The sequence below is a fragment of the Ranitomeya imitator genome, chromosome 1 (genome assembly GCF_032444005.1).
Source record: "Ranitomeya imitator isolate aRanImi1 chromosome 1, aRanImi1.pri, whole genome shotgun sequence".
In the NCBI taxonomy this organism is placed as follows: domain Eukaryota; kingdom Metazoa; phylum Chordata; class Amphibia; order Anura; family Dendrobatidae; genus Ranitomeya; species Ranitomeya imitator.
Window position 1 is genome coordinate 620,375,616 of NC_091282.1, and position 72,089 is coordinate 620,447,704.

Sequence of the window (72,089 nt, forward strand, 5' to 3'; positions counted from 1 at the left end):
AAGGGACTCTGTCACCCCCTGCAGCCATTATAAACTAAAAGAGCCACCTTGTGCAGAAGTAATGCTGCATTCTAACAAGATGGCTCTTTTAGTTTTTGGTGCAGTTATTGCCAAAATAAAGCGTTTTATAATTTCGCCAAAATACCTTTCTTTAGACAGGGAGGCAGGTCTTAACTCCCGTGCTGAAAAGCCACACTGCCGTCACTCAAATCTTCTGGAGCGCCGGGCGCCGCCCCTACGCGCTGTTTTCCCATGAAATCCGGCGCCTGCACTGTTTAGTACTGGCCGCACAGGCACAGTCTGCAAGACTGCATGTGAGGTCAGACGGCCGGAGCTCACTGCGCCTGCACCAGTCAGTACTAAACAGCGCAGGTGCCGGATTTCATGGGAAAACAGCGCGGAGGGGGCGGCGCCCGGCCCCCAGAAGATTTGAGTGACGGCAGTGTGGCGTTTCCAGCACGGGGGTTAAGACCTGCCTCCCTGTCTAAAGAAAGGTATTTTGGCAAAATTATAAAACGCTTTATTTTGGCAATAACTGCACCAAAAACTAAAAGAGCCACCTTGTTAGAATGCAGCATTACTGCTGCACAAGGTGGCTCTTTTAGTTTATAACGGCTGGAGGGGGTGACAGAGTCCCTTTAAACCTATGGAAAACCAAATCCGCTGTGCTTATGGTGCAGAAAATACCGCTTGGTATTTTCCGCAGCATGACAATTCTTTGTGCAGATGCCGCAGCATTTTACACTTGTTCCTGTGAAATCCACACAAAAAACACTGGAAATCCACGGTAAATCCGCAGGTAAAACACAGTGCATTTTACCTGCGAATTTTTCAAAAATGGTGATGAAAAATCCGCACACAAATCCGCAATGTGGGCACATAGCCTTAGGGTTAGGGTTGGAATTAGGGTTAGGGTTGAAATTAGGGTTAAGATTAGGGTAAGGGGTGTGTTGGGGTTAGGGTTAGGCTTATGGTTAGGGTTATGGTTGGGATTAGGGGTGTGTTGGGGTTGGGATTAGGGTTAGGGGTGTGTTGGGATTAGGTTTAGGGATGTGTTGGGGTTAGGGTTGTGGTTAGGGGTGTGTTGGGGTTAGGGTTGTGATTAGGGTCATGGTTAGTGTTGGGATTAGGGTTAGGGATGTGTTGGGGTTAGTGTTGGAGTTAGAATTGAGGGGTTTCCACTGTTTACGCACATCAGGGGGTCTGCAAACGCGACATTACGCCACTATTGATTCCAGCCAATCTTGAGTTCAAAAAGTCAAATTGTGCTCCCCCCCTTCCAAACCCCGACGTGTGCTAAAACAGTGGTTTACTCCCACATATGGAGTACAAGCATACTCAAGACAAACTGGACAACAACTTTTGGGGTCCAATTTCTCTTGTCATCCTTGTGAAAATAAAAAATTGCGGCTAAAAAATCATTTTTGAGGAAAGAAAAATGATTTTTTTATTTTCATGGCTCTGCGTTATAAACTTCTGTGAAGCACTTGGGGGTTGAAAGTGTTCACCACACATCTAGATAAGTTCCTTGGGGGGTCTAGTTTACAAAATGGGGTCACTTGTGGGAGGTTTCTACTGTTTAGGCACATCAGGGGCTCTGAAAACGCAACGTGACGCCCGCAGATCATTCCATCAAAGTCTGCATTTCGAAATGTCACTACTTCCCTTCCGAGCCCCGACGTGTGCCCAAACAGTGGTTTACCCCCACACATGGGGTATCAGCTTACTCAGGATAAACTGGACAACAACTTTTGGGGTCGAATTTCTCCTGTTACCCTTGTGAAAATAAAAATTTGCGGGCTAAAAAATAATTTTTGAGGAAAGAAAAATGATTTTTTATTTTCATAGTTCTGCATTATAAACTTCTGTGAAATCCTTGAAGGTTCAAAGTGCTCACCACACAGCTACATAAGTTCCTTGGGGGGGTTTAGTTTCCAAAATGGGATAACTTGTGGGGGTGCTCCAATGTTTAGGCACACAGGGGCTCTCCAAACGCGACATGGTGTCCGCTAACAATTGGAGCAAATTTTCCATTCAAAATGTCAAATGGCGCTCCTTCCCTTACGAGCCCTGCCGTGCACCCAAACAGTGGTTTACCCCCACATATGAGGTATAGGTGTACTCAGGAGACATTGCCCAACAAATTTTAGGAACAACTTTATCCTGTTGCCCATGTGAAAATGAAAAAATTAAGGCTAAAAGAACATTTTTGTGAAAAATAAGTACTTTTTCATTTTTACGGATCAATTTGTGAAGCATCTGGGGGTTTAAAATGCTCACTATGCATCTAGATAAGTTCCTTGGTGGGTCTAGTTTCCAAAATGGGGTCACTTGTGGGGGAGCTCCAATTTTTAAACACACAGGGGCTCTCCAAACGCAACATGGTGTCCGTTAAAGATTGGAGCCAACTTTTTATTCAAAAAGTTAAATGGCGCTCCTTCCCTTCCAAGCCCTGTCGTGCACCCAAACAATGGTTCCCCCCACATATGGGGTATCGGCGTACTCAGGACAGATTGGACAACAACTTTCGTGGTCTAGTTTCTCCTTTTATCCTTGGTAAAATAAAAAATTGTTACTAAAATATAATTTTTGTGACTAAAAAGTTAAATGTTCATTTTTTCCTTCCATGTTGCTTCTGCTGCTGTGAAACACCTGAAAGGTTAATAAACTTCTTGAATGTGGCTTTGAGCACCTTGAGGGGTGCAGTTTTTAGAATGGTGTCACTTTTGGGTATTTTCAGCCATATAGACCACTCAAACTGACTTCAAATGTGAGGTGGTCCCTAAAAAAATGGTTTTGTAAATTTTGCTGTAAAAATAAAAAGTCGCTGGTCAAATTTTAACCCTTATAACTTCTTAGCAAAAAAAACTTTTGTTTCCAAAATTGGGCTTATGTAAAGTAGACATGTGGGAAATGTTATTTATTAACAATTTTGTGTCACATAACTCTCTGGTTTAACAAAATAAAAATTTAAAATTTTAAAATTGCAAAATTTACAAAATTTTCACCAAATTTCTTTTTTTTCCACAAATAAATGCAAAAATTATGATGCCCAATATGTCACAAAAACAATCTCAGAATCGCTACGATCCGTTGAAGCGTTCCTGAGTTATTACCTCATAAAGGGACACTGGTCAGAATTGCAAAAAATGGCCTGGACTTTAGGTTAAAAATAGGCTGGGTCATGAAGGGGTTAAATGAGAAAGTGTGTCCAAACTTTTGGTCTGCACTGTATATAGAATATATTGTGACAAAGTAACTGGCAAAGTACTGGATGGGAGTTGGCTTCAGTGAAAACAACTTAGGAATATGCTCCAGCACACTAAGTGCTTAAAAGTGTTAATCGGCCATATTCAGTGCAGGTTGACTGCAGCAGCAACAGTTGGCACAACAGAAGACAAGAAAGCAGCAGCTCTAACCCCAATGTCAGCTAATGATTTCTCTGTCCAGAAGGGAGTGAGGAGGGCCTTGCACAAAGTGACCCAGGGTAACAACATAGAGGCTTTTTAAACTGTTTTTGAAAGAGTTGCCAAAAGGGAGAAACTCCCGGTAGAGAAGTGGGCTGAAATCTTGGAGTCACACTTAACGGGGGACCCACAAAATGCCTTTGATTTGTCCTTACAGGACGCTATAGAATATGTAAAATGGAAAACAAAAATTTTGCTGCACGTGGGGGTGACAATGACTGTAAGGGCGCAAAGGGTCCACCACTGGACATATCACTGTGACATACCCCCTCACTCCAAAATGTTTGATCTGCTGCACCTTGTTCAAAAGTGGTTACAGCCAGAGTCCTCTACCCCAGTGCACATGGTAGAGCAAGTTGTAATGGACTGGTTTGTGCACTCCCCTTCGAGCCCAATGCAGACTTGGGTTGTCCAGGGAAATCCCTGGAATGCCGATAACTTGGTTGGACTGGTTGAAAGGTATCTGGGGGTCGACAGTTACTTGGGAAGGTAAGCCACTTTATAATGGGGTTGGAGGTTGAAAAGGGAGAGGGGAGTCCAAAGTCCAAGGGGGCGGAGGAGGTCATGCCGAGGGCCTCACTGGGATTGTAATTTGCTGGAGATGTCACTGCCCAGGTCATATAGCTGCCCATTTTCCCCTGACCATTGAGCAATTGGCCTGTAGCATAGGACGCCGGTGTTCATACTATGCATATCCAGCCTGCAGTGTGGACTTCTCCCCCTGGAGAGGGACCCCAAGCTAATACTGTAAAAGTGAATAGTCTGCAAATGACTGGATTACTAGACTCAGAAAGTTTGATGTCCCTCGTGAGGGCCAAACTCCCTCTCCAGTTGATCCCTGGGAAGAATATGGGCATCCGCTGCATTCACGGGGATGCTAAAGACTATCCGGTGGCCAGAGTGGTCATTGAGACGACCTGAGGTACTGAGTCCCATGAGGTCAACATGGCCCAGGATTTATTGGAAACAATTATCATAGGCTGGGAATTTGTGTTGTTTTGGGACTAGTGGAGGAGGGGAGCAGACTTCTATACATCCGGTAAGAAACAGGTTGACTCTAAAAAAGTCTCAACAACCCCAGAGTCTAATATTTTGTGTAATGGCAGAATAAGGGAAGGTAGTATCTCCCGAGGCAGACATTCCTATGATAGGGGTCACCAGAGAAAATTTGGGGTTTACCCAACATAGGGACCTAACTCTAAAAGAAGTGTTCAATAAGGTAAGTGTTATAAACAGCATAGCACAAGAGCCGGGGGTTGACATCAGGTTTCCCTATTTCATGTTGACTATGGACTTATTGTACTGGGTTACTAAGGTGAGGGAGGAGATGGTGGAGCAATTGTTGGTCTCTGGTCCCTATAGACAAAGGGTGTTAGACATGGCACATTCACATATCTTGGGTGGCCATCCAGGGGTGGAGCAAACTTAAGAATGAGTCATGTGGAGGTTCTATTAGTCCAGATGTCACCGGGAAATATTGCAAGTCCTATCCAACTTACCAGTTAACCACTACCACCTCCTACTTCCAAAATCCTCTCATGCCGCTACCCATCAAGGCAAGGCAAGAGAGGGCCCCCATTGAAACTTCATGTTAGCTGGACAAGCCAGAAGGGAACACAGAGGATGTAACAGTGGCAGAGACACTTTCACTGGCCCAGAACCAAGATTGGCAAGAACTGCTTCAGCAGAACCCGGACCTATTTTCAGAGTTGCAAGGTTGTTGAACATGAAATATCGATGGAACCACGTGTGCGGATAAACAAAAAAAAGTATAGACTACCCAAAGCTCTCTACGAGGTGATTTTGAAAGACGTGAGGAAAATGGGCGTCATCAAGGAGTCAAAAAGTGGCAGGTCCAGCCCCACTGTCCTTGTGCGGAAGCTTGGTGGAGAGAGGCGTTTCTGCAACAACTACCTTGTCTATGATCTCATAGAGAAGGTAGGTTCAGCCAGATACATCACCACTCGGAACCTAACAAGAGGTTACTGGCACATACTTCTCTCTCAAAGTGCAAAGGAGAAGACGGCCTTTTCTTCACCTGGTACTTGCTTCCAGTATACCAGAATTCCATTTGGGCTGCAAGGAGCCCCAGCTACCTTCCAAGGGCCATGACCCGGATCATACGCCCTCACAAAAAGTACACCGCAGTTTATCTTGATGATATTGTGATATTCATCCAGGATAGGGGAAGTCATCTGCAGTAGGTCCAGATCATGCTAGATGTGCTGAGGAAGGCAGGGTTTGCCATAAACTAAAAGAAGTGTGCCATGGTTAAAAAGAAGGAAAAATATTTGGCATACTTCGTTGGAATAGGCGAAATAAAGCCGCAAGAGAATTAGGGAGAGCCAATCCAAAATTGGCAGCAACCGGTCTTTAAGAAACAGGTCATTTCTAGGCATGGTAGGATACCATTGATGTGTTATCCTGAATTTCACCATGAAAGTCGCACCCCTGATCGACCTTCTTAAAGGCATGAAGACATTGATGGCCAAATGGTCTATTGAAGCACAGGGCTACAGGACTTCAACTTTCACAAGTAACACAGGCCTGGGAGCTGCAAGGTAAAGCAGATGCCTTGTCTAGACTTTCCTGTTTGGTGACTGAAGGTGGCAAAACTCCCAGTTTTGGTCACTGGAGTGGGGATATGTGACAAAGTCACTGGCAAAGTACTGGAGGGAAAGTATGTTTCACTGAGGGTGTTAGCTACTGAGGGTGTTAGCTAACCTCAGAATATGCTCCAGCACACTAAGTGCTAAAAGTGGTTAATCAGCCATGTTTAATGCTAGGTTGATTGAACAGCTGCAGAGTTAGAGGAGTCCAGAGGTGCAAGCTCTGGAGCTGTGTTTTCATGTTAAGGAAAGCTGAACCTTTTGTTGCTTGTTCCTGAAGTGGGAGGAGCAAGGACTGTAGCAACAAGGACTGTGCCATACCTTATATTTTTGTTTTCCTGTTCTGCCAAGTAGACCAGGTCTATTTTTGCTAGCCAAGTAAGCAGATATACCACATTATACAAACACTACTTGGTCAAAAAGAAAAAGAAAATGGAAACATCAGAGTTGCAATTTTTCTGGCAGCCTCATTTCTCACAGAAAATGCAATAAAAAAGATCAAGACATGACATGTACTCCAAAATAGTGTCAATAAAACTGGTAGCTCAGTGCGCAAAAAGCAAGCCCTCATCCAGCTCCATCAATGGAAAAATAAAAAGTTAGGGGGCTTATAAAAAGGGTCAGAAGCCAACATTATTGTTTTACACAGTTCAGAATTTTGTTGACAACTATATAAATACACTGTACAAGTTTGGTAATTATATTTATCTGAAAACTCTTGTTGCCCAATCTTTTGTTCCACACAATGGACGTAGATAAAGCAAACCCCAAGAAAAACAATGGCGGAGTGTATTTTTTTCCACCATTTCACCGTGCTCGAAACTAAAACTCATACCACAAGAAAATGTTACATGTTGATGTACAAAATAAAAAAAAGTTATGGTTCCTGAAACAAGACGAGAAGAAAAAGAATGAAGCTTAAAAATGGGAAATCGCCCAGTAATGAGAGGGTAAAAAAATGAATGTGTCAATAAAATGCCCTACATTTGTGCTAAAGTGGTAAAAAAATATATGTCTGGTGCTGCCTTAATAGTATCAACTAAACCACACAATGAATGTCGCAAAAATAAAAAAATGTAAAAAATTTAAAATAATGGAGTTATTCTTTTTTTCCCTGCTTCTGCAAAAAGAGTTCATGGAAGTGAATCACTACCCCAAAATGGGGCCATTGAAAATGGAAGCCCATCTACAGAGACACAGACGCAGATGCAGAAACCAAAAACTCTATCAGCCCCAAAAGTGTTAAAATGGGGTCCAAATCAAACTCATCAGAGGCGTACATAATCAAGAGTGGGTCCGTGCACCATGGAAAGCATAATATGGCTCATACATAAGCAGAGCGCTTCTTAGATGCACGATATGGCAGGCAGCAGAATGGTGAACACATGCATGTATATAGGAAAAAAAACTGAAAATACCATGAAGAAATAAGATAAAGTATCTCAGACACTCACCTGCTGCTGGGGATTGCAGAAACAGGAGAGGTCTTTTGGGTTCATCCAGCTTATCTTGCAGCATAATAAAGCCCTTTGCATGCTCACAATGACTGACAGGCATGATGATTGTCAGCTGAAGCTTTACAAAGATTAGGATCATGGAAATGTCACTGTCATATCCTCTTTGTGAAGGATTGGAGACAAGCACCTGAGGACTAAAGGTACCTTCACACTGACCAACTTCACAACGATATCGCTAGCGATCCGTGACGTTGCAGCGTCCTGGATAGCGATATCGTTGTGTTTGACACGCAGCAGCGATCTGGATCCTGCTGTGACATTGTTGGTCGGAGCAGAAAGTCCAGAACTTTATTTCGTCGCTGATCTCCCGCAGACATCGCTGAATCGGCGTGTGTGACGCCGATTCAGCGATGTCTTCACTGGTAACCAGGGTAAATATCGGGTTACTAAGCGCAGGGCCGCGCTTAGTAACCCGATGTTTACCCTGGTTACCAGTGTAAATGTAAAAAAAAAAAAAAAAACACTACATACTTACATTCCGGTGTCTGTCACGTCCCTCGGCGTTCTGCTTCCCTGCACTGTCAGCGCCGGCCAGCCGTAAAGCAGATTACAGCGGTGACATCACCGCTGTGCTTTACGGCCAGCCGGCGCTCACAGTCAGTGCAGGAAAGCACAGCGCCAGGGGACAGACACCAGAATGTAAGTATGTAGTGTTTTTTTTTTACATTAGCACTGGTAACCAGGGTAAACATCGGGTTACTAAGCGCGGCCCTGCGCTTAGTAACCCGATGTTTACCCTGGTTTCCAGGGGACTTCGCATAGTTGGTCGCTGGAGAGCTATCTGTGTGACAGCTCTCCAGCGACCACACAGCGACGCTGCAGCGATCGGCATCGTTGTCTAGATCGCTGCAGTGTCGCTAAATGTGACGGTACCTTAAGAGACATGTTTGCTGGTGGCCACATGGGTGTCTATGGTCTAAGTGGCTAAGAGCAGTAAAACGAGAATCCTGCACCAGTCATATACTGTTCAGAATAAACTATTGTATAGTGGGTACGAAAGTATTCATACCCCTTTACATTTTTCACCCTTTGTTTCATTGCAGCCATTTGGTAAATTCAAAAAAGTTTATTTTTTTCTCATTAATGTACACTCTGCACCGCATCTTGACTGAACAAAAACAGAATTGCTGTAATTTCTGCAAATTTAATAAAAAAGTAAAACTGAAATATCACATGTTCATAAGTATTCAGACCCTTTACTCAGTATTGAGTAGAAGCACCTTTTGAGCTAGTACAGCCATGAGTTTTCTTGGGAATGATGCAACAAGTTTTTCACACCTGGATTTGGGGATCCTCTGCCAACCAGGGCGCGTCCGAGGGTGAGTATATCAATATTTTTTATTTTTATTCTTTACTTTACACTTAAATATGAATTCCGATACCGATTCCCGGTATCGCAAACATATCGGAACTCGGTATCGGAATTCCGATACCAGATTAGAAGATCACCGACCTCATGGCCGACCCCACACAGGGGTCGGGTCGGGTTTCATGAAACCCGACTTTGCCAAAAGTCGGCAACTTCTGAATCTGGCCGACCCGTTTCGCTCAACCCTAGTGCAGAGTTAATGTGAAAAAAATGAACTTTTTTGAATTTTCCAAATGGCTGCAATGAAACAGAGTGAAAAATTTAAAGGGGTCTGAATGCTTTCCTTACCCACTGTATGTGTGTAAATGAGAAATTAAATTTATTTCTGCCCATTGTAGAAATTGTATCCTGCATTTTTCCCAGTTTTTTATCTCTAATTTTCAGTTACCTTTGAGTTAGTGGGTAGAGGCTGGTTGCTCTAATGTTTCCCATGTTCTGTCTGTATGTAACACAGCGATGAGGGATTCCTGCTCTCCTGTCTGTATGTAACATACAGACATGAGGGATTCTCGCTCTCCTGTCTCTATGTAACACAGACATGAGGGATTCCTGCTCTCCTATCTCCATGTAACACACAGCCATGATGGATTCCCACTCTCCTGTCTCTATGTAACACACAGACATGAGGGATTCTCGCTCTCCTGACTCTATGTAACACAGACATGAGGGATTCCTGCTCTCCTGTCTGTATATAACACACAGACATGGGGGATTCCTGCTCTCCTATCTCCATGTAACACACAGCCATGATGGATTCCCAGTCTCCTGTTTCTATGTAACACACAGACATGAGGGATTCCTGCTCTCCTGTCTGTATGTAACACACAGACATGAGGGATTCCTGCTCTCCTGTCTGTATGTAACACACAGACATGAGGGATTCCTGCTCTCCTGTCTGTATGTAACACACAGATATGAGGGATTCCTGCTCTCCTGTCTATATGTAACACACAGCCATGAGGGACTACTGTTCTCCTGTCTCCATGTAAAACAGAAACATGAGGGATTCCTGCTCTCCTGTCTGTATGTAGCACACAGACATGAGGGATTCCCTCTCTCCTACCTCCATGTAACAAACAGACATGAAGGATTCCTGCTCTCCTATCTAAATGTAACACACAGACATGACGGATTCCCGCTCTCCTTTTTGTATGTAACACACGTCCATGAGGGATTCCTGCTCTCTTGTCTGTATGTAACACACAGACATGAGGGATTCCTGCTCTCCTGTCTGTATATAACACACATATACATGAGGAATTCCTGCTCTCCTGTCTCTATGTAACACACAGACCTGAGGGATTCCTGCTCTCATGTCTGTATGTAACACACAGACATGAGGGATTTCTGCTCTCCTGTCTCTATGTAACACCCATATACATGAGGAATTCCTGCTCTCCTGTCTGTATGTAACACACAGACATGAGGGATTCCTGCTCTCTTGTCTGTATTGTGAGGCAGTGACCGGTGTCATATGCGAGGGTCGCTATGTATCCCCCAGGATGTGCTTAGAAGCATATTAGATCTGCTGGAGTGCCCTTGGCTCACAGCAGGTTGCCTGTGAAACACAGGGAAGAATAAAAGTGAGTGTGAACTGGGTCAAGTTATTTGACCCAGAAATTATTCAGGAAAACCCGGTATGGGCTTTTATTTTTGAAAAGGACTGCAGGAAGGTAGTGGGGCCGGTCCGTTTCCTCCAGCCCAGATCTTATAGTGGCCCATGGCCATAGAATCTGGAGGAAAGAAAAAAAAAACACTGCAAGAGAGCTTGGGTGTGTCAGTATTGGTCTGGGAGTCAGACGTAGCAGGAGGCTTATGAGGAGCTCTTTCCGTGTGAAGCAACACGAGCCAGGCAGAGCCTAAAAAGCCAGACACCCCAACGTACACGGTGGTGTTTACGTTCACGGCAACGGATTGTGGACTAACTTTATTTTCCCGGCTGCATGCCGAAGGACTTGTTTGCTTATTTTTCCGGTTTGTGAGTATGCGATAAAATAAACAAGACTTTATTTTGAACTTTATATGGGTCACTGCTTTTTCACTGCACGGCAAGGACATCGCTGCATCACATTTGGTGGAGAATGCGGGCAGTGTGAATTAAGGCATACCCCAACACCATTTGCATGTCTATTACTAAGCCTGCTACATTGCAACTCAGGCCTACAGACAAAATGGAGGAGATCCTGAGGCAGCTGGTCATCACACAGCAACAACAGCAACAAACTAATAACCTGTTGCTGCAACAAATTACAGCCCTGCGTGAGGCACCTCCAGCACCGACCCCGGAACGTCGCGATGCCCGAGACAAGGTACGCTCCGCTTTGAGGAAATTCAGTGCGGAAGATGACGTGGAAGCTTTCCTCACCGTCTATGAGCGCACGGCAGAGCGGGAGAATCTGCCAGCAGCACAGTGGGCTGAAGTTGTGGCTCCGTTCCTGAGGGGTGATGCGCTAAAGGCATACCTTGACCTCAGTCGGGAGGATGCCCAGGACTACTCCAAGCTAAAAGGTGAGATCCTTGCCCGACTGGGGGTTAATACTTACGTGAGAGCCCAACGGGTGTTTTCATGGACTTTTGTGGAAACCCAGCCTGCCCGGTCTCAGGTTTTTTACTTACTGCAGCTTGTGAAACAGTGGCTCCAACCTGAGACTTTAACCACAAGTCAGATAGTGGAGAGGGTGGTGGTCGACCGACTGGTGAGGGCTCTGCCAGCAGCCATACAGCGTTGGGTTGGTCAAGGGGACCCGGGTACTCTAGACCAGGTTGTAGGTCTGATAGAGCGATATAAGGCCACCCAGGACTTTATATGGGACACTGCTCCACTTCGGCTGTCACGAAAGGCTCCGCCAGCTCAGGAATCTGAGAAAAGTCCACGGTCCTCCACTGGGACAAAACCAGACCGAGCCCGTGCTGAGGGGATGTCTCGAAAAGAGAGTGACCACAGACCTATGTCCCCTAAACTGGCCCCAAGGTTACCTTGTGCCACAGTCATTACGTGTTGGCGATGCCAAGAACCTGGACATGTGGTTGCTAATTGCCCCCTAACAACAGAACCCATGGACTGCGGGTATACCCGCCGGGTGTCTATGTATGCCCAGCCAGTCTGCATTGCCACTACAGACCCTGCCAGAACCGAACCTCAGCTGTGCAGAGTACTCATTAAGGGGTACCAGACGGATACTCTCTTGGACTCAGGGAGCTTGGTGACCCTGGTGCATGGGTCTCTGGTTGCTGGGGACAGTCCTAATGGATGGAAGGTGGGGGTAGTGTGTATACATGGGGACCTCCGAGAGTACCCGACTGCGGAGGTCACGTTCTCCACCCATATGGAGAGGTAAAACATGTGGTGGGAGTGGTAAAGACTCTTCCGTATGGGACTGTGATGAGTGGAGACTTGCCCCTGTTCTGGTCCCTCTGGGAGAACAGACTTAACCCTCTCAGGGTAAAAAGCATTCCAGGTGCAGAACCTGAAGATCCCGAGTCAGGGATACCTGCCGTAGGGGTCGCCACCATAGGGACAGTGTGTAATCCGGATAGGTTTCTCCTAGAGGTATTGGCAGGAGAAGTGGAGGAGAATCCACAAATTCCCGAGCTGGAGGTGTCACCTGGTAAGTTGAGGACTGCCCAGCTCCAGGATCCCACTCTGACCCGGGCAAGGGAAAGAGTAGTCGAGGTGAATGGGGTGGCACAACAACCTGGTGCAGAAAAGGAGTTTCCCCGGATGATGATCAACCAGTAGTTACTGTACAGGGTTGATAAAATCCGGGATGAGGTGGTGGAACAACTGGTAGTGCCCCAACCCTATCGTCGGGCGGTGATCGACATGGCTCACACTCACATGTTGGGGGGGCACTTGGTGGCCAAAAAGATGCTAGAGCGCATATTTCAGAGGGTTTTTTTGCCTGGTGTCTACGCTGAGGTTAAAAAGTACTGTGACACATGTCCTGAGTGTCAACTAACCTCACCCACCACGAACTACCGGAGTCCATTAGTGCCTCTGCCCATCATAGAAGTACCTTTTGAGTGGATAGCGATGGATCTGGTAGGACCAATAGTAAAATCCGCCAGGGGCCACCAGCACATATTAGTAGTCATAGACTAAGCCACCCAATACCCATAGGCGATACCGCTCCGTCACACTTCGGCTAAACTAATAGCTGGTGAACTATTTGTCATGTTTTGTCGCCTTGGGCTACCCAAGGAGATTCTTACAGATCAGGGAACCCCTTTTATGTCTAAAGTAACTAGGGAGCTATGTAAATTGCTCCAAATTAAACAATTACGTACATCAGTATACCATCCACAAACCGATGGGTTGGTCGAGAGGTTTAATAAGACCCTCAAGGCCATGCTCAAAAAGGTGGTCGCCAAGGATGGGAGGGATTGGGATATGTTATTGCCATATTTAATGTTCGCCATACGCGAGGTACCACAGGTGTCCACGGGATTCTCCCCATTTGAGCTATTGTATGGCAGGCACCCGAGGGGACTGCTGGGTGTAGCCAAAGAGACGTTGGAACAGGAGCCCACTCCACATAAGAGTGTTATCGAGTATGTGGCAAGTATGCAGGATCGGATTGCGGTAGTGCAACCCATAGTAAAGGAGCATCTGTTGGATGCCCAGGCCGCTCAGAGCCATACATATAATAAAAGGGCCACTATCAGGACCGTTAAAGAAGGAGACCGGGTGTTGGTACTAGTACCCAATCCAGAGAGTAAACTCATGGCCAAGTGGCAAGGGCCTTATGAGATACGGGAGAAGGTGGGGGAAGTGAATTACAAAGTGTACCAACCCGGGAAAAGAAAACCTGAGCAGCTGTACCATGTAAACCTGCTAAAGGCCTGGAAGGACCGAGAATGTTTGGTCACAGAAGCACCTACGGTAATACAATTGGAGGTCCTTCTGGCACTTGCCAAGGATACAGCCGGGTGTGAGATAAAAGCCAATGATGCCCTGACAAAATAGCAGCAGCGGGAGGCTCGAGCTTTGGTACAGCAGAATATGGATGTATTTTCAGAGCTGCCGGGGCGAACCTCGGTGATTCAGCATGACATTGTCACTGAGCCCCGAGTAAAGGTGCGGATGAAACCGTACCGAGTGCCAGAAGCCCGAAGGCAAGCCATCGTGGCCAAGGTAAAGCAAATGCTTCAGTTGGGAGTCATTGAGGAGTCCCGAAGTGAGTGGGCTAGCCCCATTGTTCTAATACCAAAACCAGATGGGTCATTACGCTTCTGTAATGACTTTAGGAAGTTAAATGAAGTGTCAAAATTTGATCTCTATCCCATGCCACGGGTGGACGAGCTAATTGAGAGACTGGGGGAGGCCCAGTATTTCACCATGCTGGATCTCACAAAAGGTTACTGGCAGGCTCCCATAACAGAGTCAGCAAAGGAAAAGACTGCTTTTATAACCCCAGAGGGTCTCTATCAATACGTTGTCTTACCTTTTGGCTTAAATGGGGCTCCGGCCACATTCAAGAGGCTGATGGACATTGTGTTAGCGCCACACAGAGATTACGCCTCGGCCTATTTGGATGACATAGTCATCTTTAGTACCGACTGGGATACCCATCTGTCCCAGGTACAAGCAGTGCTGGAGTCTCTTAGAGCTGCAGGGTTAACAGCAAACCCAAAGAAATGCGCGATAGGTCTCACGGAAGCCCGGTACTTAGGATACGTGATCGGCCAGGGGGTTATCAAACCTCAAGTGAACAAAATTGAGGCAATTCAAAACTGGCCTAAGCCCTGAAGGACCAAACAAGTGAGGGCATTCCTTGGCATCATTGGGTATTACTGTCGATTTATACCCAATTTTGCTGGTAAATCAGCTTCCCTAACGGACCTGTTAAAAGGGAAGAAAACGGTGATGGTCAAGTGGAATCCTCAAGCAGAGGAAGCGTTCCAGTCTCTGAACTCGGCGTTGTGTGGACAGCCGGTCCTCATCAGCCCCGACTTCAAGAAAACTTTTATTGTGCAAACCGATGCCTCAGAGGTAGGCTTAGGAGCGGTGCTGTCACAAGAGGTGAATGGGGATGAGCATCCAGTCACCTATTTAAGCAGGAAACTGACCCCGGCAGAGAAAAATTATAGCGTAGTGGAGAAGGAGTGCTTGGCGATTAAATGGGCCTTGGAGTCAGGGCTGCCACTAGGAATTTCAGGGCCCCATACTGGCAAAATTTTCAGGGCCCCTTAAGACTCCGCCCAGGCTCCACCCCAGCCCCGCCTCCACCCCTCGAACTGTCAACAGCCCCACCGCTGTCTCTTGCCAAAACTCCACTTCTCACAAATCACACATTAACAGTTCCCATTACCAGATCAAACACATAGCCAGCAGCTTTTGTTTTGGCCAAAAGGTTTTTTTAAATTTGAGACGACAACAAGGTAGACTCTTTTGGCCGAGCCCTACTCTACTCTAATCTATTAAACATTTGTTAAAATATGCAATACAATTTAGGTGTATTTTTATTTATTTTTCAATTGACCAATAATACCACATACAAGGGACAAATACCACAACACCATGACCAGACACCATATTATCACCACATAGTGACCTATAATACTATCTACAAGGAACAAATACCGCCACACCATGTGCAGACCACATATTACCACCACAGTGACTGAACAATATCACATACAAGGGACAAATACCACCGCAGCATGTCCAGACCACATATTACCATCACATGGTGACCAACTACATACAAGGAACAAATACCAACACAACATGAACAGACCACATATTACCACCACACAGTGACCGAATAATAGCACATACAAGGAACAAATACCGCTACACCATGGCCGGACAACATATTACCACCACATTGTGACTGAATAGTACAATACTGATCATTAATAAAAAAAAAAATACTATCACCATAAGTGCCATTATACACAGGAGATCTGTACTTAGTATGCAGTGTGTGTACAGGTAATACAGTGGTCGCCGATGCCATTATACACAGGAGCTCTTCATATAGTGTCAGTGTACATGTAATACAGCGATCACTAGTGACATTATACACAGGAGCTCTGTATATAGTGTATAGTGTACATGTAATACAGCGATCACTAGTGACATTATACACAGGAGCTCTGTATATAGTGTATAGTGTACAGATAATATAGTGATCACTAGTGACATTATACACAGGAGCTCTGTATATAGGGTACAGTGTACATGTAATACAGCAATCACTAGTGACATTATACAAAGGAGCTCTGTATATAGTGTATAGTGTACAGATAGTATAGTGATCACCAGTGACATTATACACAGGAGCACTGTATACAGTATACAGTGTATGGTGTCAGTGTACAGGTAACATACTCACCAGTGACGTCTCTAGCTAAAGTCCTTCATCTTTGCGTTTCTTTTTAATCCAGCGCAGACCGCTATCACTTCTTTCTGCCAGGACTCGTCTCATCTGCATAAAATAACACAGTTATCTAGAGCACCGCTTCCAGAGCACATTCCCCATTTTTTCCCTTTCTTCTACACTACACATCTGACTACAGACGTTCACCCACCATTAATATATAATTGGTTATTATGCAACCCACCATTCCAAATATAAATTATAATCCGCCACTGTGCCCCCACTATCTGTATATAGCCACTTTCCTCATTTAATATATAAATTAATTAGCACCTGTATTCTTCCAATTTATTACCAGTTACTTTATCCTCAACGAACCCACTATGTACCTCCCGCTCTAACCCTTACCCCAATTCATTATAGTTACATGCCCCTTCTGCCTCAATTCATTGCCACGTCTTCTCTCTCTCCCACCCTCTATTCATTATCAATTGATCTTCCCCACCCTCAAAATTCATTATTTGCTCTCCCCACCTTCAATACATCATTTGCTCTTCCCACCCCCAAGTTCAATTCAATTGCTGTCCACGTCCCTCACACTCACTTCATGTGCAGTCCCCATCACCCCCACTTCATCATTTAGTCCCCTATCATCATTTAGTCCCCTATCCCCCCCGTCACTTCATCTGCAGTCCCCCTTACTTCATCATTTGCAGCCCCCTATCATTTCATCATGTGCAGAACCCCCTCAAACACACTTCATCATCTGCAGTCCCTATCACTCCCACATCATTACCTATCCCCATCCCCCCCACATCATTTGCAATTCCCATCACCCCCACATCATTTGCAGTCCCCATCTCCCACATCATCATTTGCAGTCCCCATCACCCCCACATCATTTGCAGTCCCCATCACCCCCACATCATCATTTGCAGTCCCCCCACATCATTTGCAGTCCCCATCACCCCCCATCATCATCTGCAGTCCCCATCACCCCCACATCGTTTGCAGTCCCTCAACATCATTTGCAGTCCCCATCACCCCCACATCATCATTTGCAGTCTCCATCACCCCCACATCATTTGCAGTTCCCATCACCCCCACATCATTTGCAGTCCCCATCACCCCCACATCATTTGCAGTCCCCATCACCCCCACATCATCATTTGCAGTCCCCCAACATCATTTGCAGTCCCCATCACCCCCACATCATCATTTGCAGTCTCCATCACCCCCACATCATTTGCAGTCTCCATCACCCCCACATCATTTGCAGTTCCCATCACCCCCACATCATTTGCAGTCCCCATCACCCCCACATCATCATTTGCAGTCCCCCCACATCATTTGCAGTTGCCATCACCCCCACATCATCATTTGCAGTCCCCATCACCCCCACATCATCATTTGCAGTCCCCCAACATCATTTGCAGTCCCCATCACCCCCACATCATCATTTGCAGTCTCCATCACCCCCACATCATTTGCAGTCTCCATCACCCCCACATCATTTGCAGTTCCCATCACCCCCACATCATTTGCAGTCCCCATCACCCCCACATCATCATTTGCAGTCCCCCCACATCATTTGCAGTTGCCATCACCCCCACATCATCATTTGCAGTCCCCATCACCCCCACATCATCATTTGCAGTCCCCCAACATCATTTGCAGTCCCCATCACCCCCACATCATCATTTGCAGTCCCCCAACATCATTTGCAGTCCCCATCACCCCCACATCATCATTTGCAGTCTCCATCACCCCCACATCATTTGCAGTCCCCATCACCCCCACATCATTTGCAGTCCCCATCACCCCCACATCATCATTTGCAGTCCCCCAACATCATTTGCAGTCCCCATCACCCCCACATCATCATTTGCAGTCCCCCAACATCATTTGCAGTCCCCATCACCCCCACATCATCATTTGCAGTCTCCATCACCCCACATCATTTGCAGTCTCCATCACCCCCACATCATTTGCAGTTCCCATCACCCCCACATCATTTGCAGTCCCCATCACCCCCACATCATTTGCAGTCCCCCTCACCCCCACATCATCATTTGCAGTCCCCCAACATCATTTGCAGTCCCCATCATCCCCACATCATCATTTGCAGTCTCCATCACCCCCACATCATTTGCAGTCCCCATCACCCCCACATCATTTGCAGTCCCCATCACCCCCACATCATCATTTGCAGTCCCCCAACATCATTTGCAGTCCCCATCACCCCCACATCATCATTTGCAGTCTCCATCACCCCCACATCATTTGCAGTCTCCATCACCCCCACATCATTTGCAGTTCCCATCACCCCCACATCATTTGCAGTTCCCATCACCCCCACATCATTTGCAGTCCCCATCACCCCACATCATCATTTGCAGTCCCCCAACATCATTTGCAGTCCCCATCCCCCCCACATCATCATTTGCAGTCCCCATAACCCACACATCATTTGCAGTCCCCCAACATCATTTGCAGTCCCCATCACCCCCACATCATTTGCAGTCCCCCAACATCATTTGCAGTCCCCATCACCCCCACATCATTTGCAGTCCCCATCACCCCCACATCATCATTTGCAGTCCCCATCACCCCCACATCATCATTTGCAGTCCCCATCATCCCCACATCATTTGCAGTTCCCATCACCCCCACATCATCATTTGCAGTCCCCTATCCCCCCTTCACTTCATCTGCAGTCCCCCTTACTTCATTTGCAGCCCCAATCATTTCATGTGTAGTACCCCCTCAAATACACTTTATCATTTGCAGCCCCCTATTATTTCATCATGTGCAGTACTCCCTAAAACACACCCCATCATCTGCAGTCTCACTCCCCCCCACCTCACCTCACCTATTAAAAAAACAAAAATGTTTTTATACTTACCTCAGTCGTTCCCGGGGCGTCTAGTGTTTCCAGCAGTGAAGCAGCAGCTAGAATGTATGTGCTGCTGAGAGGACCTGACAGGAGCCCCTACATTCTAGCACATTCACTACTGAGACTGCTAGAATGTATGGGCTGTAGTCAGGACCTGCAGGGAGCCAATACATTCTAGCCACAGCCGAGCAGGAGCTGTGCAGCCGACTAGGTGAGACGGCCGTGCACAGCTCCAAGAAGGCTCCCGGGCCCCAGCGCCGCAGTGCACAGTATTTTACTGCATGATGGGGCCCGATCAGTAGAAGCACAACAGTGGGGCCCCGGATCTGCGGGCCCCTCTGTGTACTGCTGCTGACCGGGCCCCATACAGCAGTAATGGCTGTAATGCCCTGATGGCGGCCCTGCTTGGAGTCCCTACGCTACTATTTGCTTGGGCGTCAGTTTCGGTTGGTAACGGACCATTCACCCCCTTGTCTGGATGAGAAATGCAAAAGAGATAAATGCCCGTGTCACCATATAGTTCTTGTCTCTACAAAACTTCAGCTTCTCTGTGGAACATCGGGCTGGGAAATCACAGGCAAATGCCGATGCCCTGTCACGGGCACCATGTATGCTGACAAATGTTCAACCCCACAAGTCAGAACAGAGGGGGAGGGGGAGGTTGTATGTGAGGCAGTGACGGGTGTCATATGCGAGGGTCGCTATGTATCCCCCAGGATGTGCTTAGAAGCATATTAGATCCGCTGGAGTGCCCTGTGCTCACAGCAGGTTGCCTGTGAGACACAGGGAAGAATAAAAGTGAGTGTGAACTGGGTCAAGTTATTTGACCCAGAAATTATTCAGGAAAACCTGGTATGGGCTTTTATTTTTGAATAGGACTGCAGGAAGGTAGTGGGGCCGGCCTGTTTCCTCCAGCCCAGATCTTATATTGGCCCATGGTCATAAAATCTGGAGGAAAGAAAAAAAAAACCCTGCAAGAGAGTTTGGGTGTGTCAGTATTGGTCTGGGAGTCAGACCTAGCAGGAGGCTTATGAGGAGCAGTACGGGCCAGGCAGAGCCTAAAAAGCCAGACACCCCAACGTACACGGTGGTGTTTAAGTTCACGACAATGGATTGTGGACTAACTTTATTTTCCCGGCTGCATGCTGAAGGACTTGTTTGCTTATTTTTCCGGTTTGTGAGTATGCGATAAAATAAACAAGACTTTATTTTCAACTTTATATGGGTCACTGCCTTTTCACTGCACAGCAAGGACATCGCTGCATCACAGTATGTAACACACAGACATGAGGGATTCCTGCTCTCCTGTCTGTATGTAACACAAAGACATGAGGGATTCCTGCTCTCATGTCTGTATGTAACAGGGAACAAGCTAATATAATTATGGGTATATAATATATTACATTCAAGATATATCCACCAGGTCCCCTATTCAATAAAGATCAGTATCATATCCCTGAATATAAGTAAAGGGTGCCGTTTCGCTGCTCGCATCTTCCGGGGGCGCCCCGGAAGAAGCGAGCAGCGAAACGGCGCCCGTCAGTCGGGAGGGAAGGATACAGGACATGGTCTGCGGTAAGCACCTTGGCTATATTGGGCCTTTACTATCAGCACTGGCATCTGCTATATTGCATTGGTTGTACATTGACTTTGATTATATAGGATAATGATGGCCTTCCACTGTTAAATCTTTACTTATATACCGGGATATGATACTGATCTTTATTGAATAGGGGACCTGGTGGATATATCTTGAATGTAATATATTATATACCCATAATTATATGAGCTTGTTCCCTTTATGGGTTATTAACCATTTGTGACATGCCACCCCATGATTTAGACATATAAAGTAGGGGTAATAATCGGCTGCCAGTTTATATATAACCCACAGCTCACCGCATGATTGTGCCTGTATAACTTGGCCCTCCTTATGGAGGTTTTTTTTAGCCCTGTTTATTGTATAGGTTTTAATTTACTGTAATAAAATATTCATTTTTAATTTCCTTGCCTACATCACTTATTATACGCAGGCAATTGTACCAGTATGGATATTGTTGTTTTATGTAAAAGGATATGCTGCATTAGGGCTCATCCCTGTTGACACAGCCGCTGCAACATGTGCATAGTGGAATTCCACCATGTCGAAACTTTGCGAATCAAACGGTTAACCAGTAGGCTGAAAGTTTCAAGTCAATGACCTGCGGGGTGTGATCGTCAGTAGGGGGCACAGAGCAATCGAGCTTTCTGCAACACTACATCCAGACCGGGATAGTAGTGGATAAATTGCTGTACTTACCAGGCTGAGGATGTGAGCCACGCAAGGCACGTGTGTGAGGTTGCCACCACGGCTTTCCCTGGCTGAAGGTTTAGTGAAGTCAGCCGTTGCTCTAAGTCGGCCTGGATAGCTGTCCATAACTCTTGAGCTGTGTGACTGCGATCTCCAAGGCACATTAATTTAAACACTCCCTGATTGCAGTGAGCCATTGCTGAGCAGTAAGGAGGTGGGGGAGTTTGTATCTGCACTGTTAGAACGCGTGTCTGATTAAGGGAGAGGTTGAGGGCACAGATGAAGACCTTAGAGGTGTTGGAGGAGGCAAAAGTAGTGGAGAAACTGTTAGATACAGATCTTTGTCCCATAAGCCTTGGGGATTCCAAGACTAATGGAGCAGTCCCATGACTGCCTGCCCCCATAGTCACCTAGTGCCCAGTCAGCGAGATGTAACGCCCCTGCCCATATTTGCTCATCCAGGTGTCATTGTTGAAATGCACTCTGGCATACATAATTTTTTTCAGGGAATGACAGCGGCATGCTGGTGTAGCGCAGGCACAGCTTTCTTAGAGAAGTAATGGCGATTGGACAACTGGTACCGGGGGACTGTGATGGCCATCATTTTTTTGAAACCATTTGTGTCCACCGGGTGAAAAGACAGCATTTCCATGGCCAACAGATTGGAGATGGTGGAGTTCAAGCTCCTAGCTTTGCCATGTGTAGGTGCAAACATTCTTTTACGTGACCACAACTGTGGGACTGAGGGTTGGCTGCTGTGCTGAGAGAGGACGGAGTATGGAGAACAGGTCAAACTGCTGAGTGAGGTAGAGGCGGAGATCTTATGGTGGATTGAGAAAGATGTGTTGTGCTGCGTGATACAAAAGCAGCAGTCATGTCTACTTCCTAACAGCTGACTGTCTCTCACTCACCCTGACTGTTGTGGGTAAACAACTGTAGTTTCTGTGGCCGGAAACCTGTGTGAGAAGACTTGGAATGGTGATGGAGGAGGAAGAAGCAGCAGATGGGGTTGATGGGATGGCTGGTGGTTGGCGAGGCCCGCTAGTCCACATTTTAGTGCAGTGAGATTCCCACACTAAGGCATGTTGATTGTGCAAGTGCCGGTTCAATCATGTAGTTTGGCAGAATATTGCAATTTTGACTATATTGATGTTTTTCTTGCAAATTTGACACATAACGGGTGTTGCATCATCCTTTACAGTCTCAAAAAACTACCAGGCTAGGCAACCCTTGCCACCCTTGTGAACTGTACACTTGTTACCGATGCTGGTCACAGCCAGAGTTGTGGCTGACGATTCAGTGCTTGTCGTGGTTGCATAACTTTGTGCTTGTGTGGGAAGCTGTAATGTTTTGTTTTCTGTTCCTCCTCCTCGACTTCCTGCGCTGAGCTACTCAGCTGTGTACCTCTGGATTCACACCAAGTCGGATCTACAACCCCATCATCATCATCCTCTCTGTTCTCACACTCCTCACCCTGAGAGTCAGCCTCCTACTCTTCCTGCCCTGACACCACAGTACAGTCCATGTGCACCTCTGGTATCTGAGTCTCATCAGGATCACCTCCATCCTTGGTGGTTAACGTCTGGTGACAAGGCTCTGGATTCTGCTCAGACCCTACTTCGTCCAGCCCCGTATCCAAGATGAAAAAATTTGGGGCATTGGTGCAGATGCTTTCTTCCTCTGGATTCTGTGATTCTTATGCCCATGAAATAAAATGGTGAACAGCACTTCAGAATGGCCCATTTGAGGATCCCCATGGTCAGTTGGGTGTTTGGAAATTTTTCACACGGGGGAATCATGGGTGCCACCTCTGGAGATTGTACTGTGTTTGATGTTAAGGTGGAGGGAGAGGAGAAGAGACCACTTGATGCAACGCTTGCCATTCACTGGAGCACATGCTCTTTCTGAGCCTCATCTACAAGGTGTATCGCTGTGCATCTGCCAAAGAAAGGGAGTTGAGTAGCCTGGCCAGTAGCAGATGTTGTTAGCGGTCCTTGGACAGGACGAGACAGCGTTTGTTCAGTTGAGCTTTCATTCACATTAACACCTAACCCACATACACGTTGAACACCAAGTCCATGTCCCCTTACACCACTCATGTTGTAAGTAGCCTTCCCCTCTTGAACCTGCTTTTTCACAACCTTAGAGCCACAGCTCTGTCACCTGTCACAATCTCTATTTATTTGCTTAGATAGTGTGCCTGAACAACACTGTTATGCCTAACGATGTTTGAGTTGAAATCTGGGTTTCTGATTTGAAACGCAGTTTTAGCACAAATGATTTGGAGTAGCTAATAGGGCCTTATGGCTGCACCAAAATATTAGGAAAAGCGATTTTTAGTTGGAAATCTGGCCTTCTGATTTGTCTCTGAAACACAATTTTAGCACAAATGATTCGTAGTAGATAATTGGGTCTCGTGGCTACACACCACTGAAAAATGAAAACAAAGATTAAACAACATCGACCACAAGACGGATTTCATCACCAGGCATCATTGTAATCAGTATAACGGCGCCGACCTGGCACTGTCTGTAGGTTACTGTGCACAATCCTGCTGACAGGTTCCCTTTAGAGAAGCACTCCTCCCCCTCCCATCCCAGTGTTTATGCTATTAATATATTGCCATCATATTATACTGCACTGTGTACATACAATTGCCCTTTTTGCCTTTCTACGCAGATAATTCGTCTCTTTTCCATCCAGTCTATGACATCATGTGATTAGGAACTGATGAGCTGAATCATTCTAAGTCAGGCCCATATATATTTGTATCTCATGAACTTACAACTCCCAGTATGTCCTTAACAATAGAAAGAAGATGCTGGGAGTTGTTGTTATCAGTCTTTCTGAGACTGCGAACCATACAGGAACTACAGTACTGATGAGATGTAGTCAGTATCAACAGAAAAGGGATCTTATTGGTGAATGGGTCTTTATTTTTTATTTTCTTCTCCATCTTGTCCAGACGACATGACTCCTCAAATCCACAGTTCTTCTTTCCACATTCCCTCTTCTCCAGTCTTCTGCAGCACATCCCGGCATGGTGACCTTTAAAAATAACAGTGTTAGGCCGGGGTCACACTAGACCGTAATACGGACGAGTGCAATGTGATAAAAAATCGCATAGCACTCGTCCCAATGTTAATCTATAGGGCAGCTCCCATCATCCGATATTTTCTCGGCCGTATTCCGGATCCGAGTGAAATCGCAGCATGCTGCGATTGTCAGCGTATCTCGGCCGAGAATCGCCAATGCAAGTCTATGGGTGCGAGAAAAAATCGGATTACATACGGATCATGCGTGTGCATTACGAGAAATACGGAAGACTTCTCCAGGTGACAGGAAATTGAATCATCCATTATCAGGAAGCTTTGGCATGCTAATTTCTGGCCCACGCTGGATTGCAAACCAGGAAGCACGCCTCCACAGAGTGTTCTGTTGTAGCAGCATGGCCAGGCATATTAATGTGGAAATGCTCATTGCTCTGGTCTATGATAGACCCGAATTATGGGACCAACGCGACGCACATTATGCGGACCGTGCACGTAAAGACGCAGCATGGAGGTCAATATGTCGCCACATGTTCCCCGATTTTGATGAGCGACCTCAAGAGGTTCAGCAAGAAATTTGTAAGTACCATCCTTTAACAAAAAATGAGGTTTTATATTGGGTTCATGATAAAAATAAGCATGAACACATCATATGTGGTGTGTTTATGAGTGAAGTAAATGATCCATGCTCTTGGTTGAAGATGCAAAAACATTACCAAGACACACAAATATGGATGAAATGTAGTAGCTAAAGTCCTTTAATACAGGCCCCAAGGAATTTTATGTCCCCCTAGGCTCCTGGGCCCGTGTGTGATTGCAAACCCTGTAACGGTTTGAGTTATGTGCGTGATATTTATATCCCAAATTTTGTATTTTTGCAGTCAATGATGTCACTAGACGCTGGCGGAGTTGCCGGGACCAATACCGGCGTGAACGACAACTTCCTGGGCGGAGTGGTGATGCAGCCACAAAAAAAGGAAATACCTTTATTTTGATCGGCTTAATTTTCTGGCACCGGTGATGGAGCTCTGACCGTAAGTGCATGCATGTCTCAAAAAATGTGACACATCTTATTACGTGAATATGTATGTATTTTTTAATAAAAAAAATCTTTTGTGAAATACAGAACAGAGTCCAATCTGACAGAAAGGGAGACTGCATCTGACTCTGGTGATTGACCCTGTTGGTGAAGAGGCAGAAACGGCGCAGAAGGGTGGCTTCTAACATTGGCACCAGAAGGCAAGTGGATACAGGGGTGTTGGACTATTTGTCCTGAGCTGCCCATGACAATGGGGAGGAAGCGTACTTTCGCAGTCTTGCCCGCTATTTACGGCCCATTCCACGCTCGCTCAGGCTGCGGACCAGAGGTTGTATCCAAATTTTGCTAGATGCGGCCACACCCCCAAACAACCCCACTGATGTTTTTAATTATCTTGAATGGTGGCAAATGTCAGCTACCAACCTTCTGGCGGGGCAAGACCTTCCACAGGACCAATCACAAACTGTATAAACTACTAGATGGTGGCCCGATTCTAACGCATCGGGTATTTTAGAATATGTATGTATGTATGTACTGTATATAGCAGCCACATAGTATATAGCAGAGGCCACATAGTATATAGCAAATACTACGTGGCCTGTGGTATATACTATGTGGCTGCTATATACATACATACATATTGTAGAATACCCGATGCGTTAATACAGGCCACGCAGTATATAACAGTGACCACGCAGTATATAACACAGCCCAAACAGTATATAACACAGGCCACATACTATATAACACAACCCACGCAGTATATAGCAGCCACGCAGTATATAACACAGGCCACGCAGTATATAACACAGGTCACGCAGTATATAACACAGGCCACACAGTATATAACACAGGCCATGCAGTATATAACACAGGCCACGCAGTATATAACACAGGCCACGCAGTATATAACACAGGCCACACAGTATATAACACAGGCCATGCAGTATATAACACAGGCCACGCAGTATATAACACAGGCCACGGAGTATATAACACAGCCCACGTACTATATAACACAGCCCACGCAGTATATAGCAGCCACTCAGTATATAACACAGGCGACGCAGTATATAACACAACCCACATAACATATAACACAGGGCACGTAGTATATAGCACAGCCCATGGAGTATATCACACAGCCCACGGAGTATATAACACTTCCCATGTAGTATATAGCAGCCACGCGGTATCTAACACAGCCCACGCAGTATTTAGCAGTGTGGGCACCATATCCCTGTTAAAAATAAATAAATAAATAAAAAGTAGTTATATACTCCCCCCCTGGGATCCAGCGAAACTCTGGCGATGCGCGCGTGGCTGCTGCCATCTTCCGTTCCCAGGATGCATTGCAAAATTACCCAGATGACTTAGCGGTCTCGCGAGACCGCTAAGTCTTCTGGGTAATTTCGCAATGCATCTCCGGAAACGGAAGATGGCGGCCGGCGTGAGCGTATTGTCAGACGACGGAAGGTGAGAATAGCAGGTTTTTTGTTTTTGTATTATTTTTAACATTACATCTTTTTACTATTGATGCTGCACAGGCAGCATCAATAGTAAAAAAGTTGGGGACACACAGGGTTAATAGCAGCAGCAACGGAGTGCAGTACCCGTGGCCCGTTACATTAACCCTGTGTGAGCAGTGACTGGAAGGGATTACGGAGCGGGCGCCGGGCACTGACTGCAGGGGAGTAGGGGAGGGACTAATCGGACTGTGCCGTCGCTGATTGGTCGCGGCAGCCATGACAGGCAGCTTGCGAGACCAATCAGCGACGCGGGATTTCTGTTGCAGAAGTTGCCGACAGAAAGACGGAAGTACCCCTTAGACAATTATATATAGATATAAAGAGACACATCTGCATGTTTTTCTCAATATGTGACATGAAATCATAATAAACTTTTCTCATCTTAGGTCAATTAGGATTACAATAATTATTAAAATTTGGCAAATGCCAGAATAATGAGAGAGAGAGAGAATGTTTTAAGGCATTTTTATTACTTACTGGCCTCCACATAGTACTCCATACAGTATAATAGCCCCACATAGTGCTCAATACAGTATAATAGCCCCCACACGTGCTCTATACAGTATAATAGCCCCCACATAGTGCTCCATACAGTATAATAGCCCCCACATAGTGCTTCATACAGTATAATAGCCCCCACGTAGTGTTCAATACAGTATAATGGTCTCACATAGTGCTCTATACATTTCAGTAAAGGCTGAAGCAAAATTATAGTGCCATATAGCAGTCAAAGTAGTGCCTACAGTGGCATGGTAAAGATTGTGCACCCCTGGTCAAAATTACTGTTATTGTGAACAGTTAAGCAAATTGAATATGAAATGGTCTTTAACCCCTTAACCCCCGGGTCATTTTACATTTTTGCGCTTTCGTTTTTTGTTTCCCTTCTTCCCAGAGCCATAACTTTTTTATTGTTCAGTCAAAATGGCCATGTGAGATGTTGTTTTTTTCGGGACAAATTGTACTTTTGCACTGCACAATTGGTTTTATCATATCGTGTACTTGAAAATGGGAAAAAAATTCCAAGTGTGGTGAAATTGCAAAAAAAGTGCAATTCCGCAATGTTTTTTTTTACCATGTTCACTAAATGCTAAAACTGACCTACCATTATGATTCTCCAGGTCATTAGAAGTTCATAGACAGCAAACATGCCTAGGTTCTTTTTTATTTAAGTGGTGAAAAAAAAATCCAAACTTCAGTTAAAAATAAAAATGGCATCATTTTCCGAGACCTGTAGCGTCTCTTTTTTTCATGACTTGTGAGGGCTTATTTTTTTGTGTGCCGAGCTGACGTTTTTAATTATTCCATTTTGGTGTAGATACAATCTTTTGCTGTTATTGCATTTTATTGCAATATAGCGGCTACCACAAAAACCTAATTCTGCCATTTTAACTTTTTTCTCGTTATGCGATCAGGTTCATTCTTTTTTTATATTGATTGATCGGGTGATTCTGAACGGGGCGATACCAAATATCTGCATTTTTTATTTCTTTTTTATTGTTTTATTTTGAATGGGGCAAAAGGGGGGGTGATTTGAACTTTTATATTTTTAAAACATTTTTAGCAAATTTAAAGGGAACCTGTCACCCCCCTGGTGATTTTAACTAAAAGAGCCACCTTGTGCAGCCTTGTGCCCCCCGGACAGAATACAAGTATGGCGGGCAAATTAAAAAAACAAATATTGCAGTGTTGGAAGGGACCCCAACTAAAAGAGCCACCTTGACAGAATGCAGCATTAGTGCTGCACAAGGTGGCTCTTTTAGTTAAAAATGACAGGGGGGGGGGGGTGACAGGTTGCCTTTAAAAACATTTTTTCTTTCTTTTTGCATGCTTCAATAGTCTCCTTGGGAGATTAGAAGCTGCAGTTGTCTGATCACCTCTGCTACACACAGTCAATGATCAGATCGCCTGGGTGTATCAGAAATACTCACTTGCTATGAGTGCCGACCACTGGGCAGTGGGCACATCTGTTCTGAGTTTGCGACCTCCTCCCAACATTGCACAGACCACATGCTTACAGCATAACATACCGTAAATACCTGATCAGCCCCCATCGCACAGATTTCTCCAGAATCCGCCTGAAGCAAGAAGGAAGAGGGACCATAAGAAGTAAGAGCCTGGTCCACCGCCTGCAGTAAGTGACTGCCTGCAGACTATATGACAGGACTGGCTAATGCCTAGAATCTCATAGTGATACCCAAACATTGGAGGGCTGTATTTTCTGCTTCCCCTTCTCATTCCAAGAGACACTATTTTTCCTTACCTTGGCCACACGAGTTCTTGCTTTTTTGCAGGCATTTTTTAACAGAATTATTAGCATGGAGCACACAATTCTTTGCATTTTTGCTTTGGAATGTTACAACAACAACCAAATAAAAAAAATCAAAACACTTTTTCTTTTTTAACCCCTTTACCCCCAAGGGTGGTTTGCACGTTAATGACCAGGTCAATTTTTACAATTCTGACCACTGTCCATTTACGAGGTTATAACTCTGGAAAGCTTCAACGGATCCCAGTAATTCTGACATTGTTTTCTCGGGACATATTGTACTTCATGATAGTGGTAAAAATTCTTTGATAGTAAATGTGTTTGTTTGTGAAAAAAACGGAAATTTGGTGAAAATTATGAAAACTTTGCAATTTTCCAACTTTGAATATTTATGCAATTAAATCACAGAGATATGTCACACAAAATACTTAATAAGTAACATTTCCCACATGTTTACTTTACATCAGCACAATTTTGGAACCAAAAAATTTTTTTGTTAGGGAGTTATAAGGGTTAAAAGTTGACCAGCAATTTCTCATTTTTACAACACCATTTTTTTTAGGGACTACATCTCATTTGAAGTCATTTTGAGGGGTCTATATGATAGAAAATACCCAAGTGTGACACTATTCTAAAAACTGCACCCCTCAAGGTGCTCAAAACCATATTCAAGAAGTTTATTAACCCTTCTGGTGCTTCACAGGAATTTTTGGAATGTTTAAATAAAAATTAACATTTAACTTTTTTTCACAAAAAAATTACTTCAGCTCCAATTTGTTTTATTTTACCAAGGGTAACAGGAGAAAATGGACCCCAAAAGTTGTTGTACAATTTGCCCTGAGTACGCTGATACCCCATATGTGGGGGGGAACCACTGTTTGGCCGCATGGGAGGGCTCGGAAGGGAAGGAGCGCCATTTGGAATGCAGACTTAGATGGAATGGTCTGCAGGTGTCACATTGCGTTTGCAGAGCCCCTAATGTACCTAAACAGTAGAATCCCCCCACAAGTGACACCATTTTGGAAAGTAGACCCCCTAAGGAACTTATCTAGATATGTGGTGAGCGCTTTGACCCACCAAGGGCTTCACAGAAGTTTATAATGCAGAGCCGTAAAAATAAAACAAAAATTTTTTCCCACAAAATTATTTTTTAGCCCCCAGTTTTGTGTTTTCCCAAGGGTAACAGGAGAAATTAGACCCCAAAAGTTGTTGTACTATTTGTCTGAGTACGCTGATACCCCATGTGTTGGGGTAAACCCTTGTTTAGGCACACGGGAGAGCTTGGAAGGGAAGGAGCACTGTTTTACTTTTTCAATGCAGAATTGGCTGGAATTGAGGTCGGACGCTGTTATGATCTGGTGGCCAAGGAGCAGCATGAGACGTACTCTGGAGAAGGTGGTACCTGTACTGACCGCAACTAGAAGTAGCCGTGGGGAGTACCTAACACTCCCTAGACCCCTCGACACAGCCTAAGAACTAACTTCCCCTAAAGACAGAAACGGGAAAACTATTTTGCCTCAGAGAAAATCCCCAAAGGATAGACAGCCCCCCACAAATATTGACTGTGAGAGGAGAGGGAAATAACATACGCAGACATGAAATCAGGATTTAGCATAGGAGGCCATTCTAGCTAAAAAGAAAGAATAGGACAGAGTACTATGCCGTCAGTATTAAAACACTAGAAAATATCCACCACAGAAAATACAAATCTCCACATCTGACTAAAGACATGGAGGGTATATCTGCATCTCCAGAGACACAGCTTGGCTGCAAAAAATCCTTCACAGACAAAGCTGGACAAGACAAAACATGAAAATGCACAGAACTATAAGGTCCACAGCAGGTGGACAGCAAAAACAAAGCCAGAACTTATCTTTGTTGAAATGAACTGCAAAACAGGAGAGACCAGGTATGGATGTGAATCCTCCAAAAGCAATGGACAACTGGCACTGACTAAAGGATAAAGCAGGACTAAATAGCCCAGCCCAAATTGCAAAAAGTGGATACACCTGATAAATGCTGCAATCCAAAGACAGCAGCACTACCACTCATAATCACCGGAGGGAGCCCAAGACCAGAATTCACAACAGGACGCCATGTCGCGTTTGGAGAGCCCCTGATGTGCCTAAACAGTGGAAACCCCTCAATTATAACTGAAACCCTAATCCAAACACACCCCTAACCCTAATCCCAACAGTAACCCTAACCACACCTCTAACCCTGACACACCCCTAACCCTAATCCCAACCCTATTCCCAACTGTAAATGTAATCTAAACCCTAACCGTAACTTTAGCCCCAACCCTAACCCTAACTTTAGCCCCAACCCTAACTTTAGCCCCAACCCTAACCCTAGCCCTAACCCTAGCCCTAACCCTAGCCCGAACCCTAGCCCTAAACCTAGCCCTAACCCTAACCCTAGCCCTAACCCTAGCCCTAATGGGAAAATGGAAATAAATACATTTTTTTAATTTTTCCCTAACTAAGGGGGTGATGAAGGGGGGTTTGATTTACTTTTATAGCGGGTTTTTTAGCGGATTTTTATGATTGGCAGCCTTCACACACTGAAAGACGCTTTTTATTGCAAAAAAATATTTTTTGCGTTACCACATTTTGAGAGCTATAATTTTTCCATATTTTGGTCCACAGAGTCATGTGAGGTCTTGTTTTTTTGCGTCACGAGTTGACGTTTTTATTAGTAACATTTTCGGGCACATGACTTTTTTGATCGCTTTTTATTACGATTATTGTGAGGCAGAATGACCAAAAACCAGCTATTTATGAATTTCTTTTGGGGGAGGCGTTTATACCGTTCCGCGTTTGGTAAAATTGATAAAGCAGTTTTATTCTTCGGGTCAGTACGATTACAGCGATACCTCATTTATATCATTTTTTTAATGTTTTGGCGCTTTTATACGATAAAAATTATTTTATAGAAAAAAATAATTATTTTTGCATCGCTTTATTCTCAGGACTATAACTTTTTATTTTTTTGCTGATGATGCTGTATGGCAGCTCATTTTTTGCGGGACAAGATGGCGCTTTCAGCGGTACCATGTTTATTTATATCTGTCTTTTTGATCGCGTGTTATTCCACTTTTTGTTCGGCGGTATGATAATAAAGCGTTGTTTTTTGCCTCTTTTTTTTTTTCTTACGGTGTTCACTGAAGGGGTTAACTAGTGGGCCAGTTTTATAGGTCGGGTCGTTACGGACGTGGCGATACTAAATATGTGTACTTTTATTGTTTTTGTTTTTTTTATTTAGATAAAGAAATGTATTTATGGGAATAATATATATATATTTTTTCATTATTTATGATTTTTTTTTTTTTTTTACACATTTGGAAATTTTTTTTTTTACTTATTTACTTTTTCCCAGGGGGGGACATCACAGATCGGTGATCTGACAGTTTGCACAGCACTCTGTCAGATCACCGATCTGTCTCAGAGCGCTGCAGTGTTACCAAGTGCCTGCTCTGAGCAGGCACTTGGTAAGCCACCTCCCTCCCTGCAGGACCCGGATGCCGCGGCCATTTTGGATCCGGGGCCTGCAGGGAGAGGAAGGTAGGAGACCCTCGCAGCAACGCGATCACATCGCGTTGCTGCAGGGGTCTCAGGGAAGCACGCAGGGAGTGCCGGATGTCAGCTGCGATAAGCAGCTGACACCCGGCCGCGCTCCCCCTGTGAGCGCGGCCGATCGCACTGGACGTACTATTCCGTCCTTGGGAAGTAGGGCCCACCCCACATGGACGGAATAGTACGTCTAATTGCAGAAAGGGGTTAAAAAACTTTTACATAATAATCTTTTTTGTGGGTAAAACTTTTTTTTTTTTTTCATTATTGTTATTTTGCGGGCTTGAATTAGTGATTACTTATTTAAAGGGAATCTGTTAGCAGGTTTTTGCTACCTAATCAGAGAGCAGAATAATGTTGTGGCAGACAGCTTGATTCTAGCTATGTGTCACTTAAAAAAAAAAAAAACACCAAAAACAGGCAAAGATGCTTACCTGTCTAAACAGGCCTCAATACAAATGCACAAGCAGGGTGCAGCGGACCCAAACAAAATAGCAAATGCACAGGTGCGATACCTAATGAAACAGCCAGCCTTTAATAAGGGTTTGGCCGTGTGGTACACCAATGCACTAAGATAAAATACTCTGTATGTGGCGTGTTCACACAAGGAATACAAAGCGTCTGGCTGCAGCCTATTAATGACGCCATATGGCGGGCTGCCCAGTGCTAAAATGCATCCTGTGTGAACAGAGGCCACAGTGTACAGAACAATTCGGGCCGAGCTGCACTTACTGGACTGCTTTTTGTGGTTTTGAAAAAATGAGTGTTTTATCAGGAAGAGATTATCACTAGAGGACTAGTAAGCCTGCTGCCAGGTAGTCCAGCGATATCCCCACCACTTATTGGCAGCTTTCTACCTATGTACAGTGTAAATAGAAAGCTGCCAATCAGTGATGAGGGAGGGGTTATAAAGAGCTCAAAAAACTAGTAGATCTGCAGCAGAGGAAACAGATTTAAATCAACCACGCAGCAAGCAGCCCAGTAAGTGACACATCGCTGGGATCAGGGTCTCTGCCCCCACATCATGCTGCTGTCAGATTTAGTAGAAAAAAAGGTACCAGATTACCTTTAATTGTGACGCATTCTAACACATTTATAGATGCAAAACTTTTATTTATTTGTTTTTTAATATTTTGTGTCCAGCATGAAAATCTATGCCGGACAAAATAATTACAAAAATGAAAGTTTAGTAACCCTTCAACTCTTTGACCAATGATTGAATGAGGTAGAACATAGTTTCCAACATTTAGCGCACCAAAGTTTTAGTTACCCTCTCATGAATACTTGGAAACTCCCAAAAATGGCACTTTTGAGCTTTCTAATTTTGCAGACTCAGATTGTGGGGTAGGCAAACTCATGATGGTTGGTGAACATGAAAGTATAAGGGGTGACAATGGAGTGTGAGAAATGAAACACCACTAGGGATAAAAGCAGTTGGCATGCTGGGAGCTGTAGTGCTGCTATTGTTTTTGTATAGAGAACCTTCTATTTGTCTCTTAGGGACAAGATGATAATACAGGGGATAATGCTGCTGCAGATGATACAGAGCTCAGCTACTACGCAAGATGTGACCTTCTGCAGTGAGTACAGACTATTGCATCCTTATTCAGAAATAATCAGAATGAATGTGTATAATAACTATATATATAATATATAACTTTAGGTACATTAGAGTAAGTGTTTTTATCCATATCTCCAAGGACCCTAGTGGCTACACTTAAAACCAGAGCTGTTTTCAGATCAAAATTGCCAGTTTTTGCTCTTATTTTGCTCCCATTACTCCCTTAATTATTAAATCCATCAAACGGTTCCAGAAAGATGAACCTTTTTATTTTTTGCAAATGTTTAATGCCTTTTTTAAAGTTGAGCGTGGCTTACAGGATCCTCTGGGGCGTGTCTTTAGATGGCTCTGCGATCCACGCCCCCTTGTAAAACGAGATAATAAATCCTATATCTCTAGAACCATACAATGGATTTAAAAAAGGCCAACACCAAATTACTCAGGAATGTAGTGGAAATAACATAGGAACAAAAACTGGACACTTGTGACCTAGTTCCAAGTGCCCCCTACCAGTAAACTATTTGGTATAAGCATCGGTATTCTAAAAAACAGAGTATTATTTCCCCTCCTCGGCTTTCTGCTCTTATCCCGATCTTTAATGTTTGCTTGTAGTGCTAATATGTTGAAAGAGCAGCTGCTAGTCACAAAGCTCAGCAGCTTTACCAACGCAGTCCGCAAGAGCTTACTGATTAGCTGCAGTGCTTCCAATGCTGCTAACAATCAACAGAGACAGAGGTGTTGTGAATTCTGTGGCTGAGTTCACTTCTGTGGTCACAAGTGGTATTGCGGTCTCTGGGCTTCCTCCCTCAGGTGTTTTGGTGAGCTCGTTGGCTGCCTTGCTATTTAGCTCCACCTGAGTCTGTCTTCCTTGCTCCTTGTCAATGTTCCAGTGTTGGATCTGAGCTACTGCATCTTTCCTTGGGCCTGCTGCTCTGCTAGATAAGTGCTTCTAGTTTGTTTTCTGTTTTTTCTGTCCAGCTTGCTATTAACTTTTGCTGGAAGCTCTGAGAAGCAAAGGGGTGCACCGCCGTGCTGTTAGTTCGGCACGGTGGGTCTTTTTGCCCCTTTGCGTGGTTTTCGTTTTAGGGTTTTTTGTAGACTGCATAGTTCTCTTTGCTATCCTCGCTCTGTCTAGAATATCGGGCCTCACTTTGCTGAATCTATTTAATTCCTACGTTTGTCTTTTCATCTTGCTAACAGTCATTATATGTGGGGGGCTGCCTATTCCTTTGGGGTATTTCTCTGAGGTAAGTCAGGCTTGTATTTCTATCTTCAGGCTAGTCAGCTCCTCAGGCAGTGCCGAGTTGCATAGGTAGTGATAGGCGCAATCCACTGCTGCTTATAGTTGTGTGAGGATAGATCAGGTACTGCAGTCTACAGAGATTCCACGTCTCAGAGCTCGTCCTATTGTTTTTGGTTATTGCCAGATCTCTGTATGTGCGCTGATTACTGCACGCTGTGTTGCCTGATTGCCAGCCATAACACAGAGGCGGCGGTGGAGAGCAAGGGCTTGACTTAAGGTACTTTCACACATAACGATTTTGTTAACGATATCGTTGCTTTTTATGACGTAGCAACGATATCGTTAACGAAATCGTTATGCGTGACAGCGACCAACGATCAGGCCCCTGCTGGGAGATCATTGGTCGTGGGGAATGATCAGGACTTTATTTTGGTCGCTGATCTCCCGCTGACATCGCTGAATCGGCGTGTGTGACGCTGATCCAGCGATGTGTTAACTTGTAACCAGGGTAAATATCGGGTTACTAAGTGCAGGGCCGCGCTTAGTAACCCGATATTTACCCTGGTTACCAGTGTAAAAGTTAAAAAAAACAAACAGTACATACTTACATTCTGGTGTCTGTCATGTCCCACGGCGTCAGCTTCCCGCACTGACTGTCAGCGCCGGCCGGCCGTAAAGCAGAGCACAGCGGTGACGTCACCGCTGTGCTCTGCTTTACGGCCGGCCGGCGCTGACACAGTGCAGGGAAGCTGACACCGGGGATGTGACAGACATCGGAATGTAAGTATGTACTGTTTGTTTTTTTAAACTTTTACAATGGTAACCAGGGTAAACATCGGGTTACTAAGCGCAGCCCTGCGCTTAGTAACCCGATGTTTACCCTGGTTACCCAGGGACTTCGGCATCATTGGTCGCTGGAGAGCTGTCTGTGTGACAGCTCTCCAGCGACTAAACAGCGACGCTGCAGCGATCGGCATCGTTGTCTATATTGCTGCAGCGTCGCTTAATGTGACGGTACCTTTAAGAAGGGTAAGTAACAGTATCGTTTTTTTAACAACTACTACTAAAAAGTTTTCTGGAAGGGGACAACCCCTTTAAACATTTAATTTTCATCCGTTGGATCCTAAAGTTCTATATTCTTTCATTACATTTTTACAAGATCTGTATCATAATTTAATTTTCGATCCTTTAGTATTAATTATTTCCCCTATTAACTCAATTTCCATGAAGTCTGCTTGTTACAGTATTAGGGATTACCTGAATTCTTTTCCTTGTATGTTATCTAGAAGACACATCAGTGTCATCAAAGAAAGAGAAGATCCTGAATCTTCTGTCCTGCTGGGAAAATGTTAAAATAAACAAATATAAGACCCATAGTGACAAAGAGAACCGTGAGCATGTGGTCACATACAGGAGCTGTAAGGAAATCATTGATGTCAAAGGTGAAAATTCATATACCGTACAATCCAAAAGCAAAGTCAATAAGTTACAGGATGGTTTGAGCTAAGATGGCAGTCGCCTAAACAGCATACATAGAGAGGTCCTCATGGCAAGGACCAAAATGTGCCGCCTCCCCCCAAAAAAGTAGAGAAAGGCCTCACTCTTGTTTTCCATTCCACCAAAAATTCTATGATCCTTGGGTCAATGTCCACCACGTTCCATTCATACCACTTGGTAGCAATGAAAAGAACGTCAACTCGTGCAGGGTCCCTTCTCTCCAAAAGTCCATGAGCTTCATGGTCTTTCTATGTGTTTTCTGATAATATTTTTATCCCATAGCCAATGGCATTTATTCTTTGACCACAAAAAACGGATTGATCTACCAGACGTTCTGTGATATGACAACTAATGGTGGAGGTTGGACTTTAGTGGCAAGCATTCATGAGAATAATATACATGGCAAATGTACCTCGGGAGATCGTTGGACAAGTCAACAAGGAAATAATGCAAATAATCCAAAGGGTGATGGCAACTGGGATAATTATGCTACATTTGGGACACCGGAACGAGCCACAAGTGATGATTATAAGGTATGATGGCTGAAATATGTTTACAGGAGAAGCTATGATGCTATTATAACAGAACACCATTTACTATTATCCACACGGTCCCCCTTGGAAGCTCAGTACGCGAAACGCGTGTCGGGACTACTTGATGGATGTACCTAGCACTAAACCACACATGGGTAAGCAAAACACACCACGCTTTATATAGTGCAATATGGGTGGGTTGAGATAGGAGCAGTGGCGTAGGAAGGGGGGTGCGGGGGGGGGGGGGGGGGCGGTCCGCCCCGGGCGGCACAATGCGGGGGGCGGCCGGCGCTGCAGGAGAAGAGGAAAAAAAAAAAAAAAAGACGCCCCTTTAAATCTTCGGGCGGCGCCGTCCGCCGCCACGACCAGGGCCAGCTCCCCCCACCCCCGGGCCCCGCCCCCGCCCCCGCCCCCCGCTCTAATACTCACCTCTCCTGGTTCCTGCGGCTTCAGCGTCCTCTGACTCTGCGACGTCTCAGAGCAGTGGGCGCGATGACGTCACTACTGTGCTCGCCGCTCTGCCTCTCTGTCCTGAGCGTCGCAGAGCCGGAGAGACGCTGACTACTGCACCGGACCTGCGCTAGGAACGGGAGAGGTGAGGATTTTACTTTTTTTTTTTTTTTCTTTATGTCTGACTGTCTGGGGGCAATGCTGGACACACTGGGGCAATACTGGAGACCATGGGGCAGATTGCTGGACACACTGGTGCAATACTGGAGACCATGGGGCAGAATGCTGGACACACTGGGGCAATACAGGAGACTATGGGGCAGATTGCTGGACACACTGAATACTGGAGACCATGGGGCAGATTTCAAGACACATTGAGGCAATGCTGGAGACCCTGGGGCAGACTTCTGGACATACTGGGGCAATACTGGAGACAATGGGGCAGATTGCTGGACACACTGGGGCAATACTGGAGACCATGGGGCAGAATGCTGGACACACTGGGGCAATACTGGAGACCATGGGGCAGAATGCTGGACACACTGGGGCAATACAGGAGACTATGGGGCAGATTGCTGGACACACTGAATACTGGAGACCATGGGGCAGATTTCAGGACACATTGAGGCAATGCTGGAGACCCTGGGGCAGACTTCTGGACATACTGGGGCAATACTGGAGACCATGGGGCAGATTGCTGGACACACCTGGGCAATACTGGAGACCATGGGGCAGATTGCTGGACACACCGGGGCAATACTGGAGACCATGGGGCAGAATGCTGGACACACTGGGGCAATACAGGAGACCATGGGGCAGATTGCTGGACACACCGGGGCAATACTGGAGACCATGGGGCAGAATGCTGGACACACTGGGGCAATACAGGAGACCATGGGGCAGATTGCTGGACACACTGGGGCAATACTGGAGACCCTGGGGCAGATTTCTGGACACATTGAGGCAATGCTGGAGACCCTGGGGCAGACTTCTGGACACACTGGGGCAATGCTGGACACTGGGGCAGATTGCTGGACACACTGGGGGTAATATGCTGGACACACTGGGGCAATGCTGGACACTGGGGGTAATATGCTGGACACACTGGGGCAGACTGCTGGACACACTGGGGAAAGGCTGGACACTGGGGCAGATTGCTGGACACACTGGGGGCAGTGCTGGACATACTGGGGCAGATTGCTGGACACACTGGGGGTAATATGCTGGACACACTGGGGCAGATTGCTGAACAACATGGGGGTAATATGCTGGACACACTGGGGGCAGGACTTGAGGCATGGGCAGAATGTAGATACGGGGCATGATTGGAGACACGGGGCAGGATTGGATCATGGGGCAGGACGGATACGATGGAGGCTGGTGGGGCAGGATGGGGAGATCATATGGGGTAGAATGGATACTCATGAGGGCAGGATGCGAGAACATATGGCTGGAGCCAGGAATGAGATAAACGGGGCCAGGGTGGGGAATAGTGTTACTATAGGGGATAATTAAGGGATATTATTACTGCAGTGATGTATTTATTTTATTTTTTGAGTATACTGTTTTAAATGGGGGGGGGGCGGTCCTGTTACTGTGCAGAGTGACACTATATCGCCTTTTTATCTTCATGTGGTGTAATGTAGAAGTTGTGAAAAATTAAGTAATGTGTTCTGCAAGCGGAGCTCGAGATAACTGTTATTTCCTGCAGAAACGAGTCCTGGCTGGAAGGAATGATGGCGGTCTGTGCTGGATGAAAGATGAAGGACTTCACCTAGAGACGTCACTGGTGAGTCAGTGTTACCTATACACTGACACTATACACTGTATACTATATAGAGGTCCTGTGTATAATGTCACCAGTGATCTCTGTATTACCTCTACACAGACACTGCATACTAAGTACAGATCTCCTGTGAATACTGGCACTTATGGTGATAGTATTGTGGTTTTTTTTTTTATTACTGATCAGTATTGTAGTATTCAGTCACTATGTAGTGGTAATATGTGGTCTGGAAATGGTGTTGTGGTATTTGTCCCTTGTATGTAGTATTATTCGGTCACTATGTGGCCTGGTCATGGTGTGGTGGTATTAAGTCACAGGTGTGGCATGTGGGGGTGACACCATTAGGCCCAGTTTAAGTTCTACAAAACAGGAAAACCATTTTTGGTAACCTTTGTGTGTATCGGGGGGGGGGGGGGGCGCCAAACTCGGGAACAGCCCCGGGTGGCAAAAGCTCTAGCTACGCCTCTGGATAGGAGAGATTTACTGGCTCTTACTTTGTGTTGATAACGTGGCATTAGTCCAGGATAGAGTCACCTGCACCTATCCCCATATTCCTGAATTCACCTATGCACCATATAAATTGCGTATTACATTCATGTGCTGTTTTTTGGTTTGCACCTTTACATTCTAATGAGGGTTTGTTTCTGGAGTCATCCATTGTTCATTCACCGATCACCAATATTTACATTGATCACTGATATTTTAAATTGTTGTACTATATTAATAAAGTTTATACTCTTTATAATTGATGACGTTATGTCTATTTATGGGGCAGCATGGTCTTGTTATGTGTATCTAATATATAATTGCCTAGAATACTACTTCCTGCAATTTGTGCCAACTTCCGTGGCTTTGTCCGGAGCTAATGTCCGGAGCTAATGTCCGGAGCTAATGTCCGGAGATTAATTGCCTAGAATACTACTTCCTGCAATTTGTGCCAACTTCCGTGGCTTTGTCCGGAGCTAATGTCCGGAGCTAATGTCCGGAGCTAATGTCCGGAGCTAATGTCCGGAGCTAATGTCCAGAGATAAGTGACGTCAACAGTGTCCAGTGTCTGATTGGTTGCCGCCTGCTGCGAGCGACCAATCAGAAACGTGCCGTACTGTGACACACTCCGCCCGCCATTTTGGTGTGATTTTTGAATTTTTACCTCACAGCAAGTTTCTACTGCATGGAGGCGGGCCCAGTGACGTTGCTCTTCAAGCTCCTGCCGAATTTCGTCAAAACAATGATAATACCATTTACCAAAACTATATACTGTATATTTAGTTGTGAAGTGGTTCAGTGACATTTTCACACCAATTTTGAACTTTTGTTTGGTGTTTTCTCCATATACTGCCTATTATTCACTGACTGTTATACTGAGAGACTGCCGTTTATTAACCTCTTCTTTGCCACATTGGGTATATTGCTCTATTATTTGCCACATAAGGACATAGTCCATTATTGCCCAGCAATTTCTCTGCAATATAAACTGCCTATTTATTAATATCTGCATTCCTGCAAAGAACTATTGCCTATTATTAACTGGCTATTTTCCTACTACCTGACACTGCCTCTTATTAACCTGTTGTTTGCCACCACCACGTTTAAAGCTGTTTAGCTTAGCCAACATGAGCTCTAATAGTAAGGATACTAATGACACAGAGCATAAAGCTGCTGATGGCGCACGTAAGATTAGGTCTGATAGAAAGTATACTAATAATGCAGAGCAAAAAGACGCCGATGCCGCACGTAAGCGCAAACAGCGTGCTAACAAGAGTACAGAGGATAGATGCAAGCGCATGGACACTGTTAAGTATACTAATGACACAGAGTCCAAAGCTTATGATGGCGCACGTAAGATCAGGTCTGATATAAAGTATGGTAATGATGCAGAGGGAAAAGCCGCCGATGCCGGACGTAAGCGCAAACAGCGTGTTAACAAGAGTACAGAGGATAGATGCAAGTGCCTGGATACTGTTAAGTATACTAATGACACAGAGCCCAAAGCTGCTGATGGCGCACGTAACATCAGGTCTGATAATAAGTATACCAATGACGCTGAGCGAAAAGCCGCCGATGCCGCACGTAAGCACAAACAGCGTGCTAACGAGACTACAGAGGACAGACATAAGCGCCTGGACACTGTTAATGCTGCTTGCAATAAACGCATTACTAATGAGTCTTTTGAGGACAAAACTAATCGATTAAGTAATAAAGCTGCTGCTGCACGCTCTCAACGTTGCAAACATAATATTTCCACGTCCTCAGTCATAGATTCTGCCCACAATACAGCTTCTTTGTCTCCATTCATAGAATGTGTGCAGCTTGAAGCTCCTTTAACCGTTGGTAAATCTGCACGTAAGCGCAAACACTGTCCTACTTACACTCCAAATGATAAACGCCGTCGCCTGCACACTGTTAAGTCTGCTTATAAGACATGCTTCACACCTGACTCTTCTAAGGCAACAAACAAACCATTACCAAATGCAGCTGGTGCACGCCGTGAATGGCGCAAAAAAACCGCTTGCACCTCCATATTAATAAACTCTGACCACGATACACCTTCCAACTCCTCAGTGATTGAATCTGTGGACAGTGAAGATCCTCTACCAGGTCCACGCTTTATATATGTTGGCTTACAGAAACATTCCAATGCTCCGTTATCACAACCTGTACCTCAACATCCTACAGGTTTTACTAATGATGACAGTACCATAGTAGAACACTCCTGTGGTCCTATGAACTATTTATGTGAACATTGTCAAGCATTACATTTTAATGCTGAGATACCAGCAGATAAAAATTTTACTCTGTGTTGTCACAAGAGTAAAGTGCATATACCTATACCCCAATATCCCGAGGTCTTTAAACGATTGCTGACAGGGGAGAGTGAGTTCAGTAAGAATCTCATGGAAAATATTCGTAGTATTAACAGCTCATTTGCTTTCGCCTCCATGGGTGCCAATATATCCCCTCCACCTGGACATGGCCCTTACTGTTTCCGTATACATGGACAAATATATCATCGTACTGGAACTCTACATCCCAGTGATGATCAAGTTCCAGCTTATACCCAACTGTATATTTTGGATACCGCTACCGCGAATGAACAACGTTTAAACTGTGAATAAAATCAAAAATGTCATCCCACTTTGATGAGTATAATTGCTCTTCAGTTCGACAATGTGAATCCCTTTGTTGCTGCCTACAAAATGTTACGAGATGTGGAACATGAAGAACATCTTAAAGCTGAAGCTAATGGCACTCTCATGCCAAATATCATCATGGCCCTTAAACAAGATCGGAATCAAGACCCTCGCCGATATAATAATCCAACTGTCAATGAAGTTGCTGTCGTATTTGAAAATGACAATGGAGAGCCACCATTTAATCGTGATATTTTAATACATTTACAACCGGACCCCAAAAATCCTTTGGCGCCAAGAACACAACAGGTCAGCATTCTACACAGTAATTTAGATGCTTTACTCTATCCTTTATTTTTCCCTTACGGAGACCAGGGCTGGCATGATGGCCTCAAGCAACAAGGGCAAAGTCCACGCAGAGTTACACAACTGCAATATTACTGCTATGTGCTGTCTGTCCGTAATCAGTTTAATCCACTCCTGAATGGTGGCAAACTCACTCAGCAGTACTTAGTGGATGCTTATGTGAAAATCGAGGCAAATCGCCTAAATTATATCCGTCAACACCAAAAGGATTTGAAAGTAGAGGATTATTGTGTACTCCAGGAACATCTCCAGAAAAAATCCATTGAGAAGGGCATCCCCATTGGAAAAACGGTCATTTTACCATCTTCGTTTGAAGGCAGTCCCAGGAATATGCAGCAGCGGTACCAGGATGCCATGGCTATTGTGACTAAATATGGTCGTCCTGATCTATTCATCACCATGACCTGTAATCCGAAATGGAATGAGATTACTGAGAATTTGGAACCTTGGCAGCGTGTGGAACATAGACCTGATTTGGTGGCACGTGTTTTCAAAATAAAACTGGAAGCACTCTTAAAAGACATTAACAATGGATTATTTGGGAAAGTTTGTGCTATGGTTCACGTAATTGAATTTCAAAAACGTGGCCTTCCACACGCTCACATTTTGATTATTCTGGACAGCAACTCCAAATTAAGGACTGAGGAGGACATAGACAATACAGTGTGGGCTGAAATTCCCAATCCTACCCACTACCCTCAGCTCCATAAAATTGTTCTCCAACATATGATTCATGGTCCGTGTGGAGAACACAACCCAAATTCTCCCTGTATGGATCTGTGGAAGTGTACAAAAGGTTTCCCTAAAGATTTGCAACCAAGAACCATCATAGCTAAGGACGCCTATCCTACTTACCGCAGACACTTTGGCCCATCTTTTCAACACCATTCTAACATGATTGATAATTCGTGGGTGGTTCCATATAATCCGTTCCTGCTATCAAAATACAAGTGCCATATAAATGTCGAAGTTTGTGGTTCCATTCAGGTTGTGAAATATTTATTTAAATACGTCTACAAAGGACATGATAAAGCCAATCTTGAAATCTGCCAGACTAACATCCAACATGATGAAACACACCAATTCATGGATTCAAGATATGTCAGTGCACCAGAGGCAGCTTGGCGAATATTCTCATATCCAATGCATAAACAATCTCATAGCATCATTCGCCTTGCTGTACATCTACCGCATTCTCAGCCACTCTATTTTCATGAGGATGACTCTATTGGAAACATCAAACAAAAGCTCCATCAAAATTCTACACTTATGGCCTACTTCAAGCTTAATCAGAACGACCATCATGCTCATATTTATTTATACCGTGAAATTCCCGAAAACTATGTTTGGAAAGAAGGTTCTTGGGAAGTTAGAAAGCGAGCAGGTGGTTCTGTGATTGGACGAATGTATACTGTCAGTGTGAAAGACCAAGAACGCTACTATTTAAGATTGTTATTGTTACATGTCAAAGGTGCAACCAGTTTTGACAGCATAAAAACTGTACACGGAGTCACACATGAAACCTTCAAAGATGCGGCATTAGCTCTTGGCTTACTATTTGATGATAGTCTGTGGAGAAATACATTACTTGATGCCAGTATTCTCAACATGCCAGCAGAGCTACGTCACATGTTTGCCTACATTTGTATTTTTGGTCCTCCAGCTAAACCTCGGGACTTATGGGATGAATTTAAGGAACACTTTGTAGAAGACTACTGCCATGCATACCACTCCGACACTCTGGAGTGTGTCAATTGTGAAGGCTATGCTATGACAGATGTCCAACATGTTCTTAAAGCTCATGGCAAAACTTATATTGATTTTAATTTGCCACGTCCAGTCAAGAAACAACACCTCCTCCCACAGTATGATAAAGATTATGAGTTATCAGCAGCTGCTGAAATGAAAGCTACTCTAAATGAGGACCAACTTTTTGCTTTTGATGCTATCACTCAAGCTTTAGAAGACACTAATTCTACAGCAAAGTGTTTTTTCCTTGATGGTCCTGGTGGCAGCGGAAAAACGTACCTATATCATCTACTCCTACATCAGCTAAGAGGACAAGGAGACATTGTGTCACCTGCTGCCACTACTGGAATTGCCGCCAACTTGCTACAAGGTGGACGAACCATTCATTCTCTTTATGGGATTCCAATTCCTGTGAATGAAACATCTGTTTCCAGGATTAAGAATGATACCGATGCAGCAAAAGATTTGCACAGCACTAAACTTTTTATTATTGACTAGATGGCAGCCCGATTCTAAAGAATCGGGAGTCTAGAATCCATATATACTTTATTTATTCAAATGTAAGAATAATACAATTAATAAATAATAGTAAGAAAGAACAAAAAATGGCTGCACTCACCAGCTCTTGACAATTCTTGTTATTTAAGGTACAGTTACACAGGATCCATGAACATGCTTATGAGGGGAGGGATGAAAGACATCAGACGACAACTTTGCGTGTTGAACCACTTCACAACTAAATATATATAGTTTTGGTAAATGGTATTATCATTTTTTTGACGAAATTCGGCAGGAGCTTGAAGAGCAACGTCACTGGGCCCGCCTCCACGCAGTAGAAACTTGCTGTGAGGTAAAAATTCAAAAATCACACCAAAATGGCAGGCGGAGTGTGTCACAGTACGGCACGTTTCTGATTGGTCGCTCGCAGCAGGCAGCAACCAATCAGACACTGGACACTGTTGACGTCACTTATCTCCGGACATTAGCTCCGGACATTAGCTCCGGACATTAGCTCCGGACATTATCTCCGCACATTAGCTCCGGACATTAGCTCCGGACATTAGCTCCGGACAAAGCCACGGAAGTTGGCACAAATTGCAGGAAGTAGTATTCTAGGCAATTAATCTCCGGACATTAGCTCCGGACATTAGCTCCGGACATTAGCTCCGGACATTAGCTCCTGACATTAGCTCCGGACATTATCTCCGCACATTAGCTCCGGACATTAGCTCCGGACATTAGCTCCGGACAAAGCCACGGAAGTTGGCACAAATTGCAGGAAGTAGTATTCTAGGCAATTATATATTAGATGAGTGGACAATGCTATCCAAATATGCATTGCATGTCATTGATAGAGTTTTACGTGATGTCATGACAACAAATGTAGCTCACAAAGAAAAAACACCGTTTGGAGGTAAAGTGATTGTTTTTGGAGGCGACTTTAGACAATGTCTTCCTGTCATCCCTCATGTGACAAGAACTGATGTTGTAGAGAGCTGTATAAAATATTCACAACACTGGCAACATTTTACTCGCCTGCCACTTATTAACAACATGCGCTCCATTGATCCTCACTACAGCAGTTGGTTGCTTCAACTGGGAAATGGTGAACTATCTAATGAACATAACCTTGGAGATGATGTAATTGAAATTCCTCCAGACATGGTATGTACTGGCTCTTTAATAATTGAAATTTTTGGAGATAATCTTTGTATTGATGTGAATGACACCGAAAGTATAAATACAGCTGCATCTCATGCAATTTTATGTCCAAAAAATGAGGACGTTGAGAAAGTCAATTCCCAAGTCATGGATTTATTGATAGGTGACTATACTGAATATATCAGTGATGATTCCATCGATCCTGATGAAGCTGATGACCTCGATCAATACCCACTTGAGTTTTTGAATTCACTAACACCAACTGGCTCATTGTCACTGCCTTACATGCCAATATCATACTGGCTAAAGTAATTAGTGGGTCAGCAGCAGGAAATGTGGTATTCATTCCACGAATTGATTTGTGTCCATCAGAGACTGGATTACCTTTTAAATTAAGACGGAGACAATTTCCCATCAAGCCCGCATTTGCAATGACCATAAATAAATCTCAAGGCCAGACCCTCCATCGAGTTGGCATTTATCTACCAGAACCTGCTTTTGCCCATGGTCAATTGTATGTTGCTTTTTCCAGGGTGAAGCAATGTTGCAATGTGAGGGTTAAAGTGGTTAATACACCACTTCAAGGACAATTATTGGCTGATAGTACTAAAGTCTTCACACGTAATATTGTGTACAAAAATATTTTAGTTTAAACTTACTTTTCTTTTTTTTCATTATTCAGTTTTTCTAATAACATAGACAGCAATAGGCAAATTCTATGTGTAGAGATAAGGAAAAATAAATAAATAAATAAAAATGAGTGTAGCCATAGACATATAGATTTTAAGTACTTATGTAGGAAATACGTATATAACATACGTACTCATTAGCATATAGGGTTAATAACTCTATATCATATCTACATAAATTTAGAAATATGATATATCAATACATATTTTTATAGGTAAGTAGAACACACATTAAGTACAAGATGTAAGATGTGTATCATTCAAATGCCTGTATTTGGTGATAGGAACCTGTATTTGAAGCTCCAGCAGTATAGCTGCTGAGAGATTTCATTTTGTTTTTAAAAAGGGTGAGGTTTTTGTGAACAGGTAAGAGACGGGTGGGATGGCTGTTCACACACATCTCTATCTTCAGGTGTGTTCTGTACATAGAAATAGATATATAGATAGGTACATTTTTAGATAGATAGGGAAAGAATAGAGATTTTGCTTTCACATCAACATTTTTCTGCTATTTGGAGAATTTATGGTGGAAAAAAGGCTATTTCTGCACTTCCTGCCTAAGGGCTGACCCACGCCACTCTTGCTGTAAGTTGCATGCAATGTATACGGAATTTGTACTTCACTTGCGGCAGGTGCGGCACATGTGGTTTCTGCTGTTTTCGCCACAAAATCTCCACTTACCAGTGTTTTTGTTGTGGCTGCATTTAATGCAATTGCCGAAGCCGCGTTTGCTGCATTTACTGCAAGTTAACTCCAAGCTTCATCTACATTGCATGGCACTTGCTGAAAGTGTGTTGTAGGTCAGTTCTTTGGTGCCAAGTGTGGAAGTTGTATTGTTTTTAACATTACTTCTGCAAATATCAGAAACATGCAGATGTGAAAGAGGTCTGAGTATTAAGAAATAGGAATCAGTTAGTTAGGACCCATCAGTTCAAAGGCTACCGTGATGTGGTTGATGGGCATGCTTATATTAGCCCATCGGTGTACTATGAACGTTGATTTCTTAAATTTTACACTTCTGTAAAAATAAACACAAAACATTTGGGTACACAAAAAGGCTTTTATTTCTGTTGTACCTATTAGAATTATTTAAAATGAAGGCTTAGCTAAGCCCAAGAGATGATTAAAAACGTTTCATACCAACCCATCAGATGTAAAATTACTGTGAAAATACCTGATGGGCACACAAGTATGCGCCAGTATGGGTACTAAGAGCCTTTCCACATAATAATGAAATATTTTAAAATGTCATAGAACATACCAATATACATAGTTATTGATACATATTATTTATTATTTACATTATTGTTCTTAAGCAAAGAACCGTTGTTGTGGCATTTGCCACAACACGCAATGTTGTCGTCTGATGTCTTTCATCCCTCCCCTCATAAGCATGTTCATGGATCCTGTGTAACTGTACCTTAAATAACAAGAATTGTCAAGAGCTGGTGAGTGCAGCCATTTTTTGTTCTTTCTTACTATTATTTATTAATTGTATTATTCTTACATTTGAATAAATAAAGTATATATGGATTCTAGACTCCCGATTCTTTAGAATCGGGCTGCCATCTAGTAGGATAATATTTATGTGGGAGTTTGCCCCTCCCCCTCCCTTGTAAAGTGCTATGGGCACTTTTTGTAGAAAAGAGTGGTACATTTATGAACGTATCAGCAAGGTCGGTTTTTGTTGTAAAATATAACACAACACCACCAGTCTGGTCAAACAGAACATGATTCTAGTTGCAAAAACTTTAGGAATGTGAAAGTTGCGTGATGGTGCAGAGTTGTAAATATTATTCCACCCAATTAGAGCCTTTGGGGTATAGGTGTGGCAACGGCAGCTATCTAGAAACATCACAAAACCAGGGTTAATCAAGATTCATGGATAAAGGTACATCAAGGTGTAAGGTTCAGTTCATTATGGTCTAAGGTATATGGATCAGGGTCATCATGATTAGTGATGAGCGAGAATGCTCGCCACTACTCATTACTTGCCCGAGCATCTCATTGTTTGAGATGCTCGGAGCTCGTCGAGTATTTCCGGGGTTGCTCGGCGGGAGTTCGGGTCCCCTCCCTGCATGTTTGGTGCTCTTTAGAGAGCCAGTGAACATGGAGGGATTGTCTTTCACACACTGAAATGCCGCAGCCATGTTGGTTGTGGCATTACAGTGATAGGCTTGCTACACAGCGTCATCAGGTCTATATCAGACATGGCACCGCCATGCTCATCACAGTCTGCTCCGGAATCAGGCAGAATCAGGGAGAGTTGCTGTTGAGCTAGGGAGAGATTTACTTGGTTCTTACATAGTGTGGGTATACCATATAATATACACATATCCATCTCAACTAACAGTCCTTCTGAGGACTAATAAAGCTGCATAGATATCCATGCTAGGCAGGCAGGCAGTGTATGTGGCAGCCTGCAGTGCATATAGCAAGAGGGTCCATTCCAGTTCTTTCTGCTGCTGCTGCTATTACAGATATTTGTAGACACAGCTCCTGGTATCAGGGGCCAGGAATAATTTTTTTACAGGTCACCTATTGAAAACTGTGGTTTGTCCATCACACGGATCACATATAACTGCGCTCAAAATTCTGCCATTTCTGCCCTCCCTTTAAATTTTGTTGCAGTGTGTTAGTGAAGCTATTGACACCAGTCTGCTGGTAAAAATAGTTACCTACAGGACAACAATTTCAAACTGTGGTTTTTTCCTCACACGGATCACATATAAGTTCACTCCAAGTTAAGCGATTTGTAGTGAACGTCGAAAATATTGTCCTCCATTTAGAATGGGCAAGGCGCATGGCAAGGGACAAGGAACTGGACGTGATGGTGATGGTGCATGCAGAGGCCGTGGCCGTGGGTAAGCTGAAATTATGCCACAACAGTAGTGTAGCATCGGATCCTTTCGTCAAACTCAATCTGACAGGTGCCCCGCCCCCTATCAAAGTGTATTAAAGTGTGTAACCCCTCCCCGCCTCCTGTCAGCCAGCTGTCCCCTGTGGCTGGCTGACTTCCCCTTTTGATATAGTTTGATATTGTTAATTTGATCCAAATGATTATTAACCCAGTATTTCTTTTTTTTTATATATTAGATTGGCATATTATTTGCAGCTGTTTGTGCGGTTGCTTCTGTAAGGGTGGTTTCACACTTGCGTTTTTGTCTGCAGCATTTTTTTTCAAAAAAACGCATGCGTTTTTTTTTTCCTATATTTAACATTGAAAACGCATGCGTTTTTATGTGTACGCGTTTGGTCGCGTTTTCAATCGCATGCTTTTTTTTACTGCATGCGTTCATTTTCAAAAATGCAACTTGTAGTATTTTGAGAGGCGTTTTTTTGGACTCAAAAAAAGCATGCGTTTTCATGCGTTTTTTTTGGGACCAAAAATACATTGTCGTCAATGGGGACGCATGCGTTTTTTTGTACATGCGTTTGCATGCGTTTTTTTGACGCATGCGTTTTTTTTAACAGAGGTTGAATAGACTGTAGATAAGGTTGTCTAGACACTGATAAGCCTCCCCCATAGCAGCAGGGTTATAAAAGGAAGGTTGGGGGAAGTTTCTGGTCACTTCTCATCAGACTACAAAGAAGACAAGACCCTGCTCGGACGCATTGGTGGACAAGACCCAGAGCAATGTGAGTATATCCTAGCCAATGCATTTTTTTTAATTTTTTGGATCTATATGTCCTAATTTCTTCTTTTTTATTATTTCAACATGCATCAGAATGTCTTCTGCGGAGTCTTCATCTGATGAGGAGTTTGAGCCACGTCAGTCAGAAGTGGATCATGTCAGTGAGGTTAGTTTTTTGTCCTTCAGCTTGGTAAGTATTGACTGTCACATCGACACATGAGACAATTTGATTTTTTTTTTTTATAGAGCACTTCAACTGAGGGACAGAGCGGGACGGAGCAGCGGAGTCAAGGTCCGGTGGGAAGACGTCAGCGGGTATGTATACAAGGCAGACTGTCCTCATTGTAATATTCTTGAATCTTCCTTTCTGTACCTTTGATTTTCTTTTCATTTTTCTTGTATGATCCTTTTCTGAAAGTTGACTTTCATATTCCTACCCTTTCTCATCTTCTTCTTTTTTTTCTTTTTTCCCAATGTGATTGAGCAAACTTATATGATTTTCTTTTACTTTTAGGTTTCACAACGGGACGATGACCGGATCGATAATGACCTCCTGATCACCCTGGTCCAGTGAGTTGTGGGATGGCCGGGATCCACAGCACGCAGTCAATAGTACGCTACGTCGGTTGTGGAGTGAGGTGGCCCAAGCGTTGTGGGATGGCTGGGAGAATGCCCCGCCACGGGTCCGTAATGCATTTGGTAAGTATTGCACTGCAGTGTGAAGCAGCAGAGACCTTTGCCGGGCTCTCTTTACTGTGTGTGATGAAAGAAACTTTTTGGAGTTTCTGTCATCACACACAGTCAAGAGAGCACGGCCAAAAGTACTTTTTCTGACCATTATATGTTTTTGTTATTTCACAGTGGACAAAATAAGAACACGTTGGCGTTCCATGAAGGACCGCTTCAACAAGGATCTTCGTGCTGAGAATCGTGCAGCAAGTGGTTCCGGAGCAAGGCACCGGCTGTACAAATACCACCGTGTGCTGGCCTTTTTAAGACCGGTCCTTCTCATGAGAACGTAAGTATTTCTCACATGCTTCCGGTTGTATTGCATTGACATAATCTGTAATTTTAAATTCCACAGGATGTACCGTCTTGTTATATTTTGGTATTAATTTTCTGTGTTCTTTTTTCACAGCACACACTGCACGACTGTCGCAACAGGTTCTGGAGCGGTCCTTCAGCCGGCAGCCACGGACCCGTCCCAGCCATCCAGCAGCGCAAAAGCAGGTGGGTCTTCCACACTCACTGGAGACCAGGGGGCTGGCCTATCAGGTCTTCCCCTTTCGCAGTCCTCTTTCACTGTACCCATTTTTGCGGGCTCATCCCGGCAGCGACAGAGGGCTTCGGATAGGTCCGCCATGCCCGAGTTTTTGCACTTGAGCTCGGTTTTACGCGAAGCAATCAAGGCTTTAGGTGACAGAATGGATGTGTCCCATAATCTCTTACCTTGCCGCATCCAGGATGTCGCCAAAAGCGTTGATCAAGTTAAAGCCGACCTCCAGAAGCCAGCTCATCATTTTTTTAATCAAATACAACAGGGCATGTCGGAACACCTTAGCCCTGATCTCCAGCTGAGTGTGATGCAGGCCTACAATGTTACTTTTGTGCAGGCTATCCAGCAGAGTGAGAGTCGTAATGTGGCGGCATGTCCAACTGTGCCGTCACTGTCATGATTAACCACCATTCCTACCTCTGCTGCATACCACTGCACAGCCACCTCTATTCCCTCCACAGGTGTACTCCACTACAGCGCCAACACGATGACGAGTGCTGTTGGACATCCCACCGCCACCACCGTGACAACCGCTGCTCCGGCTTGGACCTCCTCCGCTGACACCACGATGACGCAGGACCCTGGCGTGGCTTATCGGCCCGGCCCCCTCCCGATGCAGCAGGACCCAGGCATGGCATATCGGACCGGCCCCCCCCCCCCGATGCAGCAGGACCGAGGCATTGCTTTCCGGGCAGGACACCCCCCGATGCAGCAGGACCCAGGCCAGGCGTATAGGACGCCCCCCCCATGCAGCAGGACCCAGGCATGGCGTATCGCACCGGCCCCCCCACGATGCAGCAGGACCAAGCCATGGCTTTCCGGGCAGGACCCACCCCGATGCAGCAGGACCCTGCCAGGGCTTTATGTTCCCCCCCACCAGCAATACAGCAGGACCCTGGGAGGGGTTTAGGTCCCCCCCCCAAGGATGCACCAGGACCCTGGTATGGGCTTATGTTCCCCCCCAACGATGCACCAGGAACCTGGGAGGGTTTTATGTTCCCCCCCCAACGAGGCACCAGGACCCTGGTATGGGCTTATTTTCCCCCCCCCCAACGATGCAGTTGGACTCTGACTTTGCCGAGCGCTCCACAATGGAGACGGACTGTGTTATTGTGGAGCCGGATCCTGACGTGTCTCCCGCCAACACTCAACATCCAATTAGCCAAAGACGAAATCCCCCTACAAAAAAAACCCAAAGTAAAACCCCCAAAACACACAAAAAAAACAAAAAACTCTGATTTATTCCTCCCCCATCACCTACAGATGTGTCTGTATCGTCTGTTGTGTCTCACCCTTCCAGTGTGTCTCAAGCCCCTCATGTTTTAAGCCCCATCCCCGAACTTCCAGACCCTTCCAGTTTTATTGCCCCTTCTCCTGCCATCTCTGCCTCCTCCACGGTGAGCCAGGCTTCAGTTCTCAACACCCCCCGGTTACGTCACTCTACACCAAGCCGTCGCGGTACAACCCGTCGCGGTACCAAAAAATAAATTTGGTTGTTAAAACTCAATAAAAAAAAAGTTTATTTGCAACAATTATGCTTGGTTTATTGTGTCTTTCACCGCTCTCAATACACACCAATAAACTTCGCCACACACACACTTATTCTTTTGGCCAAAACATATCTCCAGTAGTATAAAATACAAGACTACATCTATATGTGTTTCTTCAGTATACAGATATGAGTTGGCCAAAAAAATATTAGTTTTTTCCATACTCTTATTATTGTACCTAGTGTAGTGTCACTGTACAAAGAGAAAATGGTGTAAATCAAGTTCAGTACTCAACTTAACCGGTCAGATGTCGAAATAGACACCTGACCTATTTAGTTGATTACTGCCTTGTATATTCACCATATTCTCTTATTTATATAGCACATTATGTGACAATGGTTGTCAAACTGATGGGACAATGGTTGTCACACGCTACATATCTATACTCACCTGGCCAGGTGTAAGAAATTGTGAATTCATGAGCATGTATATGTTTATCATGAATTCATTATTTCTTACAATTGACTTGATGGGTATAGAGAGCGTGACAGTCTTGACGCAATGATGTCAAGAAGATTACCAATAAATCAACATATTTTTCCATTATTATAAGTATGCGGCCTGTGTTTTATATCATTATTTGTAAACCAAAATAGGGAGTGCAACAATACTATTACCTCATCATCTATTACCCACTCCTGGTTTTGGATTACAAAATATGATATACATATCTACTGCCCATCTTTGGTCAACCTTTGTTTAGAGAGGAAAAAGATAGGACGAAATACAAAGGATAGAGCGCACTACTAGTACCAAGAAATATAGAGTGCCTATCGGGGTGCAAACAAGCAGCCAAACTACTGAAACTAAAACCAAAAGAAAAAGAAGCTGCTCAATAGCATGCACACCCAGGGCTAATAAAGAACAATCATGAAATAATAAACACAGGAATTTTATTGACAAACAACAACTTCAAAAACATAAAACATAATTAAAAACAACGGTACTGAATACATATGGTCCACCTGTAGAAATAACATATACAGTCCGTATAGCCATAATAACAGTCTGCAAACCACAATATATATAATAATAGAAGTAACCCTCTGGCTCATGGAGCTAAATGCAAAGAATGGGCAAATCTGCACAGCCTAATAGCAGACAGAAGCACCTACCGAACCTAGGGAGTAACCCTTAAGAAAGCCACTTGCAGGAAAAAACCACCCTGCTATAATGGCTCAAGATGCAATGTTGGAAAAACATCATAAGGCCCAGAGGCACCTCATGCCCCTAATAAGGCAGCAAAGTATAACATACCCACGTAGCCAAAGCGAGAGGGGGAGACAGACCGTCCCCAAGTGCAGACCCGTGTGGACCAGAAAGATACAGCCCAACGCGTATCGCCCTGCTAAAGAGGGCTTCGTCAGGGGAAGGTATTGTCTGCCAAATGCCCCCTGCTTAAATAGTGTACATACAACCCACCTGATATGAAGCCGGTGAGCAAAGTGCCGGCGAAACCGGAAGCACGGCGCTTAGGAGGAACGCCCACAGCCAGAGAGGCAGAGACGCAGAACCGACACGCCTCCCCATCGGAATAGACAGTGCGCAGGCGCGATCTGCCTGCCTGAAGGAGCGACGCTCCAAGATCACCGCCATGTATCTGGCCGCCGCAGAACAGACCCAGCCATGTAGGGTGCAAAGAGACAAGATCGCCACAGTACGCTAGGTGGACTCAAATAAATGTACGCCATCCCAAAAACCGGGCCCACCCCGATAGGTGGCGCAATGCCAAATCCCACATATGTGCTGCCGTCATGATATGGCAGAGTGCACCCTAGAAGACCCCATTTGTGTGCTGCATAGAAGGCACTGCAGAATGCGCCTAACTGAATAAATAAATAAATAAATAAAATAGGCGCAAAACCCCCTCCATAATGCCCGGACTGTAGGTGAAACCACCCTTAGTGCAGGGAAAGCCACCAAATCGACGGTCAGAATGTATAAAGCCATATGATAGTGGCCAACCGAGGGGCTTAACAAAAAGAGGGCCACAAAAATAAGGTCCACCAAAGGTGCATATGAGCAATCATATCACCATACTCTGACACCCATACGGCAGACAGACACACCATATCACCACTCACCCCCGGGGGCAGACCACCATTCATATCATACAGCACAAAAGAATTCAGGGACCAGGAATAACATAATAAATTAGACAAAGCATGTAAACAGTTTTATTATTATATATCATACTATCAAAATATTGTAACATAAGAATGTATCCCAATTGCACAAAGCCCCAAATAAGGCCTATTAGGACTTGAGGAGATCATAAGGCCCTAAAATCAGTGTGCTAGTATAGAGCGAACCCTGTGATATTCCCAATGGAGATCTCGCAGAAAAACTGCATGGTATTCAACTATTCAAAAAGAGGGGGGGGAAGGGGGATTGTTTTTTTTGGAAAATGCTCAAAAAAACGCAAACGCATGCAAAAACGCATGTAAACGCGTGTAAACGCTGCGTTTTTTTGACGCATGCGTTAAATGCGTGCATCAAAAAAACGCAGCGTTTACATGCATTTTTGCACCATGCGTTTTTTTTTAAAAAACGCATGCGTTCAAAAACGCAAGTGTGAAACCAGCCTAAGCTGTATTCTTTCTGCCGACAAACCATAATGCTCAGCATATACACACACAGTTTCTCAATTTCAACATCACGCCTACATTATATGAGAGTGCACTCAATATTATGAAAAAAGACAGTCATTGTATGAGTTTTAAAAGCCTTTATTAAAGCATGTATCAGACACAATACACTATATGTGAATTACAGCATGATATACAATAACATTCAGCAGGGCTGTGTGTAATAAAAATACGATCCTTAATAATTAAAATGCTATCCCAATGCCTGTTACAGGGGCTGCTCAGGGGCGCTGAAGAGGCTTCCTGAATCAGTGTCAGCATAATTTTCCAGCGTGTCCAGGGGCCGTGTTAGTTGTGATAGCCAGCTACGTGACCCGGTGTGATTAACAGATAAAATAGCCACGCCCGGTGTGGTTAACTGATAAGATAGCCACAAGCACATGTGCACAAAGATAAAAAATACATTCTAGCTTAGTTAGCTAACAGCATGATAGCTTAGTTAGCTAACAGCATAATGCTGACAAGTGCATCTTTGCTAAATCTGATAACGATGGTCTGAACAACGGTTTAAGCTTGAAAATTTTGATGACATAAAATCTGGTACGATTCTATCATTATTCTGCAAGTCAGAAGTGAAGCACTGTAAAACCTTCTTGAATGATAACCCTCGCGCTAAATGGTGTAATACATATATGCAATAATGGCCACAAACACTACTATACAAATCCTGGATTTGCGCATTCTGGTAACAATAAGAGTCACAATTCTTGTTCAGGAATGTCACAAAATCGCGTGGAAAGATAATATTGTCCGCACGAAACCGTAACTATCAAAAAATATGCCCGTCTTATCATCGCAGAGTACGATTAATACCCAGTGGCGTCCAGCTTGATTCACCGGGTCTGTATTCACGATATATGCCGCGGGTCTCTGAGTCACTCTTTCTTCCGGAAGCAAATCACACGGAAACACACCGGCGAATATGCGGTCTGTATAATTATCGGCCCGTACTACCGCTGTAAGCTGCAGACTGTCCATCGTTACTTAATTAAAATCGTACAAGATCTCTCGCCTATTATTAATTTCCAGAATGGTGTGCTTGACTGCAAAAACAATCATATTTATCGTGTGGGGTGTCGCCAGCGCAAAGCGGACTTCAGCACGCAGGTTACCTGTTTTAACGAGCAAGAAATGGCCTCCAGGCTCTTGATCAGGCGATAAATCAAAAGCAAATAGCGTGAATCCTGCCATAAATTCTTCACGATCTATCGCCATGGCACAATCAGCCTTTTGCTTGCCAGATATATGGGCAAGTGCCATATACTCTCTGATGGCTAAATCATCATTAAAATTAGGATTATAAGGTCTCGCGGGTATCTGCTGGCCATCCAGATATAATGCCACGTGGTTGACGTGGTAGTGGTGAAAGTCCAGTGGGTTTTTTGTATAAGAACCGCTGAAGGCCTCATTATCTACAAACCCCAATATAACAGTTTTTAGTATCTGTCCTAGGAAGAGGTTCTCGTGGTTCGTGATCCGTGTCCCTGCGGCGATGCTGTACACTTTCAGGCATGTTCGGTCAATAGCGTACTTGGCTGTTGCGGATAGGAGGGCCTGGCTGTGACTGATTCGGACAGCCGGAGATACCTGCACTCTTTTCACATAGAGAGCCGCCTGCGAGATTTGCACCTTCAGCGGCTCGGCTTCTGCGGACTTGAGGCAGAAAGTATCCTTATTTCTTGATAGCTTAACCTTAAGGTCAAGGCCATTCAATATTAACTTTGGTTGGTTAAATATATCCCCAAAAATGGGCCCCAAGAGGTCGATCGGCTTTGAGCGAGAAGCTGCACTGGCTCTTTTGATAAACCCAGCATTTGCGCCATCCAAGCGCCTGTCATTGTGATGGCCCGCAGTGTCTTTATAGAACAAACCGGCTGTAAATTGTGATGACAGCGTCTGCGAGCTGTAATTTAAAAGGGTCTCTATGTACGCTCTATAGCTGTAGAGATTGTCCGATTGTGAGATAAGCCGGTCTCCCAGAGTAATATCGACCTGGTTAAAAAGAGTGGCTAGAGGGTAGTTTGAGCGCCACACGCACACCATCGGCGATAGCCGTATTATCTTGCTTCACGATGCGACAGCTTATGTACAGCAGCGTGTTGTTCAGATCATAATAATAATCGCCGCTCCCAGATATGTAAAATTCCAACGGTCCATTGTCTGACAGAGCCGCAACCGGCTGTGCTTCTACAAATAGAGATTTCTCTATACTTGTTTGTGTCGGGGGTACGTCAAAAATATCCAGTTCAGATTTTGCGCACTCTACAGAAGCGTCCTGCAGGAAAGCCATGATAACTGATTAGAAGATGTCGTCCACAGAGCGTCTTACTCGTTTCTGATGGGTGCGTCTCTTGGATGTAGTTTTATTCATGAGCATCGGCGGTAAAGGCGGGCAAGCACGCCTCTTTCTTTTTTGTGCTTTTTTAGCGACATAAATTATCCCAGATCCGTCTTGCTGAGGTGGTGTATTTATCCTTTTCATAAGGGCCGTTGAGGCTGTCGTGACGGCGTCAGCCGCGATGTTCCGGACCGCTGTCTTAACATGCGGTTTTACTAATTCTAGGCCTTTTCTGAAAAGCGGCACGGCGCGGCGAAATAAGCCTTTAAATATACCGGCCAGGCCAGAACCATACATGTACTCACTCCCGCGGAACCCCTCTAGCCCGTGCCCCGACTGAGCAGTATAGTAGCGGGCATAAACAGCGGGATCTCCATACACCCTTTGAGACACCATTTTATCGTGTCAATACTGTCGAGGTCTAAAATGTAATCGCACTATACACTTTCCGTATCTGAATTTAACCGGCGTACCCTGGTCCGACATGACTGTAACGTTTATGGAGTCAAAGTGTTGTTTGTGTGGCACCCCTAGGGGTATTTGCCACAAAAATAGTTACTGACACTAAACACAAATATTAAGATAGCAAAACTGCACTACCACCTCCGGCCAGAAGGGGGAGCTCCAGAGACTCCCCTTAATCCATTCTGGTCTGAGAGAAGAAATGGCAGTTGGGCTAAGGAGCTGATAGTGAGAGGTCATACAGTTGAATCTCTAACAGCCCTGTGACTGTTACCAGGCCTAAATCACCGGCCTGAGGAGAAGAGGGATAGAGAAAAAGGACATTGTGAGAACCGGGTAGCATTAATCACTACCCAGAACAGGCGCAAAGACGGATACCGGATCCGTGGCTGTATTCATTATATATAATACAGCAACCGGAAAAACGTGAGGTGATATCAGCTTCACTAGGGCCGGACGCAGCAACAGACACAGAGTTCAGCGGTACTCCCAGAGGGGGTAAACCGATAAAAGGACTCGGGTTGCCCGTCGAACCAGGACCCGGAGGGGACAGATTGGGCTGGCAGCCAGTTCACATACAGCAGCAGGGCCACACAGAAATTGCGCACAATAAGAGGCGAAGACCCCGGCAGGGTCAAAGTAACTCAGAGTTCCCATACAGACTCCGGTGACAGGACTGGTTGTAAATCCCTTTATGTTAAAGTAAACTGGTTAAACGTTTCAGTGCTTCAGTCTTTCATTTGGACAATAGCCATCTATCCAGGATCGGGATCGTCACCGCTGGGAGAACCTGCTGCTGATCAAGTAAGTGCCTGTCCCCTCACGATACCCCTTACACTGTGCATTGCCTGAGGCCACAGCACCGGGTCAAGCCACCCGTGACATCCCCCTCAAGAGACAGACTCCATTGGTCCGGTGCTGGGTATCCCGGTCTCCTGGGCGTCACAATTGGCGTCACGAACAGGATAGAGCCAGCCCATATACCGGGTATTGTGTGCCGTGATTGGAGCCCAAAACTTTGAAAACTTGGATGAAAAATCGTGAAAATTGACTTTATTAAAGAAAATTCCATTTCCCATTAAAAACTATTGAAAGTGACTTTTCCCCATTGGTTATAATGGAGTAAAGATGGCCGCCATCCCCTGAGGTAATCACCTCATAACCGTTAGGCGCGAGACTGTTAATTGAGCTACGCCATTACCTGAGCCCCAGTCTAACTGAAAAACTTCAGAATCCGCCATTACAGAGCGCGCGGCGGGCGGGAGCAGCAGGGGGCGTGTCATTGTGGGCGGCACCAAGCTGAGCGCTCTGACGTCAGAGCAAGGGGAAAACCAATCCTGCTGCACAGCGGAACGAATCTACACTATCCCGACGGAAGCGGAGGACCGGAAGGATCCGGATTAACTAAGGGGGCACAGTATGTCGCAGCACGGAGACGCCGCAGCACCCGGCGGCGGTAATGCAGCTGAAAGACAGAGTGTCGATAGAGCGTCTGGTAGCGCAGCGGTGCAAGGAGTGGCGCCCATCATGCCGGTGCTGATGCCATATACCCCAGGTGGCCCGTGGCTTCCAATGTATGAAGGTGAGCCTAATACCCTTGACGATTTCAGAGAAAAGATGCTGGCCCATTTTGACATGTTCCCTGTGGGTGAAGTTCAGCGTGTTAGTCTCCTGATGATGCAGTTAAGTGGCCATGCTAAGCGAGAAGTCACAGCATGGGCAGCTGATCTAAAAGGCACTGTTGAACGCATATTTGCTGGATTAAAAGCTACATTTGAAACCACTGCCAGCAGCAAAGCTAAAATACGATTCTTTAATTGCAAACAAAAAGTTAATGAGGGCGTGAGAGACTTTGCCTTAAACCTGCAGGAAGCCCTTAAATCACTTACACTGGCTGAACCCATTTTTAACACCGGAGCGGATAAACTGCTAAGAGATCAATTTATGGAGGGACTCTACACCCCTTCTCACCGGGGGCATGTGAGCATGCTTGTTTTTAAGAACCCTGAATTGACATTTGCTCAATTAAAGGAGAGCGCTATATGTCTCCAGCTGGCAGAGGCACCTCGGGATCAGGATCCTGCGCAACCTATGGCAGAGGCACCTCAACAACAGGGAGTGCCAGTGACATCAGCTATGTCCGGGGCCATTGCTAAGCCCCTGGGGCCCAGTACTAATGAGGCTCTTCAACAAAAGCTTGACTCTTTAACTGATGTTGTTGCTTCAATGGCTAAAGCCATGCAGGAGATGAGAGGACCCAAGATGGAGTTGTCAAACCGTAGAGAAGGTGTTCCATGGATGAGACCCTGGAGATACCCGACATGGAGAGGACGACCCCGCGACCGCTACCAACCGGATGGACAGCCCATTTGCCGCCGTTGCCAGCAGCCAGGCCACTTTGCACGAGATTGTGATTTAAACGGGAATCCCCTGGGAATGCGGGCCGCTTCGCAGGAAGGAACTTTCAAGGCCCAACACCCTGGCACGACAGGTACATCGGAGGACGACCCATTATCCCTATCGTGCTGGACGGAATGCCCCTCAACGCTTTGCTGGACACAGGTTCCCAGATTTCATCTATACCGTATATCCTTTATAAGAGGTACTGGGCTGATACAGATATTGATAAAGGGCCCTCTGATGTTGAACTAGATATATGGGCCAGTAATGGTAAGTTGGTGCCGAAACTAGGATTCAGGGAGATGACCATAAAGATTGGTAAAGTAGAATTGAAGAAACAGGGTATAATTGTTGTTGATGTTGACCGGCGGAACTGTGAACCAACTGTATTGATAGGAATGAATGTGTTAGAGAACTGCTTTTCCGAAGTCATTTCTGTCTTACAGCAAATTGCTGAAACTGCCCAATCCTGCCAGCAGAGAGTTCTCCGGAGGGAAATAAAAGTATTGATGTTAAGGCAACAGGTAGAAGTTGCAGGTGGAGAAATCGGCAGTGTGAGGGTAAGTGATTCAACGTCTATTGTAATCCCACCAAAAACAGAAATGCTGGTATGGTGTAGAGCAGCCATTGGTACTAAGGGACGAGATTATCAAGCCTTAATAGAGCCAGTGTACACCGACAGCAGGCCCACTATACTCACAGCACGAGGGATAGTCGAGGTACACGGGGGACGAGTGCCGGTACGACTTTTGAACTGTGGAGAGGAAGAGGTCACTTTGCCAAGGTATGCTACAATGGCAAAGCTATATACTGTTGACAACAATGCCATCACAACCATTGAGCCCTTAGAACCAACCTGTCAGGTGGAAGGCAATGGCTCAGATGGAGAAATGGAGGATTGGTGCCAACAGCTACACGTGGGCATAAATTCAACACCTACCCATCAAAAACAAGGGGTATATAGGCTAGTGACGGAATATGAACAAGTCTTCAGTAAACACCCATTGGACTTCGGACGGATAGAAGGGGTAGAACACACAATCCCCACAGGTGACCATCCCCCAATAAAAGAAAGATATAGACCCATACCGCCCGCTCACTATCAATGTGCAAAAGATATGCTGAGGGAAATGAAACAGGCCGGGGTAATAAGAGACAGCTGTAGCCCCTGGGCGGCCCCTCTAGTGCTTGTCAAAAAAAAGGACGGAACCATGAGAATGTGCGTAGACTACCGGCGGATTAATAACATCACCCATAAAGACGCCTACCCCTTGCCTAGGATAGAAGAGTCCTTGACTGCTTTGAAATCTGCTAATTATTTTTCCACCTTAGACTTAACAAGCGGGTATTGGCAAGTCCCTGTGGCTGAGAGAGATAAGGAAAAGACGGCATTCACCACACCAATGGGTCTATGTGAATTTAATCGCATGCCATTCGGACTCTGCAACGCATCCGGTACCTTCCAGCGGCTGATGGAATGCTGCCTCGGACACAAGAACTTCGAGACCGTCCTCCTGTACCTAGATGATGTGATCGTCTACTCAAAGACTTACGAACAACACTTAATAGACCTGGCAGAAGTGTTCGAAGCCTTATCCAGGTATGGCATGAAAATCAAGCCATCCAAATGTCACCTTCTCAAGCCAAAGGTACAGTACCTGGGACACATCGTGAGTTCGGAGGGAGTAGCACCGGATCCCGAGAAAATAAGCGCCATAAGGGATTGGCCAAGACCTACCAACGCAAAAGAAGTGAGGCAATTCCTGGGATTGATGGGTTACTATCGCAGATTTATAAAAGGATTTACCAAATTGGCAGCACCCTTGCAAGACACCTTGGTAGGGCAGACGAAGAAGCCTTCAAACCGAAACCCTCCTTTTCAGTGGAACGATGAAAGGGAAGACTCCTTTGAACAACTAAAGAAGGCACTAACCGGAGAAGAGGTTCTGGCATACCCAGATTACCATCAACCTTTCATCCTCTACACCGATGCCAGTAATGTGGGACTAGGAGCGGTGCTGTCACAAAAGCAAGAAGGTCGGGAGAAAGTCATCGCCTTTGCAAGTAGAAAGCTCCGGCCTACTGAAAGAAATCCAGAAAATTATAGCTCCTTCAAATTGGAACTATTGGCAGTAGTTTGGGCTGTGACTGAACGTTTCAAACACTATCTGGCTGCTGCAGAATTTATTGTCTATACTGACAACAATCCGTTGACCCACCTGGACACAGCCAAATTAGGTGCGTTAGAACAGCGATGGATAGCCCGGTTATCTAATTACAACTTCAAGATCAAGTATCGAGCAGGTCGCAAGAATGGAAATGCCGATGCCCTATCCCGGATGCCACACTTGAGAGATGTAGAAGAAGAAACAGGGGAGCTTGAAGAAATTGAACTACCAGCCTTCCATCATCCCAAGGCAAAACATCATCAGTCAAGTACCTATCAGAAACAACAAGAGGTGAATTTTAATCCGTTAGCACACCATAGATGGGCTGACACCCAAGACAGCAATCCGGCTGTGAAGTTGGTGAAGGAACTGTTAACTGAGCAAAGTGCATATCCCGATGAGGATGCCCCAGAAGAGACGCATCAACTCTGGAAAGAGAGAGGCAAAATGTTCCTGTATCAAGGGAAGCTCTGTAGAAGGTACACCAATCCGAAAACACATGAATTGGTTTGGCAGATTATCGTGCCTAAACAAGATGTCAAGATGGTCCTCGAAGCTTACCATAATGGTGCTGGTCACTTCGGTTGGAAAAAGTTAGAAGTACTTCTAAGAGAAAGATTTTATTGGGTCGGGATGAGAAAATCAATCGAACAGTGGTGCAGAAATTGTGGCCCGTGCAACCTCAGAAGAAACGATCAAAAGAACCAAAGAGCACCACTGCAGCCCATAATCACCAAACAACCACTTGAACTTGTAGCCATGGACCACGTGAAGTTGACACCAAGCCGGTCCGGCTATGTCTATGCCTTGACCATCGTGGACCATTATTCACGCTTCTTGGTAGTAGTACCCGTAAAAGATCTGACAGCAAAAACAGCAGCCAAAGCGTTCCAAACGTACTTTTGTAGACCCCATGGATATCCGGAACAGGTTCTCACCGACCAAGGTACAGCCTTTGAATCAGAGATCTTCAGAGAATTCTGTAATATGTATGGTTGCAAAAAGATCCGGACGACGGCCTATCATCCACAAACAAACGGCTTATGCGAGAAGATGAACCATATTGTAATAGACCTACTAAAGACTTTACCTGAGACAGAAAGGAATCAATGGCCAGAGAAATTGCCTGACTTGGTGGATCTGTATAATCATGTCCCGGTGAGCTCCACCAACTGCACCCCAGCTTACCTTATGCGTGCAAGACCCGGCCAATTACCAATCGATCTAGAAATGGGAATTCTGAAACCAGACGCAGAAGTTCAAGACTCCAATTGGGATATCATACGGCAAAAGCAGTATCGCCAAGTGCAAGAGAGTGTGGAAAGAAGCCTTCAGCAAACTAGAGAAAGACAAGAGCGAACTTTCAACCAGAATGCTCTAGCGACCCCATTAAGACCGGGTGACCAAGTGCTCAAGAGAAATCGTCGAACCAATAAACTGGACAATCAGTGGGAAGCCGTACCCTACACAGTTTTACCAACAAGAGTGGATAATCCTAAAATGTGTCTCATTAGCAAAAACGGAGGCTTAACATCTGTACTAGTGTCAAGAGACAATCTTAAATTATGTCCGGAAGCATTGAAAGAGCCAGACGTTGTCCAACCAGAACCAGAAGTTATTCAACCCATACAGGTTCAACCAGTAAAGGAAAAAGAAGAGGAAGTGTATCACACCTGTATAGGAGACTTTCCCAAAACCCTACTAACATACCATGGTGCAGTAGTGGTTCCCATGGTGGCCTTTTACCCAACACCGAACCCAATACCAGAAGTCCCAAGACAGGAGGAGGCTGACCCCGTACTACAGGAGGTTCCAGGCCAGGAAGAACAGATTCCTGGTCAGAGTAATCCCATTCACGGTGGACTTGCCAACTCCATAGTCGTGGAATTATCTTTAGCAGGGCGGGCAGATACTACATCCGCAGTAGACAGTAGTACTCCACATGAAGAGATACCGCTATTACGTAGATCACAGCGTAGTACCCAGGGTCAATTACCGGCCAGGTATGCAGATTACCAACTATAAAGCTCATAATGTGAATTGTATATATGTTATGCCGTATATAGTTAAACAGAAAATGTAGTATAGTCATTGTTATCAGTCTGCAACGTTTAAGCCCAGTACCTACAGAGACTTGTCTGTATGAACTTCTTGCATATTCTTGAACTTGTTATCAGCCCGGAGGCACTAAATCAAAGCTCCGGAAAGACTGCTTTTTGAACTTTGCTTTTTGCTCTTTTTGAACTTTCTTTAGACTTTCTATTGAGTACCTTCAAGGGTAGAACTGTATTAATGGACGCTATTTGAAGTGACTTTTTACAGAACTCTATTTTTGTTTCCTTGAGTGGTTTTTTTGTAACTTTTCATTTTTAAGACTCTGTACATATTAATTGTTATTTCAAAATGTTATCGTCCCACAGTCCCGGAGTACTGTTCTTAACTAAGGGGGAATGTGGCACCCCTAGGGGTATTTGCCACAAAAATAGTTACTGACACTAAACACAAATATTAAGATAGCAAAACTGCACTACCACCTCCGGCCAGAAGGGGGAGCTCCAGAGACTCCCCTTAATCCATTCTGGTCTGAGAGAAGAAATGGCAGTTGGGCTAAGGAGCTGATAGTGAGAGGTCATACAGTTGAATCTCTAACAGCCCTGTGACTGTTACCAGGCCTAAATCACCGGCCTGAGGAGAAGAGGGATAGAGAAAAAGGACATTGTGAGAACCGGGTAGCATTAATCACTACCCAGAACAGGCGCAAAGACGGATACCGGATCCGTGGCTGTATTCATTATATATAATACAGCAACCGGAAAAACGTGAGGTGATATCAGCTTCACTAGGGCCGGACGCAGCAACAGACACAGAGTTCAGCGGTACTCCCAGAGGGGGTAAACCGATAAAAGGACTCGGGTTGCCCGTCGAACCAGGACCCGGAGGGGACAGATTGGGCCGGCAGCCAGTTCACATACAGCAGCAGGGCCACACAGAAATTGCGCACAATAAGAGGCGAAGACCCCGGCAGGGTCAAAGTAACTCAGAGTTCCCATACAGACTCCGGTGACAGGACTGGTTGTAAATCCCTTTATGTTAAAGTAAACTGGTTAAACGTTTCAGTGCTTCAGTCTTTCATTTGGACAATAGCCATCTATCCAGGATCGGGATCGTCACCGCTGGGAGAACCTGCTGCTGATCAAGTAAGTGCCTGTCCCCTCACGATACCCCTTACACTGTGCATTGCCTGAGGCCACAGCACCGGGTCAAGCCACCCGTGACATCCCCCTCAAGAGACAGACTCCATTGGTCCGGTGCTGGGTATCCCGGTCTCCTGGGCGTCACATTTGCACAGCGGTATGTAATCGGGCCGCGAGTAGCACACCGTGACAATATCATTATCATCGCCGCTAACTTCTACGGTTCGTAACAGTTGAACGTAACTGTCCCCTACAAGCTGATGCTGAATTATATCAGTGTATACAAAAAGCGAATAAAAACCATCCTTTGAATCGGGGTAAAAGCGGCGATCCCACTGCATTAAAGCAACGGGGGAGTCATCGACGGTCTGTAGTCCGAAAATAAATTTTAGCTTAGTACCCAGAGCAAACTGTATAGGGGCTGGGTCGGGCAGGATCACCTATCGGTGTAGCTCATCATACCGTATTCTGTAGGCAGGCGTGGATAAATTCAGCGCTTCTATTCGGGCATTGACCGCGCCAACCAGCTTATGAATGGTCAAGTAAAATCCTGATTTTATGTGATACTGTTCTAACGGCTCGTCGTGTTTAGCCGCGTAGAAGTTCCCTTCAAAAGCCTCAAACGTGTTCCACATATGGGGGTACTGTATTTCCGTTAACGCCACTTCGTAAGCGGCTGAAAGATGAACGGCCCTCGCTAACTTGGTATTGTAGTTCGATATGGTGTTTTCGGGGTAGATTTTTATTGAGGAATTGCTGGGTAATGTGACGAAAAACGAACCAGCTTCCATGGTTATATACAGTGGGGCAAAAAAGTATTTAGTCAGTCAGCAATAGTGCAAGTTCCACCACTTAAAAAGATGAGAGGCGTCTGTAATTTACATCATAGGTAGACCTCAAAATCACATTGTCTGTTTTTTTAACAATTTATTTGCATATTATGGTGGAAAATAAGTATTTGGTCAGAAACAAAATTTCATCTCAATACTTTGTAATATATCCTTTGTTGGCAATGACAGCGGTCAAACGTTTTCTGTAAGTCTTCACAAGGTTGCCACACACTGTTGTTGGTATGTTGGCCCATTCCTCCATGCAGATCTCCTCTAGAGCAGTGATGTTTTTGGCTTTTCGCTTGGCAACACGGACTTTCAACTCCCTCCAAAGGTTTTCTATAGGGTTGAGATCTGGAGACTGGCTAGGCCACTCCAGGACCTTGAAATGCTTCTTACGAAGCCACTCCTTCGTTGCCCTGGCGGGGTGCTTTGGATCATTGTCATGTTGAAAGACCCAGCCACGTTTCATCTTCAATGCCCTTGCTGATGGAAGGAGGTTTGCACTCAAAATCTCACGATACATGGCCCCATTCATTCTTTCATGTATCCGGATCTGTCGTCCTGGCCCCTTTGCAGAGAAACAGCCCCAAAGCATGATGTTTCCACCACCATGCTTTACAGTAGGTATGGTGTTTGATGGATGCAACTCAGTATTCTTTTTCCTCCAAACACGACAATTTGTGTTTCTACCAAACAGTTCCAGTTTGGTTTCATCAGACCATAGGACATTCTCCCAAAACTCCTCTAGATCATCCAAATGCTCTCTAGCAAACTTCAGACGGGCCCGGACATGTACTGGCTTAAGCAGTGGGACACGTCTGGCACTGCAGGATCTGAGTCCATGATGGCGTAGTGTGTTACTTATGGTAGGCCTTGTTACATTGGTCCCAGCTCTCTGCAGTTCATTCACTAGGTCCCCCCGCGTGGTTCTGGGATTTTTGCTCACCGTTCTTGTGATCATTCTGACCCCACGGGGTTGGATTTTGCGTGGAGCCCCAGATCGAGGGAGATTATCAGTGGTCTTGTATGTCTTCCATTTTCTAATTATTGCTCCCACTGTTGATTTCTTCACTCCAAGCTGGTTGGCTATTGCAGATTCAGTCTTCCCAGCCTGGTGCAGGGCTACAATTTTGTTTCTGGTGTCCTTTGACAGCTCTTTGGTCTTCACTATAGTGGAGTTTGGAGTCAGACTGTTTGAGGGTGTGTACAGGTGTCTTTTTATACTGATAACAAGTTTAAACAGGTGCCATTACTACAGGTAATGAGTGGAGGAAAGAGGAGACTCTTAAAGAAGAAGTTACAGGTCTGTGAGAGCCAGAAATCTTGATTGTTTGTTTCTGACCAAATACTTATTTTCCACCATAATATGCAAATAAATTGTTAAAAAAACAGACAATGTGATTTTCTGGATTTTTTTTTCTCAGTTTGTCTCCCATAGTTGAGGTCTACCTATGATGTAAATTACAGACGCCTCTCATCTTTTTAAGTGGTGGAACTTGCACTATTGCTGACTGACTAAATACTTTTTTGCCCCACTGTATCTGTCAACTCCAAAGCCGGGATCCAACTATTGAATTTTTCGGGGTACCCCAGCCATTTGACAAAGCAGTGACTCACACCACTGACATGTTTTTTTTCTCAAAATCTTTTCTACTCTGTAGACACGATTCTCATCCATAAGTATTTTTTGCAGCTCTTCCTTATAAAATGACCCCTCTACAGCCTCGCCGGCTAAATCACTGATTTTATAAAGAGGTTTATGAAATTTATTGGAGACGGCGGTAATTAAAAAAATCTCTTCGCTGTACAATTTTTTTATAGCCCTTACAGAAGGGCCCTTTATAGCGGGAAATTCTGATATGATCCCCAACCTTTAAAGACGGTTTAATAGGCTTATTAGTAATAGTAGAACTGTAGATATTTCGCCAGATTTGCAGCGCGTTTTTCTCTGTCACAGCCGCGGGACTACAGCGTATGGTAGAATGATAAGTATGATTGTAGCTATGCACCAAATCCGGTAAAATATCAATATACCTAAAGGTGTTATGCTGCGTAAGATAGTGCCACATACGGGTTTTTAATGTGCGATTAAAGCCCTCTACCATAGCGGCCTTTACATCATTGTTGCTTGAGTGGTGAACTCATAAATTCTTTGCCGCGATCCGTCTGCAATTTCTTCGGTATGCGCTTATCATTTTGATTTGTTTGATAAGGCCACGCACCATGCGTATCTCGATAGAGTATCAATCACCGTCAGGATGTATTTGACATTATCATTTTCCCTTGAATAGTCAATTAAACTTACGAGATCCGCCTGCCACTGCGCATCAATGCCGAGACATAAATTTTATTTGTCAGAAAGCGTTTTCTAGCAGGCTTGTGTAGCATGTAGGCGTCTTGTTTATTCAGCCATGCAATCACAGCAGATTTCTTTATTCCGCGCTGGCATGTCTCTCTAAATAATTTGTCAATTCCGCAGAACGACCCGGGTGCTTTAGGGCTAAAATATTGTCTCTCTAATATGTGGTCATACGAATTAGACGCCATGATTGATTAAAATGATTGTGTGTCGATAAGCAATAACCGCCTGCTTCTTTCAGAAATTCAATTCTATAAAATTTCGGGTTTTAATCCGACTATATCATGCTTGAGTATAACAAGCAATAATTGTCTGTATGGGTGTGTTCTGGGTGTTAACAGAAGGCGTGTGGCGGGGCGTAACTGGGTGTGTTTCTGGGTGTTAACAGTTGGCTTGTTTTCTGGCAGTCAGAATAAATACAGCTGCTTGTAGTAATGCACAATACCTCAAATCCAGCAGAAGTCAGACCAGACTAACCGAAGAGCTATTCTAAATGTAAGTATATGCAGAGTGGCGCATTATTCTATTATGTCTTATTATTCGCAAATGCTTAATTATATTTAACTATGCATCTCTAAAACCATATTTAAAGTTGTTATCTGTTTTAATAATTTAACCGTATATTTATTATGACATAATTTGTGTAATATAATAGTTAATAGTTGTTAATACATCTTAACTAGCGTATTCAGCGCTTGAGGTATTTAACCGTGTATAAAGACTTATTACATATGTTTTGCATGACATAGACACATTTATACAGTAGGTACAAATTTAGTTGCGCTGTATAATATAGTTTAACTGTATAACCGTATTTACGGTGTAAAATTAATTTAGAAAGACTTATCCGTATTACCTATGTTTTGTATAAACATATTTATGCAGCAGGCTCAAATGTATTTGTTACGGTATATAAAATGTGTTTGTCTGCGGTGTAAAATTAATATAGATAGCACAAAAAAATTTACACAGATAATTTATTATAGATGGAATCCCAAAATTTTTCGGCTTTTTCCGGCCTAGTTGAGGATTCGCTATTAGGTATGTTTCAAGCTTTATATAAATACAACTGTTAGTGTGCCATTCTAAGTAATGGCTGTTTTGTATATTATTTTTATATTGCTTTATTCTTTCTTGTTTAAGATGAATTTATCAGGAACATCCCCGATGATGTTTTAAACTCCTTCAGCGTGCCTGCTCTGGAGTGTGATACACCTGGAGCTGAGTATACTAACACTAATAAAGGCGACGCATTGGTATGGGATTTGCCGCAAGACATCATAGGTGCGTTGTGTGTCTGTGTGTGTGTGTGTGTGTATATATATATCTTTTAAGTATTTAGACGTGTAAATATATATTAATTCTTTACAGATGTCGAGCTGAATATCTTTTAAGTATTTAGACGCGTAAATATATATTAATTCTTTACAGATATCGACCTGATTCCAGAACCAATTACCTTGGAACACAATCAGATGTCCGTTGAAGACCTGTTGTACCAGACCCCCACACCGAGAAACAGCCCTGTTTCTAGAACCCCTAAAAAATCGCGAGGGCCTGCGAGCAAGAAAGGAAAAGGTATCAATCGTATGAAAACGTGTTTTTTTTTTTTGAACAGCCGCTCTGAGAA

The 72,089-nt window shown here is 44.6% G+C and overlaps 1 protein-coding gene across 1 annotated transcript; it reads left to right on the top strand.

Moving 5' to 3' along the window:
• The first annotated feature begins 26,979 nt into the window (after positions 1-26,979).
• LOC138680893 (intelectin-1-like) lies at positions 26,980-52,156 on the top strand. The gene is made up of 6 exons (XM_069768136.1): positions 26,980-27,038; positions 34,430-34,509; positions 37,020-37,170; positions 37,499-37,763; positions 51,746-51,801; positions 52,093-52,156. Exons 1-6 carry the CDS (start codon positions 26,980-26,982, stop codon positions 52,154-52,156), a joined length of 675 nt encoding a protein of 224 aa, XP_069624237.1.
• Positions 52,157-72,089: the final 19,933 nt, after the last annotated feature.

Coding starts and splice junctions, on each gene's coding strand:
- LOC138680893 (XM_069768136.1), top strand. CDS start 26,980: ATGCATCTCCGGAAACGGAAGATGGCGGCCGGCGTGAGCGTATTGTCA. Junction 34,510..37,019: donor GCAAGATGTGACCTTCTGCA/GTGAGTACAGAC, acceptor TATGTTATCTAG/AAGACACATCAGTGTCATCA. Junction 37,171..37,498: donor TGTAAGGAAATCATTGATGT/CAAAGGTGAAAA, acceptor TTTCTGATAATA/TTTTTATCCCATAGCCAATG.